Source organism: Salvelinus namaycush, chromosome 1 (genome assembly GCF_016432855.1).
Source record: "Salvelinus namaycush isolate Seneca chromosome 1, SaNama_1.0, whole genome shotgun sequence".
Taxonomy (NCBI): Eukaryota; Metazoa; Chordata; class Actinopteri; order Salmoniformes; family Salmonidae; genus Salvelinus; species Salvelinus namaycush.
In genome coordinates, this window is record NC_052307.1 from 64,063,045 (window position 1) to 64,124,833 (window position 61,789).

General features: G+C 42.4%; 2 protein-coding genes and 1 pseudogene across 4 annotated transcripts in view; 1 reads left to right on the forward strand and 2 right to left on the reverse strand.

Moving 5' to 3' along the window:
- LOC120047082 (cysteine-rich secretory protein LCCL domain-containing 2-like) overlaps window positions 1-14,236 on the reverse strand; it is a 17,383-nt gene extending 3,147 nt beyond the window's left edge. The window contains exons 1-11 of the mRNA XM_038992630.1: window positions 14,059-14,236; window positions 11,654-12,039; window positions 8,518-8,636; window positions 5,567-5,699; window positions 3,526-3,641; window positions 2,780-3,042; window positions 2,531-2,658; window positions 2,312-2,442; window positions 2,141-2,184; window positions 1,956-2,028; window positions 1,493-1,568 (exon numbers count right to left, since the gene is read on the reverse strand). Of these exons, the coding sequence (XP_038848558.1) occupies window positions 1,493-1,568; window positions 1,956-2,028; window positions 2,141-2,184; window positions 2,312-2,442; window positions 2,531-2,658; window positions 2,780-3,042; window positions 3,526-3,641; window positions 5,567-5,699; window positions 8,518-8,636; window positions 11,654-11,929 (1,359 nt within the window). The 5' untranslated portion in view covers window positions 11,930-12,039; window positions 14,059-14,236. The remainder of the gene's footprint in view (window positions 1-1,492; window positions 1,569-1,955; window positions 2,029-2,140; window positions 2,185-2,311; window positions 2,443-2,530; window positions 2,659-2,779; window positions 3,043-3,525; window positions 3,642-5,566; window positions 5,700-8,517; window positions 8,637-11,653; window positions 12,040-14,058) is intronic.
- A 5,858-nt stretch (window positions 14,237-20,094) lies between these two features.
- On the reverse strand, window positions 20,095-57,137 carry LOC120047092 (ubiquitin carboxyl-terminal hydrolase 10-like). Of its 3 annotated transcripts, none has more exons than XM_038992636.1 (15): window positions 57,018-57,137; window positions 45,374-45,442; window positions 43,789-43,834; window positions 43,346-43,405; window positions 41,121-42,407; window positions 37,598-37,689; window positions 37,366-37,475; window positions 37,071-37,129; window positions 36,873-36,976; window positions 35,141-35,240; window positions 34,749-34,926; window positions 33,423-33,588; window positions 32,369-32,513; window positions 31,295-31,360; window positions 20,095-23,446 (listed from the first exon to the last, which is right to left on the reverse strand). In XM_038992636.1, exons 1-15 carry the CDS (start codon window positions 57,120-57,122, stop codon window positions 23,259-23,261), a joined length of 2,775 nt encoding a protein of 924 aa, XP_038848564.1. In that variant the 5' UTR covers window positions 57,123-57,137; the 3' UTR covers window positions 20,095-23,258. The 3 variants fall into 3 exon arrangements, with proteins under 3 accessions (XP_038848564.1, XP_038848574.1, XP_038848570.1); XM_038992646.1 differs by lacking the exon at window positions 57,018-57,137 and adding an exon at window positions 55,096-55,350; XM_038992642.1 differs by lacking the exon at window positions 43,346-43,405.
- LOC120047113 lies at window positions 56,344-59,796 on the forward strand (annotated as a pseudogene).
- The last annotated feature ends 1,993 nt before the right edge of the window (window positions 59,797-61,789 follow it).

Sequence of the window (61,789 nt, forward strand, 5' to 3'; positions counted from 1 at the left end):
CTTGTATTAGGTACAGTGCAGGCACATACAGTGCACAGAGCCACACCAAATACAGTCAATGTATTAGTTTCCAGAGCATTCCATTTGTACAAATCCTGTACATGTACACATGCATGACATTAGCAAGGCCGAAGCCAGGCACATCATTATCAGGATGTAAACTGCTGCCCCACTCTGGATTACAGATGACAGACAGCAGCAGAGAGCTGTACACTCCACACATGGTTCCGAGGCAGAGCATGATGCCTCCTGTCCCCAGACTGAGTCTGGCTCCAGTGTGTCAGACCCTGGGTCCTTATCACTAACCTGGAAGCTCATTCATCATATTCCATCACACTAGTCTAGCCTAACACAGGCCACATTCTCTGGTGTCTGGTGAACCGGACTGGTGTCTGGGGACTTCTGTCATGTCAATATAGGCCTGTACTTCTCCTTCTGCTGTGTTTTGCTCAGTGTTGGCGCTGTAAGTGTTAAAGTGTTAGAATCAGGCTCTGCCCTGACAAAATACAGTCATTAGGCCCTGTTTGAGATCTCTGGGAAACTGATGTGTCCAGTTGGACTACATCTAAGTGAAATAATGTTGGGGGAAAACAAGAGTCAACAAGTTCATTCGAGGCAAGAACACTTAAAACATCAACTTCATGTAACTGGGTCAATTTAGGTCCAAAATGGTTCCCAGGGGAGCATCATTATTTGTTTCACTCCTTTCATCCACTGCAGTCTCACATTAGCTTACACGTGCAATTTGCAACTTAAGCCAGAGGTGATTTGGTGATATGGCGTCTCTCCAATGGCATATTATTCTCTATATAGTGCATTCCTTGTCACTAGAGCCGTATGTGTCTCTGGCTAAAGGTAGCGCTCTGTATGGAGTATAGTGTATCATTTGAGATTTGCCCTTGGGTCATTAGGAAGTGATAGAGGTGATCTGACAGGAACTTAGGTGATGTGACAATAATGGAGGTGACAGTGTGTCCCACTGCTCCTCCCTCTCTGAGACTGGTCCTAAAGCCCTCTCCTGACACAGTCTCATGCCTCAGACCTCAGGCCTCAGGCATGCAATCTCTGGGCCAGTTATGAGTCAGTTAGTCAGCCAGCCAGGGCTGAGCAGCTGTGTGTGGTCGAACCCAGCACTGGGAGAGACATTACTGGCGACCATTACCAGGCCTGCATCACCAGTGCTCCCATTCCAACTGTGTTCACACTGCTATTCAGAAGTTGCTCGTGGTCGCCTCAGGCCACAGTCTCTTAAGTGCTCAACGGGGCTAGACCGCACTCATCTGCTGTCCAACATAAATCAGGTCAGTGTTCCAGTCAGATACAGCTCTCTGGGGAGCAGACACACTGAGGTGTATCTGTCTGGCAGGCCCAGTGGGGCCAAACTTTTTGTCCTCTGTCAGTATGACCTCTCAGCCTTTCAACATGGTCAGGAGGACAGGACAGGCATGGTGAGGCCCTTCTGGTATACCCAGTGACTAGGTCCAGTACTTACCTCTGTGTAGAAGCTGTTCCCAACCACCGGAGCCCAGTAGGATGGCTCGTTCTTGCAGTTGGCCGGACAGAACACTCTGAGGGAGACACACATTGAGAATGCATTATTATTGACAAATACAATTGAATGGGCAGACCTATGGTTTATGTTGCAACAATGAGAAATGCAGGATTTATGCAAGAATTTGCCATTTAGCTAAATGTAATGTATGTCATGTTATGAATAACCCTGACACATTTTCCGTAGAACTTCTGTAGAACAGAGGAAAGACTGAGGCTTCCTTCTAGCAGAGTCTGCATGTTTAGGAGATTCCAGTGGTTTTGTACTGAAGGTTTAAAGAATTTGGCCCAGAGCAGGAATCTGACTCTAATTAGATTTTGCTTACAAAGCAAGGCCCTTAATTCACAAGTCATCACTTCTTGTTGTGCGTGTGAAACATGGTGGGGGGAGAGGAGCTAGGCACCTTGGGCAGTTGGAGTAGGGCTTCTTGAAGGGGCAGATCTCCGCCACTGTTGCATAGCAGTCCACTGATTGTTCTGTGGCACAGAGAGGAGACATACGCCATCAACAGCTGAAAAAGTCATCAGGTGAAGAAGCTAAAAACAAGGGTTTGCATGCTCCACTTATTCTGGAAAAAGTTTGACTTACTTTCCACTTTGGACACCACAAATGCATTGCCGGCTTTGTATTTACTGTCAAGAGATCAAAGCCAGGCATTAGAAGACCATTACATTTCAGGAAATCATTAATTTCACAAACCCTGAATGAGCATAGCAGGCAGAATGACGACAGAAAATAAAGACTACCAGAAATATCTACCTGAATGACTCAATGCCGTTCTTTGTTGCCTTGACGAAGAATGGCAACTTGTCTTTCCTTGTAGTGTCCACCAGACCACCATTGTTATTGATGATGCCATAGTGCATAGCAGCACGACAGATACTTGATTGCTGGAAAAATAGAAACAGAATCCTTAGAAACACATTCAGACATACAAACTGTATAGTGTGAAATGTTGGACTTCAGTGTGAGACTCACCACATCATAGAAGAGCGTCCCCCACACTTTCCCTTTCTTGTTCTGGCAGTTAGCAGGGCAGGTGAATCTGTTGCAGGTTGCTCCCTTGCACTTGTCACGCATTTTGGTCTCACACTTGATGTTTTGGGCTGTGGGAGACAAATCAATTACTGGTCAATTAGGGATTTCAGTGGCATTCCTTCCCAAACAGTGCATTCAAACAGTCAACTTTGAAAGCCCCCAAACACGATTCCCACTAGTCAAACTCACCCAGGAAAGTACTGGTGGGAGCCTTGGGAGCGGAGGGCTTGTTGGGAGCAGCAGGCTTGGGTTTGGGTCTGGGGACAGGCTTGGCGGTGGTGCGGGGTGACATGGGAATCTGAGCTTTCTCCACCTCGTTCATGTCCTCAGTCTCAGAACGCTGAGAGTCTCCCTTGAAGCAGAGGTTGTCCCTGCAGCTTCCTCCGTAGCTAGGAGGGCACTGGGAGCATGGGCGGCCATGTTGGTAAGGGGCCTCTCCGATCCAGTTTCCCCTGGGGAGGAGGAACGAGCACAGTGGTCAGGATGACTGGCTGGAAACTAATCAGCACTCAGCCGTCACGGCACATGGCCTAGTAATTATTCACGTGTTCTTTGCACATTATCACACACTCTTAAAACCCTGAGTCCAGCTGGATAATGAAAACACACACGCTGTCCCTCTGGAAATTAAATGAGGTCGGTCTGGAACATTCTGCTTAGGACCTGTTTCTCTTTCCCTTTCCTTTATTATTTTTGTATTTGAACTTCTGCTGGAATTTCAGAATTTGCTTCAATGTGTCATGAAATACTTCTTAGACAGACACTTTAACGGTAACATTAGACAGACAAATTCATACCCTGACATGTGCCCTCAAAAGCATTTGGTATTAGGTAAACACCCCATGTGGTGGTAAGAAGTATGTAAAATAGAACACTGGAGATGTGATGTGTGAATGAGTGGGGAAATGAGAGTAACGTTAGTGAGTTGGTCTTACTTGGGGGAGTAGTTACAGACGAGGTAAACAGCATTCTCCCAGATCTCCCCCCACACGTTCATCCTGGGACACACGTGCACTGCACACCCCACACGACTAGTGGTGGCCCAGACCAGCTGCAGATAAGACAACACTTCCATTAACATTGTTATAATAAAAGGACATTCGCATTGCTGACTCATTGTTCTTTCTATGACCACACATCCATCTCCACTGATACAGTTCCTCAGCTCCACATAAAAGTGCAGACAACTCTACGAGCTAAAACTATTTGATATGGAGCCCTGCAGCCTTTGAAAGGGCCTGTCATGGGTGGCTATCGAGGTCAGAGAAAGAGCCTCACAGACACATTAGTAGGAAGCACAATGTCACTGTAGACCTCTCTCCTTTTCTCACTCATCTCTCTCGCCCCTCACAGATCCCTCATTCCTGCCACAGGAAGTGGCTCCCATGCTGGGGTGTTGGAGGCAGATTGATGGGGCCACAGGGGCCCTTAGAAGAGGCTACTCTTTCATTCGGCCCCAGTCAGAGGGAGATAGACGTCGAATGTGACCACAGTTTGTTTCCTGCGACATTCTGTGATCATTCTCATGATCCAGTTTAATAATGTAAATAAATGATACTGGCAGTGGCTCGGACTGAACAAAGACAACTCTGGACAGGCCCACTTCCTCTGTCAATATGGAGAGGTAGTTAAATCAAATCAAAGTTTATTGGTCACATGCACAAGGTACAGTGAAATGCTTGCTTGCTAACTCTCCTCAACAATGCAGTACAATAACAGTATCAATCAAAATTCAAACACCAAATACAAAAGTGAAAAATAACAAGTATTATAGTAATACAGTTTTTTTTTAACTACTTAAATGTAAAGCTACAGGCATCACCTATGAATTTGACAGCCAGGCAGAGAGCCAGGCAGTCCTAGCTTGTTACATGACTCCAATACCACACTTTCCCCCTGTACCCCTAATTCTCCTTCCTCTTTCTCTCTCTCTGACTCTCACTCCTCCCCCCTCTCTTTCAGGAATGTGTTTCCCTTTCCTGGGCCAGTGAGAGGCCACAGGCAGTATTGACTTAGAGACAATGACTCAGCATAGACACCACACTGCTACACCACTACAGCATACACAGAGATGTGATGATGAGGGCTGGAGCCTGTGGTAAAGTTCTGTGTCATCCCAGAGAGAGAGACTGTGAGGATACTGACCCGGAGGGGCTAGCATAACCTAGCTTAGCAGTGTTATGGTAGGGATTGGACCCCAACTATGCTACGCTAGTATTTCTAGAAAATGAAAGACAGAAACAAGGAGAGGGTGTTCAGACTTGGCATTGTTCCACGCATTCCATCTTCAAAGGAATCCAGGTCAAACACAGATGATTGGTGTGTCTGGGAAGTGTTTCCAGATGCTAGTGACCTGGTTTCCCATGTGAGGTATGCAGATGCAGGAGGATGGGTCAGGCTGTTTTCACAAATCCATCCCAGCTACAAAGTAAAGTCTATGAGGAGAGGAGGCCAATTCTCCCTCTCTATCCCCCCTTGTCCCTCTCTTCCCCTCGGTTTATTCCTCTTTCTTCCACTTTGTTGCACCCTTTCTGATGTGATGGTTTAATGGTCCTGAGGCAAGCACATATCTTCCTCTGTCACTACACTACTGTGCCCCCATGTGGTCCTATGGTAACCACACTGTTTAAGGCACTCCCCCTGTTTTTAGTTCATGGACACCCATTGAAGAGGCTGCAGGTAACACGTTGTTTTTACACAGGACCTGAATACCTGCAGCAGCATCACCTTTAAAAGTCACGTGCTGTCCATTATATACTGATGGTAGAAAGGAGACATATGACCTTGAACACTGCACAGGCTCATACACAGATCATCTATATTAGTTCAAAGGAAACCTGTAAAAATACAATTTAATATGGAATTAGATCCAAATGTGGTTTGCTGTTCATGGAGGAACTGTTGAGGGAAGTACTCATGAACTCAAAGCTCCAAATTCAGAACCCCCACCCCCTTTCTCCCCCAGCCAAGACTCACCTGGGTGTAGTGGGTGCACATGGGCCCTGAGCAGCGGTCGGGACACCAGGGATTGCACTCATGTTGGTAGGGGTAGGTGTAGTCCTTCACCTCATCATACCAGGCCTGGACGTGGTAGGCCGGGGAGCGGTACCTGCAGACACAGAGGGAGCAGCATCAGCCTCAGCAGCACAGAGAGCTCATACAGGAGGACCTCCAGTTGCCAGGGCCACATGAGGGATATCTGAGGGGGCTGCCAGGTGCTTTGGCTGGGCTTGAGACGCACTGCACCAGCCTCCCCTCAGGCCTCCACTGATTAGTCCGGTTCTGACCCAGCAGACACACAGACACACTCACAGTCTGTTTCCCTCCAACACTGGGGAACTCGAGCCATGCTGAGAAAAAATTACAAAAACTAAACATGGCTCCACAGCCTGTCGAATCAATTATGGCCCTTTATTGTAAACATCTCTTTTTACGGTATTGAAAAGTGCTGAGACTACAAAATCGCAGTGGAGAGGGAGAAAAACAGCCCTGGCTGTTGCTGGCATCAGAAGAGAGAGAAATGGAGCGGGGGAGAGAGGGAGAGAGGGGGGCTGTGAGAGCCCAAGCGAGCGGATTCCTGGAATGGCACCTGCTGAGGGAGCCCTCCACTGTCATACACAAAGAGCCCCACTGTCAGGCTGTAATGATCTGAACACACTAACAAACACACAGCACAAATACATACACTGAGTATACCCAACATTATGAATACCTTCCTAATATTAATTTGCACTCCACCCCCCCTTTGCCCTCAGAACAGCCTCAATTTGTCAGGGCATGAATTCTACAAGGTGTAGAAAGCTTTTCACAAGGATGCTGGCCCATGTTTTTAAATGTTTAATTTGAGTCATTTAGCAGACGCTCTTGTCCAGAGCAACACACAGTTAATGCATTCATCTTAAGATAGTTACTGTAGATGGGACAGCCACATATCACACAAATAGAACGTTTTTTTCAATAACAGTTATCAGTAGAGTCAGAGCTAGAAGGAGAGGTGGAGTGTGTATGTGGGGGGGGTCACATTTTTTGTCGGGGGGGGGGGGGGGGGGGGGTCGAGGTGAGGAGGAGGATTATTTAAGATACTGTTTGAAGAGCCTAAAATATTATTTTGTGTCAGCGCAATTGAGACCTAGACAAAATCAGTGGATTCATTTCTCTCTTAAGACATGGTTTAAGGTAGTTAAGCAAAGTCATTTAGACAGAGGTCAAACTGCTGAGTTGGCCCGCATACGACCCCAGCTTCATCCCTGCAACTCAGGACAGCAGATTTAAACAGTGGATGCAGAAAGGCATCACATCATTCAGTACATTTATAAGGAATGGGAACCTAGAGAACTTCCAGGACCTAAGTAAAAAACATGGCTTGGATAAACAATATTTTTACAGATACCTACAAGTTCGACAGGGAGATAAAAGTGATTGACCCTCGAACACCTCAAAAATGTATCTAAGTATTCACTAACGCATACAACTTGGGGAGTATCAAAAAAACTATTTCCAATCTTTACTTGGGTATTCAATCCTCAAAGAAACAATCTACAAACTATATTAAACAGAAATGGGAGGAGGAACTTAACATTGAAATAACTGATGAAACATGGTTGAACATATTAGAGACTCAACAAAGCTCCACCAACTCAAGATCATGGAGAGAATTCTGTTGGAAGAATGTTATACGTTTCTTCATAACACCTAAACTGAAATCAAAACAGACTGGCTCACTACACCCTTGTTGGAGAGAATGCGGGCTATCAAGGGTGGATCACTCTCATATATTTTGGTCCTGCCCCGCAATCGAAACAAACTGAGGAGAGATAAGATCTAACATTGGAAAGATAATGGGTTTTGACATAGAACAAACATTCATTTATTTGTACTTGGGTGAAATACCTGATAACTTACACACTAGAGAAAAGTACCGGTTGAAGGTCCTACTGGCAGCCAGTAAAAAGTCTGTCACTAGGAAATGGCTGCAAAAAGACCCTCCCACCGTGACACAATGGATAGATATTGTAGAAGAAATACACCATATGGAGCGTATGACCTTTGCTTTAAGAACTCAACAGGAGAGAGGTCAGGAATACTGGGAAAAATGGGTTTCGTACTTGAAAATTGTCTAAATCGAAGATGATGTCAATGTAACTAATCTGATGAACGTATGATGCACGCTGTAACTGCCAGATCTTTGTTGTTGTTCTTTTACTTTATTTGTACTTTCTTTGTGTTCCTAAATAAAAACCTAAATAACAATTGAAAAAAGATACTGTTTGAAGAGGTAGGGTTTCAGATGTTTTGGGAAGATGGGCAGGGACTCTGCTGTCCTAGCTTCAGGGGGAAGCTGGTTCCACCACTGGGGTGCCAGGACAGAGAAGAGCTTGGACTGGGCTGAGCGGGAGCTGCACTCCCCTAGGCATCCAAAAGTTGGCTAGATGTGATTTGGGTGGTGGACCATTCTTGATACACACGAGAAACTGTTGAGTATGAAAAAAACAGCAGCGTTGTAGTTCTTGACACAAAGCGGTGCGCCTGGTACCTACTACCATACCCCATTCAAAGTCACTTAAATCTTTTGCCTTGCTCATTCACCCTCTGAATGGCACACATACACAATCTATGTCTTAATTGTCTCAAGGCTTAAAAATCCTTCTTTAACCTGTCTCCTCCCCTTCATCTACGCTGATTGAAGTGGATTTAACAAGTGACATCAATAAGGGATCATAGTTTTCACCTGGTCAGTCTGTCATGGAAAGAGCAGATGTTCGTAATGTTTTGTTCACTCAGTGTACATCCACACACAACAGCCACACTACAGACTCACATAGACTCAGTAGCAGACAGCATAAAGCACAAAGAGTGTGTGTGTGTGTGTGTGTGTGTGTGAAGTGTACATGTGTGTATGCATTCGTGTGTGTGTCATATTGTCTTACCTGCCCCAGTGAACAGCGAGGTTCTGACCGATGGACATGAGCAGGTCCTTAGGTCCATGTTCCCACTGGCATGCCTCTGCCCAGTGAGTGGCTGACCTCTCCAGCTCATCATCCCAGACCTGGAAACACACAAATAACACTGTTAGAACAAAGTCGTAACACTAAAACTCACACATTTCAGTAACATTAATGACAGCAAAGGGGTCCACACTGTGACACACTCAAACATATGATCAGTGAACAGTGAGACAGACCCATCAAAACTACCTGCATCCATGACCATCACCACAGCGAGACTTACCCCAGCTGCTTTAATATCAGGCCACCAGGTAGATCGCCTCCATATAATAATGCTCCTCCTGTCTCCTCATTGCTACCTACCTAACCACTAGCTACCTTAGTAGGCCTCTGCTCTCCCTCTTCCTTCCCAGGGAGCTGAAATTGATCTGGATACAAGTAAAACATTAGCTTTAGCCCAGGAAATGTGAGTGGAGCAGCGCCTGGCCCCGCTCCACTACAAATCCCCAGCAATCACAGCTGAATTAGGCATATTTCCCGAGCAGGTTTCGCTCTCTACCCGTGGAAAAGAGGGTGGAAAGGGGGATGTACCTCATCTCTGCCACCACTACCACTAGGATATGGGGGAGGAGGGGGCGGAGGGGATTGGTACAGTGTGGCGCCTCACAGTGTCTCTCCTCAGTACATTTCCAGGCCCTTGGTGGTCACCACCACACATACAAATACATACACATACATATGCATGCCCATGACCATGCCAGCTCGGCTATACCCCCAGTCCTGTCCTCAGAACCAAGCTTGTTGGCTGAGGCCTGGCAGAGAACAGAAGAGCAGGGCAGAGGGAGACTTCATGGCCCTTCCTCTCCTGCCAGACCACACCACAGTTACACAGACAAGGCATCACACTTTCAGTACTACATCTGTACTACATCAACACCCCCCCCCCCCGAGTCTGTCCATCTAAACTATATTAACCTTAACCTCAGCACACCCTCTTACCCAGTCACCACATTCCATAAACACTATCCCTCTCAATAACATTCAGTGCTCTCTCTTCTCCACAGTCCCCTTCCCACTCTATCCATCCCTCCTTCATGTAGCACTCTGTTTCTTCTCCACTGTCCTCCCCTGGCCTACCCTGTCCTCATTCACCCCTCTCTGCAGTGTCTGACTCCCAGCAGGTAAAGTAGAGTCAGTGTAATTATCCTCCCAGTAAGCCAGCTCCTCTCCAGGCTGCCAGTAGTTGACTACCATGAGCTCATCTTTTCCAGGAGAGAAGATTGTTGTAGTGTTGGGTTCTAGCTTGAAACATACTTATTCATGTTACCATACTAGAACTTATTGATTACTTTACATGTATAATGAATGTATATGTTGGGGATCAAAGTAGGGTGGATAGAACCTAGGCGTAGGGAAAGTTACTGAGTGAGACAAGGGGGAGTGCAGAAAGTTTACATTCTGTCAAAACATGGTATTGTTAAATATCATGGCTCCTAAGGAGGGAGGCAAAGGGAAAACAGTCTGGTTTCAGTCACTGATAAGGTAGGACAGTTGCGGACCAGGGTGAGGAAGTCGGCCCGAGGTCAGGTCAGATGAATTGAGAAGGAACAGTCCTATTACACACATATACTTCCACACCCAGGAAGGTTCTAGCATCAGGCAGGGCCATGACTACATCAGTGAGAGGAACCAATTAAGTTCCTGACTAGCAACAGAGATGTATTGGCTGTCTAGATGTGCAAGGAGTTGACTGCGCCTAGTAGGAAAGCATAAATATTTGTTCTTGTGTAATCATGTCTTTGTCTTTGCAGCTGTATGAACCAGTGGTGAATAAACTTGGTTTGAGCTTTTTACTCTGTTTGTTCAGAACCTAACAGTAGTAAAACCAAAACCCTCCCACTGAAAGTGGAGCCTATAAACAATCACCTACATTATATCACTGTCTCATAAACACAAGACCCTGGTATTTCCTGAGCAACAGAGACTGATGCTGACATTTACCTCCATCTCTGTACTATCTAGTAATAATACATTAGTGGGTGCTTATATTTGTCCTATTTCACACGTGTCAATTGGAAATGTGCTTTTTGCCTATCCCAACTGGGGGGGGGGTCACGGCCAGGGTCAGCCAATATGAATGGCAACCCTGGAGCGATTAGGGATTTTTCACCTTAGTACCCGCAAAACACCAATCTCAACGTCAACAGTGAAGAGGTGACTCTTGGATGCTGGCCTTCTAGGCAGAGTTCCTCTGTCCAGTGTCTGTGTTCTTTTGCCCATCTTAATCTTTTATTTTTATTGGCCAGTCTGAGATATGGCTTTTTCTTTGCAACTCTGCTTAGAAGGCCAGCATCCCGGAGTCGCCTCTTCACTGTTGACGTTAAGACTGGTGTTTTGCGGATAATATTTAATGAAGCTGCCAGTTAAGGGCTTGTGAGGCATCTGTTTCTCAAACTAGACACTCTAATGTACTTGTCCTCTTGCTCAGTTGTGCACCGGGGCCTCCTACCCCTCTTTCTATTCTGGTTAGAGCCAGTTTGCGCTGTTCTGTGAAGGGATTAGTACACAGCGTTGTACGAGATCTTCAGTTTCTTGGCAATTTCTCGCATGGAATAGCCTTACTTTCTCAGAACATGAATAGACTGACGAGTTTCAGAAGAAAGTTATTTGTTTCTGGCCATTTTGAGCCTGTAATTAAACCCCCAAATGCTGATGCTTCAGATACTCAACTAATCTAAAGAAGGCCAGTTTTATTGCTTCTTTAATTAGAACAACAGTTTTCAGCTGTGCTAACATAATTGCAAAAGGGTTTTCTAATGATCAATTAGCCTTTCAAAATGATAAACTTGGATTAGCTAACACAACGTGCCATTGGAACACAGGAGTGATGGTTGCTGATAATGGGCCTCTGTACGCCTATGTAGATATTCCATAAAAAATCTGCCGTTTCCAGCTACAACAGTCATTTACAACATTAACAATATCTACACTGTATTTCTGATCAATTTGATGTTATTTTGATGGACAAAAAAGTTGCTTTTCTTTCAAAAACAAGGACATTTCTAAGTGACCCCAAACTTTTGAACGGTAGTGTACATTTCAGGATTGAATTTCTCACCATGTACTCCATGTTGGATGCGGTGGGGTAGACTTGTCCCCTCAGTTTGTTGTGCAGTTGTAGAATCTCCCCGCGGTCTGTCCACTGGATGGCCCGTCGGGTCCTACTGCCCGCTGTGTTATCGGTGCTGTTCTGGTCATGCTGGTACCGGCTCAGTAGCTGCCGCAGCTCATTGGAGTCGGGCAGGAAGAGGGCAGCTCCTTCCCTGGCAGAGAGGACCAGGAGGTTGAGGGCGAGGGTGAGGGCTGAGAGCCAGCGGGGCATGGCAGCAGTCATCTCCGGTCTCTGGGACGGGTATCTGGGCGTCTGTGTCTAGGGCTCTGGGTAGGCAGACTACAGTGGGCAGCCTTGTGTGAGCTCTGGTCCTGAGCGCAGCAGAGACAATGCTGTTGGGAGAAAACACACTGTGAGCCCGCCAGCCAACAAAGCAGGCTACAGAGCAAAGCACATGGCCAGACAGACGACTGAACTAATGCAAGAGAACCCTGTTTTTTTCCATAGGAAACTGTACTAGAGGTATTGCTCAATTTTAATTGAGGCATTTTCACTGGTTGCAATACATCAGTCCGGAAATGATATCACAGCAGATCTCACCACATTGAGAACAAGTTGCATAACTATTACCACAAGAACAAGGTGGAGTCCCGAGAGATTTTGCAACAATTATCCACAGTACTGTAGTATTCACAGGTGAGGCAATTAAATGAGTGGTATTACTCCATGTCCAAGGATACACTCTCTCTACAAGGCTTTCAGTAGTCAGACAATATCTCATCAGTTTAATCTCCACATTGTACCTGATCATCTTCAGCTTGGCCAAATCCTTTCAAAGCTCTTTTCAGCTCTATCATAATTCAGCAATTAGCTGGGGATATCCTTTCAGATCCATAATAATGACAAATTGTAATCTTACATCGATTGCTCAACACAGTGACTAAGGAAATTCACATTGTTAATTAGTTTCTTCTTTTGTCGGAGTCTTACTCAGCCCCTTTGGAACTATGATCTATCAGTAAACATGACTGCAGATATTTCATTAAAGCCATCAATTGTCCTTAATGACCCTGTATTCGAGAGTGATATATAATCTGGGTGGAAAGAGAGTAATCAGTCAGGTTCACTCTCCCGGGCAAAGAAGTCCATCATCTCTGACCTCTCTCTGATCCTCCTCTGGCTGACCTGCAAAATCACAATCTAAAACAGTAGATGGAGAAGGGAAGAACTACAGCAGAAAAGGTTATTAGTTAATGAGAAAATGATGGATAGAGAGATGAAAATAGAGGGAGAGAAAGCCAAATAAAGAGAGAGGGGGGAAGAGACAGATGCAGAGTTCTATACTAAAACAGAACATTTTAGTATGAATATGAGGTAGTGTGTGGTTCTCATCCTCCTTTGCCACAACACACAGGGCTCACAGGGCACAAGGCAGGCTCCCAGCCTCAGCCACAACCCCATTGGCCAGGAGAAGACAAACAGCAGGGCTACTAAATCAGCCGGCAGGAGAAGGCATGGCGGAGAGGGAGAGAGAAGGAAAGAGAGAGCGCAGTCATAGCACTGCTCCCTGCATCCTTCAATTCCTCCTCTCTCTCTCTCTCAGCCTGGAACGGCGGCTTGAGGTCTGACGGCCGGTCTGTGTCAACACACTGTCACGGAGCCAAGCAGCCACAGCCAGCGATGGGAGCCAGCCGGCTGGCCTGAGGCAGCCCAACCATCCCACCATACCCCTCCTCTGGCCCTCTCTTTGTGTCCCTGCCTACCTTCTCACACCAAACCTACACCAGCCTTCATTTCTGGGCCTTTCTCATCATTCTCATGAATGTTATACCTGAGTGACAGACAGAGCAGCCAGCCACACACACACACACTGGCCACCCTGCCTACATATACAGGAGCTGGTGGGCTTTCACCTGGTGGCTCTGCAGTAGCTCTTCTGTCCTATACTGCCCCCAATGTCAAACCCAGAAGTGTCACACATCAACACAACTCCCCTTGGACAAGTTGACAACACATGCTCTGAGGTAAACCTGACTCAAAACAGCTATATTGTTGATATAAGCTATGTTGCACAGTTTTCATTAAATTGCTTTCTAGGAATTGACACCTGGGATTGACATTATTGCACAGAAGTGGAAATGTGGACAGTGATGATGGCTGGAGCACTGCACTTGCATGTGTTATAACAATGTTCAAGACAATATTGAAACGTTTAGTATTTCATGACAGGCTAATTCATTTATAACAGCATTGATGAAAGAAAATGTATTTAAACAAACAAATGTTAACATATTCTTATCAAATCTTTACATTATAAAACGTTTGAACTCAGTGGCACCCAAAATCATAGAATTACATGGTGAATAGATGGTGCAGAATACATGTGATTAAATGTAGAAAAACATGCTAACCTCAATCACTGGCAATTATCGGCAATTATCCAAAAGCTTCTGCACCGGTTGAGTATTTCCCGTTTGCTAAATTGGTGCTGAAGTGGAGCTGTACTCGTTGGCTGCGGTCCTAGAGGGCAGAGTAACTTTGTGACTTTTGATTAACTTTACCACGGCATCGCAGTGCTTTATATAGAGACCCCGCTGAACGAGTGAAGAGGGAAACAAATCTTAACGCTTCTTTCTTTAGTCACTCCCACAGCTCCCTCCTCAAGAAGGCTATGTTCTTGGCAAGCATCCTGCGCTCTGACGATTGATGTCGAAAGGAAAACACAAAGTATGTAATTCACTACGAACCAGAGCAATCGAAATGCGTAATAGAGTTTTGTATAACTTTTCTGTTTCTTTTCCAATCCAAAAGCTTTGCCAGAGTTTCTTCAAGACAGTTTTATCGATAATTACCATTAGCCTATCAAAGATTATTGCATGATTGTATATCATTATAGTCGGATACATGCAAATATAATTAATAATTCCACATACGATATTATAATTTGTTTATTTTGATAGTGAATGTAATTTGTGTATAACTGTATTACTATTAATAATTCTCTTTATAGGTGTATTATAATATCCTTCATATGATATGATAGCTGGTATGATATCAGTTTATGGTTGAACAACTATTCACTTGTTGGCCTTTTATTTTGACGCCTTGCTTTGATGCCACTCAAGGAATGCCATGACAGAATGTCCTCTTTTCATAGCAGAGTGGAGGGGCAGTTTGATTTACAAGGGTTCTGTTTTAGAACCAAACAGGAATGAAGAATAGGTGGTGCTCTTACTACACTCGTCTCTCTTCACTTTGCACACATGTGCAAACACTTCATTCACATCTGTACCAAGTACCCAGCTTGTCAGAGCAGTCTCTTTATCTCCCTCCCTCTGGTACAGCTCAGCATTGTCTCTGTGAGGATGACTTAACCCATGGGGAATTCACATTTCTACCCCCAGGTATGGAGACCAAGACTCCCATCAGAGTGGGAATCCAAGGTGGAACTTTACACATACTGTGATTCACACACTGCATCACTGGCACACCAACCTCTACATCACACTCCACATGTAAAGTATAGCATACATGCCTACATCTTCTATACTGACCCAGACCTGTGGATGTAAAGGCATGGTAGTACTCCATCATGATCTGACTGTCATCTAAACACACAGCCACATGGGACCACAGAGGGAGATGAAAAAGAGATGTCAGCTGGCCTTCATTTGACTCAGCAGCAGCACATGAAAGATGCACTAACAAACATGTTACATAGAAGAAACACAAGTTTATGACACTTGGCACGGGGGGTCCCGCCAGACATGGATTAGGGTTGGCACAGTAACACAGAGAAGCAGAGACTTCATGTGCGGCTGAGAAGATGGTTCATCATGTTGTCGCTATTATTTACCTAGCAGAAGAAAAGCCAGCTGCACAGTGACCTAATAGCTAAAAATGTTCTACCCATAATTCCTCCATAAAGTTGATATTGCTCTGAGACATTTAGGTTGTGAATTTCACAAGGAATTAATCTTCTCAAAAGGGATTTGAAAATGACTTGAGAATTCTGCTCCATTAACAAAGTCTCTCTCCAATCCTCCACCAGAGCCAAGACAAAGCAAAAGTCTCAGATCAAACCCAGACCACTGATAAATGACCATTTGTAAATGATCCGACTGAGAAACGATTTGTTCAAAAGACTTTTACCAGAATCCACATTTTATTGCACACAGGTATAATAAACCAGTGAGAGACATCAGAAAGCTGTTGCAGTGGCTTTTATGCGTTTCTGGGCTTGTCAGTCTTGCACATACACTGAGTGGACAAAACATTAAGAATACCTTCCTAATGTTGAGTGGCACCCCCTTTTGCCCTCAGAACAGCCTTAATTCATCAGGGCATGGACTCTACAAGGTGTAGAAAGCGTTCCACAGGGATGCTGTCCCATGTTGACTCCAATGCTTACCACAGCTGTTCAGTTGGCTGGATGTTCTTTGGGTGGTGGACCATTCTTGATACACACGAGAAACTGTTGAGCGTTAACCCAGCAGCGTTGGGAGTTCTTTACACAAATCGTTGCGCCTGGCACATCCTACCATAACCCTTTCAAAGGCACTTAAATATTTTGTCTTGCTCATTCACCCTCTGAATGGCACAGAATCCGTCTCAATTGTCTCAAGGCTTAAAAACGCTTCTTTAACTTGTCTCCTCCCCTTCATCTACACTGACTGAAGTGGATTTAACAAGTGAGATCAATTATGGATTATAGCCTTCACCTAGATTCACCTGGTCATTCTATGTCCTGGAAAGAGCAGGTGTTCTTAGTGTTTTGTATACTCAATGTACATGTATGTAAGTCTTATGCCCATATTATTAACAAATCTCCCGTCGTTATAGTAGTTCTGGGACGCTTGCCTAAAATAAGTCATGGGTTTCAGGTCTTCCATGTTTGATGTAGGAGCTCCATGGACTAATATTCTGTCTGGAGATGGACCTGCTTTCATTTCCTCTTGATGGTTTTTAAAAACAACAAATAATTCCTTCACCTGTCCTGAAAGAATTTCCCAAAGAAGGTACCCTGTCCTACTTCTCCTACCCTTCAGAGGGAAGCCTTGACCCCCTAGCCTCCCATGATTGGCTTGCAGTGCCAGTGCTGCAAAGCTGGAAATATCTACATCCTCCACCACCCTCTTGCTAAGAAACCAGCACATATACTGTATTTACATTACTCCTCAATCATACAAATGTTTGCTGTACCGCTCTGATAAGGCCAAAATAAACAACATTAAGGTAACCACAGTAACATTACTGGTTAGCAGCAGTGAGAGACGGGGAACACTTAATCTGGTGATTTACCTTTTTCTGTGTGAAACCCCTCTCTGTTGGCCTTTAAGAGGCCACAGTGTGTGCAACTGGCTGAAGGCCTCTTCTTTTTTACTCAAATCACCCGAGAAACCCTCAGTGAAACTCAGCAGTTTAAACACTGTGCCCAGGTGCCCAAGCACTACCACTCGTGTGTCAACAGACAGCTAGGACAGAGGATGAGAAAATCTCTCTACACTCCCCGCCCCCCCTTCTCTCAGGCATGGGTTCAGTGCTTGGTAAAGATACCAACATGCTACAGGAAATACTGTTTGGATTAATATAATTTATAGTCCTGAGAATAGGCTCACATGTTATGAGAGGCAGAACAGCCATTTACACTCAAACCCTCTCTGTGTCACAATGAATGGTGGCATGAAGAAGGCAAAGACTAAACCTGTTCAAACAATCTCTACAGGCTTGATGGTTGTGTGATTTATGTCCACCAGAGGGCACTGTTCCCTGAGACCTGTGGGAAGAGAGGTGGACAGAGGAAGAGGATCTCTTTCAGAATCAAACTTCAGATAGAATTGAGGCCTTACAGATTTAATTTGAGGGGGGATTATTCACATCCTAGACTGTATCTGGGGGTTCAAAGCCAAATGAGAAAGGTGACTCAAACATCCTCCCATCTGTGTCAGTTCGAGCACTGCTCTTCATTATCATGCAATCCACCATAGACCAGGAGATCTCCAGCGTTTCCTAAAACTCAGGTAACAGGATGCCAACCATGACCTTGACTGAGTGGGGCCTTTGTCCAGGTGCCACGCTACACTGAGAAGCACGGGGGGAGGGGTTCACATTTACCTAAGCAGTATTTCAGAACATCCTCCTGCTCCGCTCGTACCCCTGCTTTGGAGTTTATTTGGCGAGGGGGGAGATCCTTCGAATCCTGGTCGCCACGGTTTGTTTCCCCTAGTGACTAAGGGGGGCACTATGTGGAATCCCTGAACGGGAAGCACTGAGATGGTGAGGGAGAAATGTAGCCAGAGGGGGAGGGAGGGAAGGGGTGAATGGGGGGGTAATGGGGTACAGACAGTGTGACTGAACCAAATGAGACTGGGTTAATATGGGTTGTTCTAATAGAACATGAAAGATGCTCCACATACAGTAGATAGAAAATAAGACATCCATGATAGTTTAGGCTGGGAAATGTAGAACTGCAGCATATAGGACTTGACGGTGAACAAGCGGGTGGGAGTATCACAGAGGGCAAAGTGGCAAGTCTCTTGGGGCTCAGCCATTGGAGTGAGGAGCCAAGGGGGCAATAGGGTGAGGTCTGCGTAGCTGGAGGGCACAGGGACCATCACAGCACCAGAGGGAGTGCATGCCCAGGATTCCAGTCTCAAGGTCTAGTTTGTTTGACTGGGCCAGGATAGTCCTGTGCCAACACACAGTGGAGGGGGCGGAAGTAACTGTTACTGCTCATTATCATTCTAACGCAAACTACTGAATTGTGTATGCTAAACCACAGAAAAATGTTGTTGTAAGGGAAACTTTAAAACTATGTGATTCCCCCTCTGATTGAGTTCGCTGGTTACTACTGACAGGAAATGGTTCTCTCAAATTGCATAGTTTTCTAGAGCCAAGAAAAATGATTCTGAAAATAAGGACTGAGGTGGTTAGGGGACAGGTTTGGGGAGGCTATGGTGTTGATATGGATGTATGTAACCACACACACACATCTTGTCTAGGGGTAGATCAGGTTTCTCTCCTGCACTGAATCTCTCCATCCACATGCTTCATAAATGATGGGGGAGTGAGAGTTCTGAACTTCATGTTCACTCAATGTTCTAAGCACTTCTGATTCAGCCATCCCTCACTTCTCTCCCTGATGCGTCAAACCTTTGTGGCACAGGCAATGGTGCTAGCTTTCAAATCGTCACAGGTAATGTTAAAGTATCCCCTAGAAGGTTCAAACGTCACTTTACAACCCCTACCGACATGTTAAGAGTAGCCCGTTTTCAGTGTACCTTCATGCCAGGATTTGCACTGCAACATGCCCATTACAAATTACTGGCTTTTAAAAATTGTGTTCTGGCTATAAACATTCACTCATGCCTTAAAAATGGAAGAGGTAAAACAAGCTTCCTTACAACCTATAATTTTCTCAGTGTGGCTAAAAGAGACACTTCTCTGAGTATATAGGTGGTCCATCACTGGGTGCCCAGGGCTGTAATTTTCCCCCCAGGCCACGGGCCTATAAAGAGGACCTTTAGCTGTGCTGTGATATTAACAAGAAAAATACCACACTTAATTACATGTTCAAGTCTGAGAGCAAAACCTGCACCCCGCATCCCTGCAAAAGGCCAAATTATAGCAAGAAATACAGAGGGGGCAAAATCTGAAATGATGGGCCTGCTTGCATAAATCAAACAGAAGCAGGCTCACTTCCCTGAACCAGACTGTAGTCAGGACACAGAGGCAGCCAGCTTGACCACAGACCTGGTCAGGGGGAGAACAGCTACAGCATACTGTAAATACTGCACATCATATACTGTAGGTGAAAACTAAATGAGGAATGAGACCATGGGTGGTTATTTCTAGATACTGGTAGGCTACAATACAGGTGATTATTTCTAGATTGGCTACAATACATGTAATATATACTGTGAGGCTCAGTTTCTACTTCATTTCATGTTTTTGTTTGTCCACCTGGTCTCAGAGGACTTTGTATTATTCTGTACTTGAATCTGAGACAATCAATTTAGATGAATATGTTACGTTAGGTATGGTACATATTAATTTGTGGATGTCCATCACTCATTTCGTATGATATGTTACGAATTTGCAAAATGTACAATATGCTACGCATTTGCAAAACATGTTACGAAATCTAGCTAGGTGGCTAACATTAGCTAGGCGTTAGAGTTAAGTTTAGAAGTTAGGTTAAAGAGTTAAGGTTAGGGTTGGTTAAAGGGTTAAGTAAACCATCTGTCTTATGTAACCATACCAAACATAACATATCATACTAATTTGAGTGTCCCGGATTCACATTTACTATATTACGTCTAGTCTGTGAGAGCAGGCTGTTATTGTGACATTGTCTGTACTAGGGCAGTTGAAGGTGTGTAGAGACTACAGATGTTAGGAGTACTAGAAGAAAGCTAAGCAGTCTGACTACACCATTAGCAAACGGCTTCGGTTTAACGCAATCTTTTATTTGAACAATAAACAAAAAGAGTAGAATGCTGGAGGATTAAGATTAAAAGACAGCATAGTTTGTTTTCAGCTTGATATCCCAACACAAGCCCTCAGCAGACAACCGTGTTAGGAAGCACAAACTAAACAGAACGACATCATTGAAGCGATTCGCCAGCACATATCCTGACCATAATCATAAAAAAAGACTCAGGGATAAAATGTGTACAACTGAAAGCTTTCTGACAGCTTTAGTGTCTGTTTCAAACCATCTTCTTCAAAACATTCTTCGGGGTCTGTTTCAAACCAACATTGTCACAATGAGTGTATCAGATATGACCACATAGGCATCAACACAATTTAACGAACACTTAAGGAGTTTTATAATGATCTGAACAGATCAGCTCAATTTCCTCATATGGAATGACTGAGTCATGCTGATTGAATGAATCATGAGCTGTGGCAACAGAACTTATGATGCAGAGGTGAAACCAAAATTAGACAGAAGCATTAGCGCAATTATGAAAGGCAACAGGGTCAATGTGAAGTATCCTTTGGTTTCACTTGGGGATTTTTTTTAAACTTTACATACCCATAAGTAATAAGGAAATGACTTGAGGGAACCAAATTCTGCATGGTTTAGACTACGAAATTGCAGTCACTTTAACATAACACATTTTCAGGACAAAATATACAACACTAATTCATGTAAGGGAATTGTGTGGGCAATTTAAATGACACTGCTCCAAACTCAAAGTATGCAACACAGAAAATGCACATGGTAAGATAACTTTTTCCATTACTCAGAGTTTCCAGTCACTTTAAATAAAAGGGGACAGGTATATTGAATAAGTCTCTGCTACCATCAGTGAGAGAACTACAAAGTGAGAAATGGGATAAAATAAGCTCTTCCTGTAAGATCTAAAATGCATGCCCTGCTATTCTGTGGGAAAAATTATTTCACACTGCCCCAACGTTCCAGTGGTCAGAAATGGGAAAGTGTGAGAGCTGCCTTACAAAAGGACCCATTCCCAGTTGTGTACCTCGCTTTATCCAATGGCCAAGTGTGTGTGCACGTAGTGTGTGTACGCGAGAAAGTGTATACTGTATGTGAAATATCTTTAGAAAAGTCTGCTTTACCCATTAAGGATATAGAGTATACAAGGGTAAACCACCATGCCAGTTATGTTCTTTTTGTAAAGGATTAAATACTGACAGATTCTGACATTGGTTTGTTTGAAATGTCCCTTAAGATTAGACTACGGATCAAACTTAGTGGAGGAAAAATAAAAAATAACGACGAAAGAAAATATGATCAAGCAAACAACTTGTCCAATTTTATTCATTGTTGTGCTTTACCTTGGGTAATTTCGCTCAAATATCAATTTAGATGCCATATAGTTTAATTCTGGGGAAACGGTCATGGTGTTATTGAACAAATGAAAAATAACATTTAAGCGAAACTCAAAAACACAATCAATGAATAATAATGACGCAAAAAGCAAGGTCTCAAACAAAACATGATTTCCTTTTGTGCGCATTTATTGTGGGGGATTTCATTTCTAGAGCCAAGCAGCAGATGTGATCCCACTTCCCCTCAACATGGACAGTCTCTCTCACTGGAGAGGAACTGCACTCAGCCACAAAAGAAGAAATGCAAAGGTAAGGTACATTCCCATAAAACTTTACAGACATTTGACTTACAGTTGTCACACTCACTGGGTTGGACTCGTACATTGAGTGGAGATTTGGATTAGAAAGCCTCGCATAGCGAACCTAAGGCAGCCCCCTTTTTCTGGTGAGTTGGGGGGTAAGGGGTCATGTGGCTGTTGTAACTCTACAAAGGCAGGCCGCCTATACATAGATGGAACCTTCAGAACAGGGAAGAAATTATAAATGAAGGATGAGGGGGGAAAGGATAGGTATAAAATGAACAAGGGTCGGTGCTTGCGGTGGAATCTCAAGTCTTCATTGGCATCTCTCCAGCGCTCCAGAGTACTCAAAAAGCCTTATAACTAACAGCCACCCGGGGAGCCAAACAAGGTGACACTCAACTAGATTGATGTCATTTTTTTTTTTTTTACAGTTTTAAATCTTAAAATATCTGCAAGTGTGCATTAGCACATCCACATCTTGTTATTGATCAGATATATATTATACGTGCACAGAAGCTTATTTTTTTTATCATCATTTAAATCCTAAAGCGCATTAAAATTGTTTTAGATAGTCATTCTAATTCCACACCCAGAAACCACAAGGTTCTTTCAAACAAAGCTGTTTAGTTTCAGCACACGGTAGCAGCACCTCTTCTCCTGTCATTTTTTCTATTTTTTTGATGGCTCAAGTTTTACCTAGATTTAAAAGCATCAGGAAAGTGAGGAAGGTGGAGAAGTAAGAAGAGATGGTGGCCATGAAGAGCATCTTGCCTCTGGAGTTAGAGACTCATCCGATAACGTTTTGTCGTTTGCTGGTGCTGGGCCTTTTCCCGACGAACTCCGGCAAAATTTCAACAGGTGTTTAAACTGCTGCAAATTCATTAGGACAACAACTCCCCTTGCTAAAAGGCAAAACTGATTATTTTATGCCATTTTCAAAACAAAAAAAACACAAAAAAAAAACATTGAGTAGATAAACAAAAACATTACAACTTCTCTCCAGCAGTCCAACCGTCCATCTGCAGCCTCGTGTTGTAGATAGATAGTTCGACCTGTGGGTAAAGTACCCACTGTTCCCAGTCTGAACGAGGCTGTAGGTTCAGAAGCGAGTCTCAAGGTCCCCTCCCCTCAGTCCATTCAACAGTCTCTCCTCGTAGCATTAAAAAAACAGCAGTGGCGCACAGAGAAGAGGAAGCCATCACAGGGAAATTATTTTACAACGCGTCCTTTTCCCCCTAATTCTTTCAAAAAAAGATAAAAGGAAAAAAAGGCATTGTTGGAAAAGCTGGCTCTCTGGAAAAGCAGGGATGAGGGGGAGGAAGAAGAAAATCTTGCAATAGAAGAAGTTGGGCAGTGTTCCTGTTCATTAGTTTGTGTGTGTGTTCGAATGGATGCATGTGTATGTGCACTTGAGTGTGTATGCCTGTAGTGGGAGTGTGTATGTGTAGTTGAATGTGTGTAAAATGAGTGTTCCTCTGTGTGAGTGTGCATGTACGCGTGTGTGGTGTCTACAGCAGGTCGACGCGACGGTAGTACAGCAGGTAGGCAGTGCGCTCAGCAGTCTGCTTCACCACCTGGTACTGGTTGATGACCTTCACTGCCTGGTCGTCAATGCGCAGCCAGCCGTTCAGACCGATGTGGAAGACATCCGTGGTGTAATGCCCGCCTGTAGCGCTGTTCCCATGGTGATAGACAACTGCGAGGGAGACACATAAAATATACGTTTTTCAGAGGCGGAATTCAAACTGAAATTTGAGGAAAAATGCACTTACTATGACATGTGGTTGTCTCACCTAGTTATCTTAAGAGGAATGCACTAACTGGATAAGAGTGTCTGCTAAATGACTCAAATGTCCAAATGAAAAGGCCATTCTGTTATCTGGTTCTGGCTACACAAGGTCAGAGCCAGTAACTAACTACTGATATCAGCAACTTTCTGGAGCAACCTAGGCATGTAGACCAGGGTTGCTAGCCTTACAGAGAGGCCTCCATTTCAGTGTGTTATTGATGTAGGCATTGAATATCATGTTGTAAGCATATAGTTCAAACTTATATTACACTTCTTTCACATATCTGATCAAGTGTCATAAGAATTCTTGGCAATGCATCAATCATGACCAAATGTAGAAACCTAAGTAACTACTGCAGGAGAATGTGGAAAGAAAATAACATTGTCCATTCTGTGCCGGTATTTACAAGCTGGCAACACGTGTTCCAAATGGACTTAATGCCCTTAAAGTGAAACACTACGATACCATGAAGACCACGTTTAAAAGTGGGCTTCGGATCTAAGCCACAGTGACAGTTATTACCAGGCAGAAATAAATCATTAAGTTGAGTAAACATGGCAATCTTGTTAGATACGTTTGATTTGGACACAGAACTAGATTCAGGCGGTAACTCATTCGTTGTACTGAAACCATAAGCTACTATAGGCAAGGAGTAACATCATTACCCCCTCATCTGACAACAGATATGTGCAACCACAACCGAATGATTGGTTTAACTGGAGGGAAACAAGAAATGCCAGTGTGTAGTTGAGACAACTTTTCCCCTAAGTGCTTGATTGCATAGGTTCACCTTTTCACTGGTGCCAGAACATTAAAATTGCATGATTGAAATTTCCAAAGGTGCTTATATTACATATTTATCAAACTGTTATGTTATCACATTACACGCTGAGTAGCATGTGTAGCATCAAGACTTTCTCCGTCCCATGGGCCAGATGGTCAAAGAGAAGGCAAAACTTCTACCTCCAGGATCTTACAGTAAAAGATTAACTGCACCGCTATAGCAACAGTTGCCAGGGGTTACTCTACTAACAGATTTTTGACAAGTGAGGAAAGCCTTTTTCTGCTCTGAAAGGAAAATAAACAGCTGAAGACAATTTACTTCCAAACTACGGGGAGATTAACAGGACCCCCATATCCACAGTGGAGGTTGTCTTTGTTTGAACTGGTCAGTCAGGTGTGAAGGGAGGGGAGGAGGGGGCAGGAGAACTACATGCTGAATGAGCTGCTGGAAATAACAGTTAGCTGAACACTGGCCACTCACACCTACACCAGCACAGTGGAGATGTTTTCATTGAGCAGGCAGAGCTCCCTCATGAAGGCCCACTTTTATTCCCTTTGGCACTGCCAGGGAGGAGGTTATAGGGGTGGAGGGGGGTCAGGGTTGTGGTAAAGTCTGGGGTAATGCTCTAGTCTAGAAAGACGTCCTGGGTCTAGGAGGAAGAGAGGAGTGGGAGAACATGGTTTTACCGATGCATGGTTACCACTCTTGCATCATTTCACAGCTGAGATCAACACTAGCTACCTCAGGCATCATTCCACAAGGAGCCCTCTGGAATCATAGCAACTGAACTCTTCACTGTGCTTTTCCACTGTACCTTTCTCCATAGACAAGTCATAATACTATCCAGTACATTAAACAGGTATGTTCACACTAGAATTTGGTAGGGAATAGAGAAGTTTGCAGAAACAGCATTTTGCACCCACTAAAATTTTCTAAACATGATTTGACCCGTTGCTAAGCCCCGCGCCCCTTGGTTTCTGTTGCAAACTCGGATAACATTTTCCCAGGAAGCCCAATTCCCCATTAAACCACTGGTGAAATCCCCTCACAATGATCTCAAACTGTGTTTCTAATACACAATGAAATTTAAAAAACAGACTACCGCTTGCTCGTCAGGAAACTCTTGGGTCGGCTATGTTGTGGTGGACTGTCATTACAATTTCTTCGCAGGAACCTGGTAAAATTATGTTTGTAGTGTAGCTAGCCACTAAATGGCTCTGAATTCACTGTCAGCATGCAGTCAAAGCTATAACCACTTTGAGCTAACTAGTGATTTCAAATCTTATCCCGATGTCGACAGCAGATTCATAACATCGCTAACTAACATACATTAAGTGCCTAGCTAGCTAGCATTAGCAACGTTTGGTGGTCAATGAGACAGAGCTACCCAACCAGCTGAGCTAGCAAACAATGTATCAAAAGCATAATTTCCGATTTGAAAAATAGGCTCTGTATTTCAGGAATCATAGTACCAAGTATTACTGGTGCACTGTTCTATTATTTAGCCATTGTAAAAAATGTAATTAAATTAAAACTCAGTTTTTGCTATAGCACTCACTGGTTTCATGAGATTTAAGCGTGAACTTGACCGAGGAGTCGGATTTGACAACAATTGCTTTCCACTGGAGTGCTGCAATTGGTTGCTGAAAATTCTGGGGTGTGGCTTAGCGAAGGGTCAATTGAGATTTGTCCAAACCCAAAAATTGTTACAAGAGCAAAGTTATGGCTCTGAGAAGTTTAATCTGCTTCTTATCAAAAACACAGTTGCCGAAGCGAGCCTTCCAAGGTAGCTCAACCCAAGAGTATCCATTTTATCAGTCACTGAGATAGCATGTGGAGTAAACAGAGTATGAAAGGAAACTAGAGGTCGACCGATTAATTAGGGCCGATTTCAAGTTTTCATAACCGGTCATTTATTACCGATTATAGCCAATTACATTGCAATCCACGAGGAGACTGCGTGGCAGGCTGACCACCTGTTACGCGAGTACAGCATCAAAAGGACCTGTGGCTGCAAGGAGCCAAAGTAAGTTGCTAGCTAGCATTAAATGTATCTTATAAAAATCAATCTTAAATAATCACTAATTAACTACACATGGTTGATGATATTACTAGGCTAACTAGCTTGTCCTGCGTTGCATATCATTAATGCGGTGCCGGTTAATTCATCATCGAATAACAGCCTACTTCAACTTCGCCAAACGGGTGATGATTTAAAAAGCCCAATCATTGCACAAATGTACCTAACCATAAACATCAATGCCTTTCTTAAAATCAATACACAGAAGTATATATATTTTTAAACCTGCATATTTAGTTAAAATAAATTAATGTTAGCAAGCAATACTAACTAGGGAAATTGTGTCACTTCTCTTGCGTTCAATGCAAACAGAGTTAGGGTATATGCAACAGTGTGGGCTGCCTGGCTCGTTGCGAACTGTGTGAAGACCATTTCTTCCTAACAATGACCGTAATTAATTTGCCAGAATTTTACATAATTATGACATAACATTGAAGGTTGTGCAATGTAACAGCAATATTTAGACTTAGGGTTGGCACCCATTCGATAAAATACTGAACGGTTCTATATTTCACTGAAAGAATAAACGTTTTGTTTTCGAAATTATAGTTTCCGGATTTGACCATATTAATGACCAAAGGCTCGTATTTCTGTGTTTAATATATTATAATGAATCTATGATTTGATATTTGATAGAGCAGTCTGAGCGGTGGTAGGCAGCAGTAGGCTCGTAAGCATTCATTCAAACAGCTCTTTATAATGCTTGAAGCACTGCGCTGTTTATGACTTCAAGCCTATCAACTCCCAAGATTAGGCTGGCAATACTAAAGTGCCTATAAGAACATCCAATAGTCAAAGGTATATGAAATACAAATGGTATAGAAAGAAGAAGTCGACGCATCATAATTCCTATAATAACGACAACCTAAAACAAATTAACTGGGAATATTGAAGACTCATGTTAAAAGGAACCACCAGCATTCATATGTTCTCATGTTCTGAGCAAGGAACTTAAACGTTAGCTTTTAAAAAATTTATATGGCACATATTGCACTTTTACTTTCTTCTCCAACACCGTGTTTTTGCATTACTTAAACCAAACTGAACATGTTTCATGATTTATTTTGTTTATGTATTATATTAAGACAAAATAAAAATGTTCATTCAGTATTGTTGTAATTGTCATTATTACACACACACACACACCTTTGATGATCTTCATCAGAGTGTAAGTGAATATTTATAATGCTATTTTTGACTAATGTTGACTGCGCAACATGGCGGATATTTCTTTTGGCTGGTTTGGGCTCTGAGCGCCGTACTCAGATTTGAAATCTGACACAGCAGTTGCATTAAGGAGAAGTGTATCTAAAGTTCCATGCATAACACTTGAATTTTCATCAACATTTATAATGAGTATTTCTGTAAATAGATGTGGCTCTCTGCACAATCACCGCATGTTTAGAACTACTAAACGTAACGCGCCAATGTAAAATTAGATTTTTTTATATAAATATGTACTTTATCGAACAAAACATACATGTATTGTGTAACATGAAGTCCTATGAGTGTCATCTGATGAAGATCATCAAAGGTTAGTGATTAATTTTATCTCTATTTGTGCTTTTTGTGACTCCTCTCTTTGGTGGGAAAAATGGCTGTGTTTTTCTGTGGCTCGGTGGTGACCTAACATAATCATTTGTGGAGCTTTCGCTGTAAAGCATCTTTGAAATCAGACACTGTGGCTGGATTAACGAGAATTTTATCTTTAAAATGGTGCCTAATACTTGTATGTTCGAGAAATTTGATTACAGGTTAAGAATGTGAAATGTCAGAATAATAGTAGAGGGAATGATTTATTTCAGCTTTTATTTCTGTCATCACATTCCCAGTGGGTCAGAAGATTACATACACTCAATTAGTATTTGGTAGCATTGCCTTTAAATGGTTTAACTTGGGACAAACATTTCGGGTAGCTTTCCACAAGCTTCCCATAAGTTGGGTGAATTTTGGCCCATTGCTCCTGACAGAGCTGGTGTAACCGAGTCAGGTTTGTAGGCCTCCTTGCTCACACACGCCTTTTCAGTTCTGCCCTCAAATGTTCTATAGATTGAGGTCAGGCTTTGTGATGGCCACTCCAATACCTTGACTTTGTTGTTCTTAAGCCATTTTGCCACAACTTTGGAAGTATGCTTGGGGTCATTGTCCATTTGGAAGACCCATTTGTGACCAAGCTTTAACTTCCTGACTGATGTCTTGAGATGTTGCTTCAATAAAACCACATCATTTTTCTCCTCATGATGCCATCTATTATGTGAAGCGCACCAGTCCCTCCTGCAGCAAAGCACCCCCACAACATGATGCTGCCACCCCCGTGCTTCGCGGTTGGGATGGTGTTCTTCAGCTTGCAAGCCCCCCCCTTTTTCCTCCAAACATAACGATGGTCATTATAGCCAAACAGTTCTATTTTTGTTTCATCAGACCAGAGGACATTTCTCCAAAAAGTACGATATTTTTTCCCATGTGTAGTTGCAAACCGTAGTCTGGCTTTTTTATGGCGGTTTTGGAGCAGTGGCTTCTTCCTTGCTGAGCGGTCTTTCAGGTTATGTCAATATAGGACTCGTTTTACTGTGGATATAGATACTTTGTACCTGTTTCCTCCAGCATCTTCACAAGGTCCTTTGCTGTTGTTCTGGGATTGATTTGCACTTTCACACCAAAGTACATTCATCTCTCGGAGACAGAACGCGTCTCCTTCCTGAGTGGTATAACGGCTACGTGGTTCCATGGTGTTTATACTTGCATACTATTGTTTGTACAGATGAACGTGGTACCTTCATGCATTTGGAAATTGCTCCAAATAATGAACCAGACTTGTGGAGGTCTACAATTTATTTTCTGTGGTCTTGGCTGATTTCTTTTGATTTTCCCATGTCAAGCAAAGAGGCACTGAGTTTGAAGGTAGGCCTTGAAATACATCCACAAATACACATCCAATTGACTCAAATGATGTCAATTAGCAGAAGCAGAAGCTTCCGAATCTTCTAAAACCATCACATTTTCTGGAATTTTACAAGCTGTTTAACTTCTTGACGCTAGGGGTCAGATTTTTATTTATTTTTATTTTTTAAATAACGTCCCCAAGGTAAACTGACTATTTCTCAGGTCCAGATCGTAGAATATGCATATCATTTACAGATTAGGATAGAAAACACTCCAAAGTTTCCAAAAATGTCAAAATATTGTCTGTGAGTATAACAAAACTGATTTTGCAGGCGAAAACCTGAGGAAATCTAACCCGGAAGTGATTATTATTATTATTTTTTATCTGTGTTTCATTGCCGTCTTTCTTCCATTTAAAGGGGTATCAACCAGATTCCTTTTCCAATGGCTTCCTCAGGCTGTGACCAGGCTTTAGACATAGTTTCAGGCTTTATTTCGAAAAATGAGCGAGATTTTTCAAAACTAGTCAGGTGTCCTTTGATTAGTTCCTGCGCGCGAGAGGGGTAGCTCTCCATTTTCTTTCTCTCTTTTATTGAATAGGTTACGGTCCGGTTGAAATATTATCGATTATGTATGTTAAAAACAACCTGAGGATTGATTATAAAAAACATTTGACATGTTTCTACAAACATTACGGATACTTTTTGGAATTTACGTCGAACGGAACGAGGCTGTGGTTTTCTGAACATAAAAACGCCATTTGGGTTGCGCGTTCTGTTATAAAAGTAATATTTATCGAACAAAAATAACATTTAGTGTGTAACTGGGAGTCTCGTGAGTGAAAACATCCGAAGATTATCAAAGGTAAGCGATTAATTTTTATTGCTTTTCTGACTTTCGTGACCATGCTAATTTGGGGCTAGCTGCTCTAGCATTGATTGATACACTCACAAAAGCTTGGATTGCTTTCGCTGTAAAGCATATTTTCAAAATCTGACACGATAGGTGGATTAACAATAAACTAAGCTGTGTTTTGGTATATTTCACTTGTGATTGCATGATTATAAATATTTTTAGTAATATTTTTGAATCTGATACGTTTGGGAATCTTCTTCTGCCTTTCAGGACCGGAACGAGGCTGTGGTTTTCTGAACATAACGTGCAACCCAAATGGCGTTTTTTTGTTATAAAAGTAATATTTATCGAACAAAAATAACATTTATTGTGTAACTGGGAGTCTCGTGAGTGCAAACATCCAAAGATTATCAAAGGTAAGCAATTAATTTTTATTGCTTTTCTGACTTCCGTGACCATGCTAATTTGGGGCTAGCTGCTCTAGCATTGATTGATACACTCACAAAAGCTTGGATTGCTTTCGCTGTAAAGCATATTTTCAAAATCTGACACGATAGGTGGATTAACAACAAACTAAGCTGTGTTTTCGTATATTTCACTAGTGATTGCATGATTATAAATATTTGTAGTAATATTTTGCGCCATGCAATTCATCGGTTGTTTAGGAAAATGATCCCGCTAAAGGGATCCGTAGCGCAGAGAGGTTAAAAGGCACAGTCAACTTAGTGTATGTAAACTTCAGACCCTATAGTTTAACAAGAAATTTGTGGAGTGGTTGAAAAACAAGTTTTAATTACGCCAACCTAAGTGTATGTAAACTTCCGACTTCAACTGTACACACAAAATCGGCCGATTAACCGGTATCGGCTTTTTTGGTCCTCCAACAATCGGTATCAGTGTTAAAAAAATCACAATTGGGTCGACCTCTAAAGGAAACCTCAGTGCGAGTCTGAACACATCGAAAGAGAATCCTATGAACGATTGAACTTAATGTTGGGATAGATCTTATGCTTGACTATATATGTTGTTGCCTGTAGCATAGGGCCAATGCCCTATTACTGCATATAATTGAATGATTGTGACCGTTTGTGTGATACTGTGGGTGTAGGAGATGTGTGTAGTTGATCATAAATCGATATATACAGTACATACCTGCAAAGAGCCTGTAGGTTCTTTGGCCTTTGAATATTTTGCTCCGCACCCCTGAAGAGAGGAGATCTGAGGAGAGACAAATTAATAAAGTACAGCCACATCAGAGAGAAACAAAACGTGTAAGATATCCCTCAGAGCACCATCAATTATAGTTATTTGGGTCTGTGTGCCATGAAAGCCAGCCTGTCTAAATAAAGGTGGCTATAAAAATACACCAGTGTAGCATTTGGTAAATCGTACGCAGAATGCTGGCAGGCAATAAAATGTAGCCTGCTTTTTATAATTTATACACTGCAGGAGACCCAACACACTGGACCCAGTTTACATTGGAACGAGCCAGGGATTCTCTCCACGTTCTGATGCTTATTCTGTAAAGCTACAGTACTAATATCCTCAAGCTGCTGGGACTTGCCTTTAGGACTAGTGACTAGACGTGCCTTTAGGACTAGTTACAGATATCCCATATGGGAGAAATGGATATAGAAACTCCCTCAGATATTATGGACATGTTGACCTACCTGGCTAGGGAAATCTAAAATGGCAGGGGTTTTTGAGTGTGTGTTTGTGTGTGTGTGTGGGGGGGGGGTCTATAAATATTTCCTCTGAACCTCTGCTGGTTCAGGACTTGTAGAGTAGGCTGGGCGGAGCAGTAAACATAGGCAGGCTGGCCGGCCAGCTCAGGACTGATGAGTTGTAAAGCTGTGTGAGGTCGGGTGTTGGGGCTGGATGAGGAGGCCTTTCACGGTATGAGGTCGACCCACAAATCATCTCTCCCTGCTGCTGATGGTGACCTCCCAGCATTTTGCCGGCACCCTCGTTTAAGTGATGTCAGACAAGTGAGCTACACCTGTGTGTGTCTGTCTAACTAGGACCCAGAATGTGGAAAGACTAGTCTGTACTGGAATATGATCAGATGCTGACTGTGTGAGAAGTGTGTTATGAATTATTGCCTTTCTCACCCAGGGTTCAGAGAGCTTAACACACATTCAATAGAGTTAATTCAATAATTGGGCATGTGTTTTAAGTGGGGACTTCACCCAATGGTTTGTGGAAGCTTTTCTGTGATTCACGTACCTTTGCTGATCTCCAGGTCTACAGGGTAATCAATGTTCTTGATCAGTTTCTGACAGCCTCCAGTCTTCTCAAACACAAATCTCTTGAGGTGGAGCACCAGCACTGGAGGGAGCTCCTCTAGGGTCACTCTCCGGCTGATCTCAATCTGCAAACACAGGAGAGATTATCAAACTGAGCCAGGGGACTATTTGACACAGTGGCACCACATCAAACAGCTAATATAAACCAGAACAGGATCTCCCAATTTACCCAGGGATTAGACTCTGAACAAAACCAGCACACACTGTCACACAGGCCTACACTAAGAACCTGCTGTGAGCTTTGATCTAGTCACTTGTGAATCACTGGGGTTTTATACCTTCACTGTCAGAACCAGACTGTGACCCCAACTACCAGCTACTTCTAAAACGATATCAAGGTACTGTAACAACTGTCTTGTAAAATAAAAGCTGATGAGGTTGGTAAACAACACAACGCTGAGGCCCCTACTACAGCTGTTCAACAGATGTTTCCCTCACCAGTTTTGTCTCCATACAGAGGAAGCAGACAGGGCACATTTGTCTTCTTATACTGTGGCTTTAAAACAATGTGTTTTCACCAGGCAGCGCAGTCAGAGGACATGAAGCATAAACAATGCTTTTGAGTCCACACGCACAACACACTCAGTGTATTAACAGAAACAAGGCCAATGGGAAGACGATCTGTCAGAGTCTGACTACTTCAGCCCATTAGAAGGGGCCCATCAAGGGGAGGATTGCATTGTGTACTAGAGAGTGCTGCTGAGCATCCCAAATACTCCCGTTGAAAGAAACGAGACACCACAGTAACAAATATTTTCATTGTCTAAACACTTTAACTGCCAACATGCCCACATCCTTGTTTCGGATTGCAGAAGAAAAACAACAGAAATCAATTGAGGTTTTCAAAGCAGCATTCAAGTTTGGATCAACATACAAGCGATTGAGCATGAAATCAAAATGACCGATATGCAAACACATCCAATACTTGTAATGGGATAGTAGTAGCATAGGTGTACTGTGTGTAAGACCCTTACCTCCTGCTTGGTTTTAGTGGTGTAGCCCTGAACTGACTCCCGTGCCACCAGGGTCTCCAGGGCCTCCTGAACGGTGCGGATCTTCTCTGACTGGATGTCCAGCTGCAGGGTGAAGAAGGGCTGCAGGGTGGCTGACTCCTTAGAGTTCTGCTGGTACACCACCGAACTGCATGGGACAGAAATACAAATATACCCCACTTCAGACAATGAAATACAGTAATGGGTTTTGAGTGTCTCTCAACGACATCTTGACCTCAGCAAACAGCATCACAGCTTTGAAGGAAAGTGGATGGTCTCTCTACACGTCTCTCCAAACAACACCTTCATGAATCATCTCCTCTCCTTCCTCAAATTCTCCTCTTCGTGGCAGAAACTGATCCTAAATGTTCAAATGGCAAAAACAACACCAACATTCATAACCCTCTGACAGCCATATAATCTCTTTAAATGGTGAAAATAAATTTCAAACTTGCTCCAATGACTCCCCTCAGCCAAACCAATTACCCTGGCTCGAGTGGCTGAAAATATGACTGTAGCTGAACTCAGTGGGTATGCATAGTTCAACCCAGACCTTCCTGAAAGTCTGCCCTTATGTTCCATTTACTTTTACTATTGATTCAGAGAAAGATTATCCTCTGAAGTGATCTGTAACCCAGTCAGGCCAGGCGTGTGCCATAACAGAACCTCAGAGAGCATGTCATTTGGCCCAGTCACACCCTCACAGGTCCTACACTTTCAAAGTTGTTTTGTGATTCTTTCTTTGCGAGAGTGTGCCCCCCACGCCTGGCTGTCCAGGCCACCGACCACAGGCCGGGCCACAATGGCTGTTATTCTAAAGAGAACTTCTGGAGCAGAGAAAGCCCAGAGCCAGCTGGTGGCAGGCCTGTTTGGGATGGCATTCTCAGCTGAGGTTGGAGCTGGGGGCCAGAGGCGGTGCCAGGGCAACCAGCCCAAGAGGGCCCAGATAAAGATGGCACTATACTCTCTCAGTTCTCCTGTCATACCAGGCACCTGCGCCACAGCCAATAAAAAGAAGGGCAAGGACACCACTGGTGCCACAGTTCTGCTGCTGGGCTTTAAGAAAAATAAGCTCTGGGCAGGGAGAAAAGAAACACTCAGCGGCTGACCATCACTCTGGCTTCATTTGGGAGAAGTCAGGTGTCTAGTAAAGTAGTAAAGGCTTTGGGTCCACCAAAACATTGACTTGACTATATCTTCGTGAACAACAATAAGTTTCCATTATAAGCAACACCTCACATGTAAAGAAACTATATGTGAGTTTCCTGACACCTCACAAGTCAACACAAGTAATCGGTGTTACCCTACCGGATGTGCCCTCCGAATATGTCAGTGATAGGGGTGCGGACAAAGTCAGCTTGACGGGTAATGGAGGTCTTGTTTCGGGGGCCCACTTGCTCCCATTCGTCCTCGCTCCCCTCCTCCTTATCAGCAGCAGCATCATCCACACCTGACTGGGACTCTGGGCCGTTGGGTGTGGGGGCTTCTGATCAAGACAGGAGAAGAGACAACTGATTTAGAACCACAGCCAATGGCAATCATAGAGCAGATACACCTTGAGCAGTGAGGCCAAAGAACATAAGGAGGAAATGATGTGAAATGAACAGGGACTAGATCAGTTCAGTTCATAAGCAGAGAGCACGTGTAAACAGATAATCGTATGACCTCATGCATCAGATTTAGACCACTGCACTACTTACTCTCTTCCTGAGGGGAGATTAGCTTTTTCAAAGCCAGCATCTCCTCATGCAGTCCGTTGAGGGTGAAGCCCAGGTACTCCTCCGCATCCTCCTGTCGACCCTGACAGAGAACGCACAACCATCAGCACTAATGAGACCACGGTGCCAAGAGAGCCTGCGCTCTAATGCAACACCAGCAGATACAGGTCCTGTCCACTGTTACTGAGCTTCAGGAGAGGACATCAGTGTGCACATGGCACAGGTGAGATACAATCTAAACCACATAGGGAATGCCTGAGTCAGGAGCTAACTATCTCATTCCATTTGGAATAGCTTTTTTAATTGCACCTTATCTGGTTATGAAATCAGTAATGAGTCGGCATGTCTCATGCACCAAAAGATGGATATTTGTACATGTATCCATGTACTGTACCACCAGGCAGGTACAGACTGAACGTCTCAAGTGTACTGATGAGAATGTGGAATTTGACATAAAACCAGTGTCAGGAAACAGGTGATACAAAGTGTTTCAGTTAATTTGCTCCTAGTCCCTGAACACCTGAAAGTGTGGAATGTCTGGATGGTTCAACATTCTAAATAAAACCCGGCTGAAATGTAAAGAACAAATAATTTTTTATTGCTGTTATTGATAGTAGGGCCGGGCGATACGAACTAAAAAATAAATAATCACCTCTTGATTATTATTTATAAAGCTTCTCGGCAATTCAAGATATACATCTCAGTACGTTTTCCCTTCATACGCTTTGTTGTACAATTAACGGTCAAATGCACTGCATTCAGTGCAAACAGTCTGCAACAATCTAATTCAGGGCTTGTGAAATTATACCTACGCTAAATATATAAGCCTTCCACAAGCATAAGACCCACTAATTAATTATTTTATCAAAATTGTTTGCCCTGCTTTTTTTTGCAATAATCACTGATCTGGCTTTTAAGTCTATGAAAATAACCTTTTTGTTGCAAATTTAACCAGAACCATGTATAATGCACATTCAATACCAATGACTAACTTGTAGCAAGCATTATAGAAAATGAACACAAGTCTCAATCAGTCAAGTACAAGCGCTAGTGAGTAGCCAGCTAATCTTTAGATTTCAAGTTTAGCCAACTTGGGCCTATTTGCTGGCTAACAATGGAAAACTGTTCAATTGTTATGAACACACCATTTTGTCTGTCTCCAGCTGTCTGAAAAGCATGCTAGCCGGTCCACATGTTGAAATCATGCAGCCTACCTTATTTCTCAGAATTAGAATTCCTTATATTTGTGTTTTATGCTTATTGCACATTTATAAAACACAGAATAGACATGTAGTATAACAGTCTTTGGCTAAAATGCTGAGCATTCATTTTCCAGAACCAATGTTCATTGATACTCCTGTTTTAGTAGTGTCCACTCTGCGAGCAACTTGAGTCGAGACATAAAAAGGGTATCATTAGAAAGGTTAACTTCCTCTATTACTGTAAAATAATGTCTCAATGTGTTTCAGTATCCATATGAACCAGTCTTGGACCAAACCACAAATGCAAATGGAAGTTGAAGCCGCTTGTCAAGAGAGGAAGAAGTGATCTCTCATCTTTGTTGTTGTGAGTGGCTGAGGGAGGGGCTTGGTGTGTGTGCGTAAATGGGAGCAAAGGAAAACATGACAACAAGCAGACATAAAAAAGATTGTTACAATATTCCGCTCTAAAACGTTCAAATTAAATCAATACACTGGATGCCCAATGTCTTTACCTTCTCCGAGAGACTCGACTTGATGAGGGTGAGCAGTCTGTAAATGTAGTTGGGTTCAAAAGGAGCACCTGGTCGAATGTCTTTTATTATCTTTTCACCAGCAGCTACGGAAAAAGCAACAAGAAACACATCAAATGAACATCAACAGGAAATAAAAGAAACTCTAGCTCTTTTAAAAGATGCTGACAGACAGCTTACCTTGCTGCTTGGCTTTAGATGGCACAGGCATATTGTTGAACTCATTGACAAGCCTTACACTGGAGGGAGAAACAAGGTCAGGGAGTTGTAATTAGCAAAGGAAGTACACACCCAACCCAATGCAGTGAGCACACATTTAACACCTACTCTCAATACTCGTAACACAGTTTTACCAATTTAGCTCAGGCAGGAATTTGTCATCGCTGCTTATTTGCACACAAACAAGACCTCCATTGATTGTGAGATTTTACTTTTAAAAACAGCCAGTCAGCTCCCAGGGAGAGAGGCTACTTACAAGTTGTCCATCATGGGTGTGGAAGTACAGGGTCTCTGGGTGTCATTGAACGGGGGAATGGACTTAAACAGGTGATACATGGGGGGGCAAGCAATCAGGGCCTGCAATGTCTTGGGGGTGGCAGTCAAGGGTAAAATCACCTCATTGGAACACTAAATACAGACATTTAATGTAACTTTGTGCATGACATGGTGTGATTCAAGCATTTCGCATGCAGCTGAGAAAAGGATACAGCGTTGATATAGCACCAGTTTCCCTTGTTGATCAGTCCTCTTGGTTGCAAAGACACTGGTTTGTGTATCAACTTCACATTCTCAATTAGTTCTGGGGATTCAAACAAGTACACATGATTTTGAACACACATCCCTTACTAAATCCAAAAGTTAAAATAGAAGTTAGTTTGTAAATCTCAGGCAAAAAAAAAATATCCATTTACTCCATACTGTGCTATATAGACTGTGTCCCTTCTACCAACTCTGCATCATGACAGTGGCACACAAGGCTGTTTTGTCAGAACAAGGAGATACTGTGCCACGCCTAGGAAGGAAGACAGTCACTGACAACACAGCTTCCATGGTAACGTGGACAGACATTCCAACATAGAAAATATCATAAAACAATAGCACATAATCAATGTAAAAACAATGGGTTAAAAATAGCCATTTTTTTTTATAGTTCCGCCTACGTACATAGCATATTATGAACAACCTCCAAATTACAGAAACATGGTTTTTATAGATAACAGGTTTGCTAAAAGTGAAACAGTCATTCCAGGAAAAGAGAAATATAGTTTGGCTAAACAGTAAAGGCACACTCCAGATAAAATCCAGTCCAGAGATCAGATAGTATACAGGGTTGGAAATCAAAATGAGACGTGGTAGCAGTGACACCAGGGTCCTATAAATAGCATCCTGTTCATCCTCCTGTTCATTTCCTGACAGGAGCGCGAAAGTCTGAGCACTGTATTGTGGGTACAAAATAAGCCTTTCTACTGGACAGTGAAAGAAACCACGTGGAGCCTGGTTGAATTATTTACAGCCGTTGAGCACAGGAAACCATCAGGTTTACCTAGACAGAAGCACATTAGGCTGCCCAGAACCCCTCTCTCATAAATACTTCACAAGGGTGCCGAATAGATGAAAAATCCCAGTTTACTAAAAGGATGACAAAAATGCAGTGTCAACCACAGTTTACAAAGAGGCTTAAGTAACCCACTGAGATAAGGCCTCTCTGTATATTTCCTCCAGACACAGGACTATATCCATGAGGCCTGAGGAAGTCCAGGGTCATAGCACTGAGTGACAAGCAATAATCCCATCAAGACAATAACCACACATTACCCAGACATGGCAATCCTCTCTGTCACAGGCTGTTTAAAACCGCCAGTGTACCCTGTGTGGTCCCAACACCTGGAGGCTGTTGTTGGGAAGTGAGTAGTCAGGATATGATCCTACATATCCCCTTTAATTAGGCAGCTTACAAGATCAACTCATTATGCAGCCTTGCAATTTTCTTTTATATTCTGTGTGTGTGTGTTAGGAGAAAGGGGTGAGGTCAGAGATCTATCCTGCTCTAGTCTACTGCATCTGAAAATCCATAAGGTTGATGTCATGGTAATGGACTTAATTAGTGCTGCTCATACATTATTGGTAAAGCTGTAGCTCCAGCCCACCCTCTGCCTGTATTCTCATGAATGCAGTTTGGAATAAAGGCTTTCAACATGTATTAGTATTACTGCTATATACAATGACTCTCTTTGACGCCAGCAAGGCCAGTTGGCTACATGGGAGTCTCCCTGGGCTCACATGGCCTGCCATTCATTCCCCAGCTCCATTCATTGGGGCATTATTGGGGAAAATAGGGTGGTGAGGTAAAGCATGTCATGGAGATGTGTCATAGCAATCTGGGCCTTACCAAGCATTGAGTGTTAGCACCATCTAGTGCTCATGTGTATCAGTCTAACTAAATGTCCCAATGTTGACACCAAGTGGACGGTAGGCTGAACTTCAGCACATGCATACAGAACATTTAACGTGCACAAATTAATTACTATCATAATAATCAATGGGTATAATTTTGTCAACACACTAGGGCTGACCACAATTATTCGACTGGTCAATCGTTTGGTCGATAGGCTGTTGGTCAACCGAGATTTGTTTTAGTCGAGCAGAAGCAAATATATGGCACACGAGACACCCGTCTTATTCGCGGCCATCTCAGTGAACTAATCCATTGCGGAGGCCGAGACTAATCCATTGCGGAGGCCGCGGGGATAGCACAGTCCAAGAAGGCGAGTGTGGCGGCACAATGCACGTCTCTCTCCATAATGCGCTCTCTCCCGCTAATTTGTGCACATTCATTGTTTCATAACTTCATTGTGTGAATCGTTTGCTTTTGATTGTTAGTGTCTATCAATTCCCCATTACATATATCACCAGTAGTCCACACACGGCTAATTCCTATAATTTCTAATCTATAATGTTTGTTTGGTTACAGTAAAGTCTTTATGCATTCACTATTATTATTATTCCAGTCTTTTACCGTTTTCACTGTCAGAGTGGACAGGTTATTTGCAGAGCGCACAACCTATGCTACACCTGTGAGAAACCAGTTTTGGTTTATTTCATTCCATTTACGAGTTGTCAATTTAGTCATTGTCTTTTGTTTGGAGCGCTCCTGTCAATGTTGAGAAAGGATGCGCACCTGATTATGCATAGAAGTAGGCCTATAGGTTACCTGGCCTGCGCGCAAATGTAGGAATATAAATGTGCCCATTTGGGGATCTGATAGTATTTCTGATCGTCTTAACGCACCACCAATAACGAGTCGTGGAGCTTCTCAAAGTAATGATTTCTTCACCTCAAACAGCAAGCAAACAGTCTGTTTTTACATCCATTGAGAATGACAATGATTCCTCAATGTATTTGAAAATTATAAATGTCATGCTCGGATCCGTCATAAAATAGGCCTACCTGATTACTTCTTATCCCTAGCACAAATAGCCTACAGCTGTGTGTCCAGAGTTCACTGGCACGGGAAACTGAGGGACCAGAATATTTTATACAATGTTGCAAGGAGCTTCAGGCTGGACTCAAGTTAATAGCTGATGCAACATTTCAAGTTCGTTACAGACAAGCCATGCGTAGCCAATGTGATTTTAAAAAATCAGGATATTTTCTACCTGTTGGATGCATTGTTTTCATTTGTTGGCTTTATAGGCTATTTTTACATAGTTACTTTTAGGTTTGTATCATTTTCATTTAGATTTTTGATTAACCACATGACAATGATTTTGAGATCCGAAGATATTGTTATAAATTAAATGAAACTGTTCCACAAAAATAAATTGGCATTCCACATGAGAAAGGTTGCCAACTCCTTATGTAGCCTATTGCTGGCAACTTCAGGAGAGTAATGGCAGAATCTGCAAAAGCCAGTAGGAGCGGGAGGAGGATGTTCGGGACAGGTTAAGATTTTTGTCTTCTGGCTCCCTTGAGCTTAAAGCATCAGATAAAATTAACTATCTATGCATATATAGTTAATTTTATTAAAACATGGTGTGTCTATATATGGAAAAATAAACGTAAAAAATTTAGACCAATGGATTGGTTGAAAGAACATGACTTTCGGTCAACCATGATTTATATTTATATTTTTTTTTTGGTCAAGACAGCCCTAACACACTCCAAAGGACATAAGGGTTAACCTGTGAGCTCTTCTTCCTCACACTATGGGGCTATCTGTGAGTACACTACCTGCAAGTTTAGGGGCCATGGGATCCTCTGATACATGGACAGGGCTCTCCTTCACCTCCCCAGCCTTCTCATGCTTCTCCACGGCAGCCAGGGAGGGAGCCACTACCTCCACCACATTCTTCACCTCCACATAGGCCTGAGGGCTTCCAGGCAGAGGCTTGGAGTTGTGGAAGAGGCTAGCCCAGGATTTGAGGGGGTTGGCAGCGGGCGCAGCCGGAGAGGCAGGCGACTTAGGCTGCTCTGCCACCGCCGGCTGGGCCTCAGAGTCTGGGGAGGAAGCAGTCTCCACTGAGGGAGCTGGGGACTGCTGCTGGGGCTGCTCCAATGCCTCAGAGGCCTCCTTGTGTCTGTCTGCACTGATGCCAGCATGGGGCTCAGCCAGCCCATTAGCCACCCCACTGTCCCTAATTTCCTCCCCTTCTTCAGTAGTAGCAGTAGCAATGGTGGCAGGGTGGCTGGCCATAGCAACCGAGGGGGGAGGAGGGGAGGTGGGGCAGGGGCTGTGCCCACCGCTGCCCAGCAGTTCAGGGCTCCCTGGAGCCATGTTCTCAGGCTGCTGCTCTGCAGTTCTGCCTCCCTCTGCCACCCCACTGCTCTGAGAGGAGGAGGAAGAAGAGGAGGAGGAGGAGGAGGCCACGTCTTTACCATCTGATAAAGAGGCGGCTCCACTCATGAAGTCCAAAGACGATTCATCAGGGCTATCACAAGTCCTCTGATTCACAGCAGCCGACGCATCCGTCGCTGCTGCTGTAGCGACAGGGGCTGAGGTGGAAAGTTCACCCCCTGACAACGCCTTACCAACCATGTCCTGCGACCCGAGGTGAGGGCCACTAAGAGCGTGTCCATTCACCAACCCCTTTCCAGGAGGCCCGTCCACACCCATGCCACCGCTATTGGGACCTGAGCCCTCCAAGTAGTTGTAGTATCCTGGTGGGCGCTTTTTCTTTTTTTTCTTCTCACGCTGGCCCAGGCTGCCCGGGCCCCCGTCCCCATCCTGGCAGTTCTGGTTGCTGTCCATGGCGGAGGGCTCAGAGTCTGGGCCATCAGGTCCGTCCGGGCTGTCGGGTCCGTCCAGTGAGTTGTATTGTGCTCCGTCTGGGACGTCTGCTGCCGGAGAGAGGGCTGTGGCTGTCTGCGGGACCTTCTGAGACGGCTGGCATCCCAGGATGAACTCTGGAGCCTGGGGGTTCAGAGTGCTGGACACCTTGAAGAGAGGATCCTTCACTCCCACTGGCTCCAAGTCCATCACCTCGTCCACACCAAACTCAATGCGCTGGTAGTCTTCGCCTGCAGAGGAGGATATGTCAGTCAGCTTGGGAACATAAGACACTACACTTCTGCCCTGAAGACAAAGGTTCATAAGGTTCACACAACACAAAATACTGTTGTGACCAATTATTCATACTTACTACTTGGCCAATATCTGGCATCCAAAACAAATTTTGGCATCATGAAATACACAACAATTTACAACTTTATTAACGGTCACAAACTTAATTGAATATATCAAACATGGACCTTGAGTACTACACAAATAAATCAAGCAATGAACAGTAAGTTCAATATCGATTAGATTTAACAAGTTGCTAACATTTCAAATTGAAAGATGATAGGCAGTGAGAGAAACAGCTGAAGGTGAACATGAGGAAAACGTTAGTAAATTCAGATCATCCCAACACTGAAAATGGTACGGCCGGGCTATATAAGACACGACTGGTCATCCATACAAACCAGCCACCGGAAACCCTAAGGGGGAATGTAAGGTATGGTTAGAGAGTACGGTCGAGATTCGCTCTTCTCTGTGGATTAGAGTGTCCTTTGTTAGTGTTTTTACCAAAGGGATTTCATTCCAGAGTCATAATGATGAATTGAGAGTGATAAACCCTAGCAAAACAAAATACCTATTGTAATTGTTAGCTTCCATATAAGACCATTACTATGCCCTTATAAGTCCAATAAAAAAGGGTTTTCTCAATCCATCCAGTTAAGTGAGGGGGTATTCAAATCAATCACAAGTCAACTTAAAGCACTGCTGCGGTGCCATGTGTTTAATGCAATAGAGAGGAGATATTTAACGGCATCTAAGCATGCAAAGCCTCACAGATCGTACGGACAAGAATGAGAGTAAATAGGGGCAAGGTTTAGAAAGCCACCAGTTTTTAAGACCTGGGTTTGAGTGCTTCAGCAACAAGTAATAAGCACAGAGTGTCGGACCCAAAACTCACCGCAAACCTGCCGTCTCATAGACTCCGTAATGTAAGGCACAGCAGGAGTGCAGTAACTTCCTGAATAATTCATACAAATCAGAGTAAAAATCAAGTGTTATGAGCAGGGGAGGGGTATGGTTGACAGACTTTTGTAACTTGGTCGCTCCAAAATCCCTGTTCTGCAGGTATGTTTGGACATATTTTTTACAAGTAAAATCTTATATTAAAACAATGTCAATTAAGACTTCATCTGTCACTCTCTTACATGCAGTTCAGTCAGGTAGGTCTGGATCCAACTAGCACAGACGGGCGTATGTTTGACTTTGGTCATAACCATTACATCATGTGGGGGAAAGAGTGAGGTCAACCCAGAGAGCACTGGCCGGCCTCATGCGGAAGACGTTCGGATTGTCTACAAGACAAACTTAAATAAATTAGAGCAATCCAGTAGACGTTCTTACCTGAAGACTGACTGACGCAGGAGACTTTGTCATTGAAGGGGGGAAGCTGTCAAAGAGCAGAGAGATGAGATTAGATTACAAATTAAAAAGACACTTTCTAGTTAAAGTAAATAATCAAACATAGCGTTAACCTCAGACCACGACTGTTGTCAGTCTGGGCCTTCCTGCTTATCAATGAATCACATATGTGTAATGTGTACTTTGGAGGGGGGTAGATGACAGTATTGGTGATAAAAACATGTTATTTTGTGCTGTCTTATATTGTGCACACTCACTAAACTGAGAACATGAGCAGTAAACCATTGTCTTGTGTTTTAGACAATGACAGAGTAAATAAACACACTGGGCTAAATCTATAAACTCAACGGTTTTGGTGTTAATGAGCTTCCAAAAGGCCATTCTTAAAACCTCTTCGGGCTAGGGGCAGTATGTTCACGTTCGGATGAAACGCGTGCCCAGAGTAAACTGCCTGCTACTCAGGCCCAGAAGCTAAGATATGCATATTATTAGTAGAATTGGATAGAAAACACTCTGACGTTTCCAAAACTGTTTGAATCATGTCTGTGAGTATAACAGAACTTATTTGGCAGGCAAAACCCCGAGGACAAACCATTCAGACATTTTGTTTTGGAGGTCACTCTCTTTTCAATGGGTTTTCATTGGGAATCCAGATTTCTAAGGGACTTTCTTGCAGTTCCTGTTGCTTCCACTGGATGTCAACAGTCTTTAGAAATTGGTTGAGGTTTTTCCTTTGAGAAATTAAGAAGTAGCACTGTTCAGAACGAGGCTTGAGAGACGTGTACTCTTTGATAGAGGCGTGTGACCTGAAAAGCACTCTCCACTTTGTTTTCCTCCGGTATTGAACACAGTATATCCCGTCTTAAATTTGATCGATTATTTACGTAAAAAAATACCTAAAGTTGGATTAGGAAAGTACTTTGAAATGTTTGGACAAAGCTTACAGGTAACTTATGAGAAATTTTGTAGTCATGTTGCGCGAGTTGGAACCGGTGTTAATCTGGATCAAACGCGCCAAACAAATGGACATTTTGGATATATATCGAGGGAATTAATCGAACAAAAGGACCATTTGTGATGTTTATGGGACAAATTGGAGTGCCAAAAGAAGAAGCTCATCAAATGTAAGGCATGAATTATAGCTTTATTTCTGCGTTTTGTGTCGCGCCTGGAGGGTTGAAATATGATTGTCTGTGTTTGTTTGCTGGGGTGCTATCCTCAGATAATAGCATTGCTTGCTTTCGCTGTAAAGCCTTTTTGAAATCTGAGACGTTGGCTGGATTCACAACAAGTGTAGCTTTAATTTTATGTATTGCATGTGTGATTTCATGAAAGTTACATTTTTATAGTAATTTATTTGAATATGGTGCTCTGCATTTTCACTGGATTTTGGCCAGGTGGGACGCTAATTTCCCACCTATCCCAGAGAGGTTAAGAACGACCCAGTTAACATTAAGAGCCACCGGCACTCCAACACTTAACACCGTAGACTATATGGTGTCAAAACAGCTATGAGCTGGAGCAAACGTATGTGAATAAATGTTTCATTCAAAACTCATTGTCTTACCTCAACATAACATCGTGGAGTCACGAAGAACTGATTGATCTCATCAGGGCTGAACTCCCCGAAGATGTACTGCAGAGAGAAAATATATATTTACATAAAACACATATGATTCAACATACTGAGGATAATCACATGCAACCTTTTAAAATCAATATATTATTCTTTAAATCACTATATATATATATTACATGGTATCTTCAATATTAACATGTGTAGAAAACGTAAGTGTGAAATATTGCTCAAACATCCAAGACCCCATGAGAAACACACTTTGAAAAAAGTCCGCTTTAGCCCTCCATTTGTCTACAGAGAATTTTACAGACGAGGAGTACACCTCTTACTGATGAACTGACACAGTTGTGACAGACCCGTTGGAGGTAAGACTAGGCCTACTGGGAGAGGCCTTTCTTATCATCAGTCTGCCCAGATTGCGCCATAGGTTTGGGTAAAAGTAAGGGACAACATGGAAAAGTGACGAGTCATGCAGCATTAGAATGGCAAAATGGCTCCCGGCAGCCCACTTCCCAGAGAACTGAGCCAAATGGAGAGACCCGACTCACTGGCTTCAGCCAATATGTAGCACATTCTAAGGCGGGAATAATGTACATAAATAAAAAAGCCTACATGACAAAGTGTATGTGATATGCATATTGGCTACAGCCTCATGTCCAAACCGATGTTGACATGGAGGCGCCAGAAAATGTAGCCAAACTTTAATGAGAATTACATAAATATAGGCTAAACACCAGTCATGTTTGACAAATATAATGAAGGATAATTAACGTCTGAAGGCTTGATTCTGTCGACATACTCAAAGCACTTCGTTCAGATCAAATGGTCACAAGACAGGAGAGTGAATGATCGTGCATGTTGCGCACTGCACATCACCCACCTTGAATCTGAGCGGAGGTGGCCAACATTTTGAAACGATTTAATAATTAACGGTCTTTTTTATTGAGCTTATAATATGAAGAAATAAAAATTGATCAACATTTTAAGCAAAACTGTCTTATCAGATTACAAAAAAGTTACTGCCTCATTGTTTTTTTTATCTGCAGTGGTTATGAATTTTGGATCTGTCCCAGAGTGTTTTAAACTGTAGACATACTAAAGTACAAGGTTGTCATTTTAATGTTGCAGTAATTTATAGGCTACCAAAAGGTGGCCAAACATCCTTCAGGAAAGCCTTAAAGGGGCAGTGTTTATTTTGAGGCATATGCAGTCGTCAATAAGGAGATTGCCAACATTGCCGTCTGATTATCTTTTCTATGGAAAAAAAAAAATACAGTAATGCATTATATTTTGCAAAGTGGTTCCTTGTAACATACAACGATGTAAAAATGGTGTTAGACCATTTTTCTATTTTTGGACAAGTGACATGTGGTTTTGGACAAGTGACAAAAAAAAGTTTCTGTCAAGCCCTGTCCAGGGATTACTCCTTCTAGCTGCACCTTTTACACAAGGTGCCACACTAATGTGATTAACTTCTTTGGGAACGGTATTGAGTAGCTTGGATGAATAAGGTGCCCAGAGTAAACTGCCTGCTACTCAGGCCCAGAAGCTAGAATATGCATATAATTAGTAGATTTGGATAGAAAACACTCTAAAGTTTCCAAAACTGTTAAAATAATTTCTGTGAGTATAACAGAACTCATATGGAAGGCAAAAACCTGAGAAAAAAATTCAACCAGGAAGTGGGAAATCTGAGGTTTTTCGTTTTTTAAGTGATTGCCTATCCAATATACAGTGTAAATGGGGTCAGATCGTACTTCCTAAGGCTTCCACTAGATGTCAACAGTCTTTAGAACATTGTTTCAGGCTTCTACTATGAAAGGGGAGAGAATAAGAGCTGTTTGAACAAGGCGCATGAGCGCGAGCTCCGTTCCCTTTCATTTCTAAAGACAAAGGAATTGTCCGGTTGGAATATTATTGAAGGTTTATGATAAAAACATCCCTAAGATTGATTATATACATCGTTTTACATGTTTCTATGAACTGTAATGCAACTTTTTTTTAACTTTGTCTGGACTGCCCGCGCCTTGTGCATTTGGATTACTGGACTAAACGCGTGAACAAAAAGGAGGTATTTGGACATAAAGATGAACTTTATCGAACAAAACGAACATTTATTGTCTAACATGGAGACCTGGGAGTGCCATCAGATGAAGATTATCAAAGGTAAGTGATTAATTTTAACGCTATTTCTGACTTTTGTGACACCTCTCCTTGGTTGGAAATGGCTGTATGTTTTTCTGTGGCTAGGCGCTGACCTAACATAATCACAAAGTGTGCTTTCGCCATAAAGCCTTTTTGAAATCAGACACTGTGGCTGGATTAACAAGAAGTTTATCTTTAAAATGGTGTATAATACATGTATGTTTGAGGAATTTTAATTATGAGATTTCTGTTGTTTGAATTTAGCGCCCTGCAATTTCACTGGCTGTTGGCGAGGTGGGACGCTACCATCCCACATATCCCAGAGAGGTTAAGCAAATTGAGTTGAGTACTGGCAACACTTTTCACACAACCAAATTCCCCATATTAATAATTGGAAGTGGGGTGGTCATTCTTATTGTTTGCAGAACCATGCGGAAATAAGAAGTCCATTTTGTTAATTTTCAATGACCCACATCTGAGGTTTCAAATACTCATAAATATAGGAATCTACAAATTTCACACATACACACCAAACCCTTCTGCCATCATCAATCAGTTTGTAACCCAATTGGACCAAGGCCAATCAATGTGTGTTCATCTAAACGGGAATCTTTAGGGAAGGCATTAAAATGTCGGTACAAACCTGACAAGGCAATCCCCCTCCAGACCAGACACTAACAGTGGGATAGTACTCTAGCCAGCCACGTGCTGGCCACAGCTATACACTACTTTGTAAAAATAACCTGCCTTCCCCATGCTGGCTATAATTATCTTAATCCCAGTCGCACTGCGTAATTGAAGGTCTCTTGCACTTGCTGCACAGTGGGGTGAATTGGTCCTTCAATCGCCTGGCGACTTTTCTTGGTTTGGCTCATTACAGAATAGCAGGGGCCAAAAACATATCTGCATAACATTACAGCCTGAAAATACATTCTTGAAGTCTTTCATTAGGCAACAAATAAAAAATCATTTCTAAACAAAACAAGTGTTGGTGGTGCATGGTGAGGGGAAGGTGTCCAATGATATGGAGCAGTAAAGAAAAAAGTTGAAACAAGCTTGCTAACCACACAGAATCCTCCCAGCGGATTTAACTGTGGGACATGAAAAGGGAGGCACAGAGAAAAGAAAGTGCAGTTCAAGCATATGTAACTCTTTGCAAATGAGGGCCCAACATTGCTGAAATGGCACTACAAGCGATAAACAGCCAGCTATAATCCAACGGCCTCAGGACAGCTAATACAATCACAACAGAAAGAATGTCCCTTTGCCTCTTTCTACAGGCGTGCCACACGTACCACACTAAGCTTCCCTCGCTGTTCGTTTGGATTGAGGATTACCACAAAATGGCCATCTGTATTACTTCAACATGCTCCAGTGAGACAGCATGCACCCACACACACTTTTAATGAATGTGGTTACAGATCAGGGAGCAGGGGGTGGGGCTTACATTCTAAGGTGGGATCCATATGAAATATAAAGCACAATGATGACATTGTCGCTGATAAAAGGAGCTAAACTAGAGAAACTGAACACATGCTCATTTCTAATGTTAGTATACTTTACGTCAATAGAGTAGAATGATAATCATATATTGCAGATAGCATTCAATGAGGCTTCTGCTTAACAATGAACAAAAACACATCCAAAGTTTGCTTTATGAGGAAGACAGCTTTAAGGAAGTGGATGGCTTAGAGGAGTGGGGGTGTATTAGAACATATGTCAAACAAGAGCCAGTCACACAAGATGTTCCACTGGAATTTCAAGTTACCAGACACTACCAACTCCCACCTGAGGCATAGAATAACAATCCACAACCCCCTATACCTACAAGGACTGGGACTCCCTCATCATCACTACTACCCAGTGTTCCCTATTGGACTGGGACTCAGCCAGCCCGGCCTCACAAATTGGAATGCAAAGAGTCACTATTAGCAAACTTGGCATACCATGAATATGCAACACTACAAATAAGGTCAAACACGTTTTGAATAAACCGATGATGCATGCCGGGGCTTGCGTATTACATTCTTATGAAGAAAAGTTAAGTATGATGAGTGTGAGTGATGCCCAAGAACTGAAAAAACGTTAACTAAACACTGAGCAGAGAAATGACAGAGAAGAACACTATAATTTATTCACGTAGGAGACATTTTAATACAGGGCGATGACATTCAAACACTACCAACAGCTGATTGGATTCTCTGAGGCCATGGTGTTGCAGGACCTTTCAAGGGTAAGACAAATGGGAGGCAGCTCTGCTCTCTAAACACTGCTCCAACCTGCTGTTCAGGAAAATGCCTAACCAGCCATGCAACTCAGAGCCTCATGATCCATTTCCATAATTTTGAATCAGGAGCTCACCATTCAAAAAAATAAAGGCCACCAACATATCAGATCATGCTTGGAAATTAACCATATCCCATTCCGTTGTTTTTTTTTGTTTTTTTTTACTAACACACATTTGTCATGTGACATTAAGACAATCCACCATTCCCAAATCCATGCTGTTCACCAACTAATGAAACTGTGAAAAACTAAAATATGGGCAAATACACAGTACAATATACTTAGGTAGAAACTATACAGGCCCATAAACCATTTTATGCTTGACGTCCACAATACGTGGAAACATTTACTCAGCTGAAGATTCCTAGCACTCATTTACTAACTTAGAAAATGTTGTGATGACTTTGGTACGCAACTCTCAGACAACCCACTGCTGTGGTGTGGAACGGTGTCCAAAAGCTACCATTCCTCTACCCTTTGCTTCAATCGAGCAACCCTGGGTCATAAAGCAAAGATGTAGCTTCTGCTGCTCCTTGTGCACAACCCATACATTGCAGGTACATTCAATTCTCTGCAATGGGCATTGTCATTCAATCAATTTTCTTCTATGCCTTGAGACATTTTATAGTGTGAAATGTAATTTTACTGTGAATCATAAAATGAGTGTCTCCCTTATGTGCATTCAATGCCACTTCGCTCAATCCCTGATACCAGAGCCTTATATTAAGAATATAAAATGGTAGTGCAGTGGACACATGACCTCAGGTGCAAAAACAACCCTCTCAGAATACCTCAGAACAAAACTACCTCCCTTAGATCAATGGTTTACTATTTAGCCCTTCAGTGAGATATACACGGTTTCACACATGCACCTAATCTTCAACCCCTAGCCAGTCAGCTATTTTACGTTCACCAGCCCTGGTGGGGTGGACACTATGGCACAATGGGAATTTGACATCTAGCTTAGGCCGACTCTGTATTGTAATTGTTGATGGGCAAGCATGCTAGCTAGGTAGTAAGCTAGTTATGAAGCTTGGCCATCGCTATAAACCATAATTGTTGAAAATAGTTGAGTAGGATTAAAAACACTTAGTAGTTAGACAAACATGGACCTTGACAGATTACTAATAGTACATTTCTTGTTGGCCTAACTAGTTAGCTAGTATTCACACCCCTTGACTTTTTCCTCATTTTGTTGTGTTACAAAAACGGGATTAAAATTGATCTGTCATTTTTTGTAAACGATCGACACAAAATACTCTGTCAAAGCGGAAGGAAAATGTGAACATTTGTAAAACATATTGATTAGATAAGTATTCAACACCCTAAGTCAATGCATGTTACAACAGTGCTCTCCAACCCTGTTCCTGGAAAGCTACCGCCCTGAAAATTCACTCCAACCCTAATCTAGCACACCTGATTCTAATAATTATCTGGTTGATAAGATTAATCAAGTTAGTTTCAACTGGGGTTGGAGTGAAAACTTACTGGAAGTTAGCTCTCCAGGAACAGAGACTTCTGTGTTAGAATCACCTTTGGCAGCAATTACAGCTGCAAGCATTTCTGGGTAAGTGTAAAAGCTTTCCACACCTGGATTGTGCAATATATGCCCATTATTCTTTTCAAAATGGTTGTTGATCATTGCTAGAAAACCATTTTCAGGTCTTGCCATAGTTTTGACTTAAATCGGCTTGAAATACTAACTCAGCCACTCAGGAACATTCACTGTCTTCTTGGTAGGCAACTCCAATATAGATTTGGCTTTGAGTTTTAGGTTATTGTCCTGCTGAAAGGTGAATTAATCTCCCAGTGTCTGGTGGAAAGCAGACAATCAGGTTTTCCTCTAGGATATTGCCTGTGCTTAGATACATTCTGTTTCTTTCTTATCCTGAAAAACTCCCCAGTTCTAAATGATTACAAGCATACCAATAACATGATAGTCACCACTATGCTTGAAAATATAGAGTGGTACTCAGATATATATTATTTGATTTGCCCCAAACATAACACTTTGTATTGAGGATGGAAAGTGAATTGCTTTGCCACATTTTTTGTAGTATTACTTCAGTGCCTTGTTGAAAACAGGATGCATGTTTTGGAATATTCTTATTCTGTACAGGCTTCCTTGTTTTCAGTCTGTCAGTAAGGTTAGTATTGTGGAGTAACTACAATGTTGATCCATCCTCAGTTGTCTATCACAGCCATTAAATTCTGTTTTAAAGTCACCATGGTAAAATCCCTGAGCGGTTTCCTTCTTCTCCGGCAACTGAGTTAGGACGACTGTATCTTTGCAGTGACTGGGTGTATTGATACAACAGCCAAAGTGTAATAATAACTTCACCATACTTGACTCAAGACACTTCAGATTTTCATTTAATGAATGTAAAAACATAGTTCCACTTTAACATTTGGGGTATTGTGTGTAAGCCAGTGACAAATCTCAATAAATGTTATATTCAGGCTGTAACAACAAAATGCTGAACAAGTCAAGCGGTGTAAATACTTTCTGAAGACACTGTATATCATACTCTCACATTTGAAACGTCTGCCATTCCTTGCATTGTAAACCAGGAGTTCTGAAACTTTTTGCAGCCGGGGACCCCTTTTGTGACAGTAAATTCATGTGGGACTCCCTCATAATCAGAACACAACTCGAATTTGATCAAAATTAGCTCACAATGAGTTTTATTAAGACTTCGGTATTGCATGGTCAGATGAAACATGTATTGGGCCCTGGGAAGGAACATTTTTAAAGGGCCGTCTCTTGGCATCAAAGAGAATTTGTTAGTTTAAGCTAATTTCCAGCAATCAACATATTTTGTCATGTGCCAGAGATGTTTGTTGTTGCAGCTTGAAAGCTAATATCTTAGCGGACCCCACTTTGAGAACCCCTGTTGCAAACTAAGCTGCTAGCCAACCCTAGTTAGCAAGCAGACATTAGCAACGGAAAGTTGTAATAGTTATGATAGAATATTAGCTTGAAGCGAAACTGTTAGCTTGCTATGATATTTATAACATCGCTAGCTAGTAGTGCTGCGTGTTTAGTGCTTTGGGGTCAGTTGTTTTGTTTATTAAAAAACACTCACGATCTTCGATAATTCTTTGGGACATTAAATGCACTATGAATTATGCGGGTTGAATACTGTAACAGAATAAAATAAACAATTAATGGAAGTGACTGTCTATTACTACTTATCAACCATCATTTATTCAATAAAATACTCTTGACTATTTCAATCCAAGTCATCAATCGCTATAGATCTGCTGCCTATGCTATCTGACAAAATAACTATTTTAGTAGTAAATCAAAGTAAATAAGGCATACTTTTGACTTTGAATATCAACCATCGATCACTTAGATCATGTATTTTCAGGTAGATACCCCTTGAAGAAACCGCTTTCTACCCCTCTTGATCGCACACTCTTCGCTTAATCTCCGTGTCTGCTCCACATCGTTTTTATTATAGCTCAGTGCTCAAAACAGACCGGAAAAGTAGGCTGGCGCACAATAGATAATGGTCATTGTAGTCAATCAGCACATTTTCAGCGCCAAAGTATGTAGAATATTAGCCTGTTAAACTACAACTCCCTACTATGTCACACAGTTCAGACTTGAACCGATTTCTCTACAGAAACTGAGCTAAGAAAAAAAACTAAAATTTGAATTAAAATAATTTACCGACATCGGTCAATTAGTTTAAAAATGAAAAATAACCGACATGTATGTTAAATCGCTCAGCACTACTAACTAACTACTTGCCTGGGGGAGCAGATGGGTGAATTTCTAGATCCACCAAGGTCTGGAACGTCAGTGTTTAATTCAGGTAACGTCCTCTACAAGCCAGAATGCTGAATACAATTTAATTTGAACCTACCGGTTGTCTGCGTGGCTGGTCCTTATATGGGCAGGAATGAGAATATATCGACAGGAAAGTGTTATTAAACCAACTTTTCAAAATGCTGGTAGTGTGTTCAGATGTCTATCACCTGAAACATGCGCAAAACCATGTAAACAAGAGCAGGAGCGTGGCAAGTATACATGCGTCGCGTGCATGTAAATGCATTGTTCATGCGAGAAATAACACTACCAGCACTTTGAAAAGTTGGTTTAATAATAATTTGTGGATATATTATAGTTTCATTCCTGCCCACGCAGACAACTGGTAGAGTAGGTTCAAATTGTATTTTATTGGACATTCCAGCTTGTAAATAGATGACCATTTCCATAATTAATAACAGCTGTTCCATAGGTTGGTGGATTTTGAAATTCACCAGTCTGGTCCCCAGCAGGCAAGCTAGCTACATGGATGTATGCAGCCATATCTAGCTAGTTGACTAATGTTATTATACCTGGACAGAAGATATAGCTAGCTACCTTTCAATGTAAGATATATAGCTAGCTAGTAGTTAGACTTCAGGCCGTGACAAGTCATTAAATCTAAACAGATCATGGAAGTCTGTCCACATGAGTCAGCTTCCCTTGAAAGAAGCACAACTAGCTACGTGCTCTAAAGGGGACATCAAAAACGGAGTACACAATGCGCAAGTTCCGAACCGTTTGCAGAATCCCGAATGGTTCAGATTCGAAAATCTACCTAAACCCCTTCTGATCAGGCCCACTGTAGCTAGCAGTTATGTCATTAGCCACACCACCTGCGTCCGCACGAACTCTGGCTAGTTATCCAGCTAGCTATATTAAGCTAGGTAGTTAGCTGGCCAGACAAATCAATTACAAAGTTTACGTTTGACCATATACAATTGTATTAATACCTTGCTTATAACTCGTCGGCACTTTTACTATTCACTCATATCTAAATGCTAAGCTAGCTAACAAATAGTTATGAAAATCAAACAGGCCTGTCGCATCAGCCAAAGCAGGTGGGCCATGCACATACACGCAGCTATTTAACAACTACAAATTGTCAACGGAAAATTACACCTGTTGGGAGTCTTTTGAATGTGGCATTTTCTCAACACAACGTGCACACACGATTTTTGCCAATTTTTAGATTCAGCTAACCCTACTTCGAGTACTGTTCGCTAATTTGAATGGAGGCTCCTCGGGCCTGTACCATGCTCGTGTTTCAATGGGGAAATAGGCTATTTAGGGCAGCATTAGCAAGCAATTTCATCACACTTTTCACCACTATATTCGGACAAGAAACATCTACAAATTTAACATTATTTAAGACTACTTTTACATTAATCTTATGTCAATGTGAAACAGTTAAAAATCCTAGACGTATCAGCAGCGTGAAGAATTCTAACGTTAACGTTACCTGGTTAACGTTACTCTGAGAAGCCATGCTCCCTGTGAGATTCTCTTTTCCAATTAGAAGATGGACGTTCTCCGGGGAAGGTGGTAGTTTTTTTTGTAATAATTATTACAAAAGACGGCCTATTTTGACATCTTTTTCATTTTCTCGACAATGGACTGACATTTGTATTTTTAGGTTGTTTTATTGCTCCATCATATCACGCTGCTTCCCCCGCCGTCGCCGCCATTTCTGTCTCGCCTCCTTGCTTCTGGCCTGCGCGCGCCGCGGATGGCTAGTGTGCTCTGGGAACGCGTGCGTTTACGTCCGGGTAGGAGGGTATAGTAGTGAACGTTTGACAGCTTGAGTAGGAGCTAAAAGAGCTGTCAGCTATATATTATTTAGGACAGACCGATTGTGTTGTTATAACTAAGATTTACTGCTATTTCAACATTCCATCCATGCACATTTGTAAATAATAATAATATATTTTTTTTTTAAAGGGGAAATGTGGGGGGATTACAAAGGAAAAAAGAAAACACCTCTTCCCACTACTTTGGCACCAACCGAGCCGTCGGCCTGGGAACCTGGAACCCTTTCTCTTAAAACCACCTGTAGTTATTCTGCACTAAAATCTAACACAAAAACTTCTCTGCTGCAGCTACTACAAATTCAATCTCCTGTGATTTACTCTCCATCTGTGCGGCTGTTATGACCATAGCAATAAACGCCTAGAAGCCAACCTTACTAAAGCTTAAACTGTTCAAATCCCTACTACTCACAGGGATAGCTCCCGAGTGGCGCAGGTGGTCTAAAATACTGCGTCACTGCAGCAGTACCTGATTCAAATCCAGGCTACATCACATCTGGCCGTGATTGGGAGTCCCAATAGTGACGCACAATGGGCCCAGCGTTGGCCGGGGTAGGCCGTCATTGTAAATAATAATTTGTTCTTAACTGACTTACCTAGTTATTAAATAAAGGTTAAATAAAAAATAAATACATTAAAATACTCTCAGGCTCCCTCACCATTTGCCCACCATCCTATCTTTTACTTTCATCACCGCATCAGCATAAGACACTTACTGCGCTGCTCTCACCCCGGAACAGTCAACCTGTCTCACTTGCACAGGACATGTCTGATCCCCAGCAACATTGCCACTTCCTCAATTGAAACACCACTTTTTCCACCGACACTACACACCCCTTTGTCCCATGCCCTCGGAATGCTGCTTTGGTAGTAGGGGTGGAGTTCTATAGGGCGTACAGGTGAGAGGGAGGAGCTTGGAAACGAAAGAAGTGCCACGATACCGGAAAAGTAAAAGACGTAAAGAATACAATCATTCGCACAAATGAATCCAGATAAGAACCAGAATTAAGAGGTATTGTTAATTTCTTTATTCTATATTCATGAATTCGTTATGTCAATGTTTGGTTCGCTTGAACAAACAGCATACCTGTGAGCCTTATCATTCGTCACAGGTAACATGAAAATGCATGTATTTTTTTTTATCTTCATCAAATATACTAACAAACGTTATTGCCTCTTGCCTACTGCCCTCGAGTCACAACCTGGTCTCAGAGCATTTCGTATTATTCTGTACGTAAATCCGAGACACACCAGTTATTATGTTTCGTATGGTATTAATTTGTGGATGTCCATTTCGTATGATATGTTATGACCTTTGGGTTGCTAGACGCTCACGTTATACTTTCGGTTTTGCCATAAGTAACAATCTGTTTTATGTAACCATACTAAACGTCATACTAAATGGAGTACCTTAGATTTACGTACAGAATAATACGAAATGCTCGGAGACCAGGTTGCGAGTCATTGTCAGCATTTTTGTTTGACGTTTTTCAATGTATATTCAGTTATGTGCAGAATCATCACAGTATCATTAGAGTTGGGTCTGACAGTGACCCGCATCCAGGGCGGTTCTTACCTGACCAGGTTGGAACCATCCAGGGAAAACACCCCCAAAACCTGCCCCGCTTTCATTTGGCTCCTGGATGCGTCTCTTCCTATTGGCTCCAGGCTGCTTCCTCATTCTATGGGTCGCAGTGAGTCGTGGGAAATGCTTCACACTGGGCAGCTGTATCACAGTGTCGCCGGACGGTACTACACCCTGTGTAGTACGACGAAATGACGAAATAGCCAAGAGACAATAAAAAGATAAGCATCCAGGAGCCAATTGAAAGAAAGGGTGGGTTTTTGGCGGGTTTCTCCTGGGCAGTTTTTGCCTGGTAAGGTAAGAACCGCCCAGGACGTGGGTCACAGTCAGACTATATTGTATAATTCGGGTTTCATCCCTGCCCCAGGGCTTCTCTAGTGTAAAGGTGTATGACACCTTTACACTAATACTCAATTGATCGTGGCAATGTTCATTCTAATAATTTTTCAGAGAAGTGGCCAAGAGACCAGACAATGCCAGAGAGGAGAAGATACCTGGAGAGGGATGAACAACAGCAGGGAGAGGGACCGCACTCATGACAGAGGAAGCTCCTCACATGAAGAGAGAGACCGGGAAAGGCAAAGAGAGAGAGAGCGGCAGAATGGATGAGAAGGGCTCTGGAGATGACAGGAGGGACAGAGAGAAGGACTACTCTGACCGACATCGGGATATGACACCCCACTCTCACAAGGACCCACCACCTGACCACAGAGGCAGTAGTCAACAAGGACAACAGAGAGCGTAAGAGACCATCTGACTGTCAGAGTTGCTTCCACTGTTACCATCCTGGGCATTGGCAATTCCACAGTAACAGAATGATACAGAAACTCAGATTTTTCACTTTAGAATATATGCAAAACCAAAAACAATCATTGTAAAATCATAACAAACCATACTGTACAACTCTATGCACAAGGATGACTTAATTTCTACTTTTTTTTTATTTTTACAAAAACACATTTACAGTTTGTGCTGTCAGTCTGTTACCAAACTTTGCATCTGCACTGTTCTTCAAGTAAATGTGTTTTTGTCCAACGCAGCCATTTTTAGCTCAATATCAAATTTCTGGGTAACAATTTACACATTTCCATCTGTGGGGAAATACTATCAGGCTCTGTACAACCTCAGATATGCCTTAACAACAAGCCATGTTTAAATTAAAGAACAAACAGCAACAACTTACACCTGAAATGTTGTTGTGGTAGAATTGTTTGTGCGTGAATCTCGCTGGTATGGTGTAGTAGGCGTTGTTTTGTTTGATCGGTTCCTAGTGAATAAATCCCAGGACCAAACAGAACCAACTGGGGAGGGACCTACCTGAATTTGTGCAATAGAAACTCTTGTTTTTGTTGGGCGTAAACGATGGTCGTTGCGAAATGTTTTGGACTAATGATTACACCCCTGTAGTAGGAATGTAGTTGGGTAGGTTACGAATGACCTAACCAACCACATGACCAGGCCTCTCCGAGGGTACAGGGTCTTTGAGTTTTGTATTATATCTGTATTACTCAACGTTGAGGAGTTTTTGTATTTGGTTTCTTTCTCCAAATTGGTTGTTCATCCATGATGTATGTTTAATTCACACTATGGCATACTGTATGTTCTGAGGTGGAATTTCCACTGAAATTAACCATCACTCCATTAGGCAGTGTTGGTTGAACTCGGATCAACCTCAATTTAGCTGCATAATCCTCCCTCTCTTGTGAAATGTATAACTTGACCTTCAACTCAGCTCGCTTCCCCCCCGAGACTCTTACTGTATGATAAATAATGAATTTATCTGTTCTATGCCAGATAATGGAGATCTGTGTAAACCTGCTGATAGTCATCTGCTCGGGAGTGTCCTACAGTAACTCCGGGGGTTACCGGGGTCTCTACCAGTACTACTATGGAGGATCACAGGCTTTCACTGGAGCCGACACAGACAGGGTCAAGGAGCTGCTCAAGCTGCCTCCATACATCTTCAGCATGGCCTGTGGAGGGGCTCTGATGGTTTATTTCTGCATCACTCTGGCTTTGGGGGTCCTGAGTCCCTGTGCTGCTGGGTGAGGCCCTGGTGAACCTCCTGATCGGCCTGGGCTACATCCCTGCCCTGGCCTTCTACTTCATCAAGCTGCAGGAGACCTACGACAACCCCATCTGTACGGAGAGGGAAGCGCTCTACAAGAGCAAAGGGCATCAGGGCTTTGCGTGTGCACTCAATGGAGCAGACATCGCTGGAGGCCTCTTCGGGTGCTTGGAGTCACTGATTTCATCTTCGGATGGTCTTGGCCATCCGTGCTTTCAGGGCAGTGCGTGAGATGAAGAGACCGAGAGCAATGGAAGATGGTAACTTATAACAGGTTTGCTCACCCCCACTGTGAATATAAAGGATACAAATCTAGGGTTGAGATCAAATTCAGTCAAACAGCTATAAATATTAGTGCATTTTATATGAACTGTGATTGATTTTTTTTAAAGTGTTGAACTGTACAAAGAGCAATTTTGTTCTGATAAGTTTTAAAAACGTGCACACTTGTTTTACTAAATGTTACAGATGTGAGACATCTACAGTGTCAAAAATCTTAAACAGATGTATTTCTCTTCCTCATGAACCCTCTTGCCAAGAATATCTTCATCTTACCTTGAAGAATAGTTGTCTGTGGGACTGAAAACAAATCGTTATTGGTGTAGAGTAAAGAGATCAGGGGTATATTCATTCCGCCGATTCTGTTGCTTAACGGAAGTGATCTACCTGAATTGATCCAATAAAGATCTTGTTTTTCTTCCATTTGGTTCTGAAATGGTTTCTGTAATGCAGCTAGAAGCAAATCCATGGTGTTTCTGAGGACAGTGTCTGGCCAACACTATCATCAGAAAGACATAGGGGAACAGAAGGTAGGGAAATGCACCAAGGCCCAGGTTTTTCACAGTATAAATTTTTATTGCTACTTGGCTGAAAGTTAATTAAAAATACAGCTTTTCTGCTCAAAACTAGTCATAGCAGCATCTCAAATGAAATAATAAACCATTGCCCACTCAATTTTAAGGAGTGCAAAAGTGCTCATGGTTAGTTCTTTTCCTAAATGATAAAACACAAGGTATCTTCAAACTATTTACATCAAATATTTAACAGAATTAAAATATATAGCAGTTTTCTGCATGCTAAAATAAACAAAAATATTAGATATGCTCCAGATATTCAAAACAATGCCTTGGCTTACAAACATATTGTTAACATTTTGTACAAAGTAATCACATATATGCACTGTATATATTTTATATATGGCATGCTTCAGACATTAAATACATTAATTAGTATCTTAAATAAAAATACAATAATCTGTTACGGTATACTATAGAATCCCTTTATTCTAGATTCTGTAGTGGAGAAGGACCTATACATTTGCATGGAACAATGTACAAAAATAAACCTCAGCCTCTTGCCATTGAGAGAAAATATTCAAGCATCTCTAGAAAAGAATGTACAGAAAGAAAGGTGAGATCAAACCATGTTTACTTTGGTCACATGTTACACAATTGAAACGTCCTCAATATCAGATTCTTTCCAGAGTTCACCATAATCATTTAACAGAATGGAGATTCATTCTGTTAAATATAATAGCAACACATGCATGCACGTGTGCATACTTTCTCACTCAGACCGCAATGACAAACAGGCAGCATGTTCTCCCTCTGAGAAGAGAAATAAAACTTAATGGGTTTACAGAGATTGGATGAACTGAATCAGAAAAGCATTGACACCATAACCTACTTAAATATGCATACCATCACACACACACCTGTATTTACATAGGATTATGGTGACTCAGATCATGAACAGTAGTTGATCTCCTCTACTAAATAATTAAAGGGAATACTTTGCCATCATTGTGATGTCACCTTGATCTGTGCCCCATCTTCCTGTAGCTATACGTACGGTTTGCATATGTACAGGCACATTTATTCCTCCATCTAGGTTAATGACCTTCTCAATCAATATTGTTTCTAGCTCTTGTTAGCAGGAGTCAACTTTTTGGTTCTTTACAAAAACAAGGGAGAGTTGACTAAATAAAATGGCAAATAATACTTGGCTAAGGATCTGCAGATGCATGTTCTGACATACGGAATGCATTTTTGGCTGCTAGAGCACGTAGCATGGGTGCATTTGGAACGCACAGAGCTTAGTAGTGTGTTGCTGGTCCCCACTTGGCAAACTAGGGGCCAATTATGGAGCCTCTTGATCAACTTTTCTACATGGACCACTGCGCAGAAAGAGAGTTGACAAAAGGTCAAAACGCACACGATGGCAGAACACTGCACTTCATGATTCACACACACATGCATACACACACACAGACAAGAATGTTCAGTTACTACTCATTTTCATAGTTAAGAAAAAAGGATCCTCCTATTTTTAAGTCAGGTGTGTAACCTGTTAGTAATATATACAGGTGACACTTTGCATATTTGATGTGATAGAATTCATGTTCATAATCATCTACATTGTGTAGTGTATTTGAAGTCCAACTTCCTGTTCATTAAGAGGATTATGAGAACTTTGAATTCTCTTGTTCCACCAACCACATCAAAAGACAATCACCTCTTCATACTGTTCTTATGTTCTCAACTTAAATGCCATATGAAAATGTCAAATGTGTGCAAGCACAAATCGGTTTCTTTAGTCTGTCCTGAAATGCTATTTTTGTTTTCAGGGTGGAGGGCAAACCCACACCTGTGTTGCCACCTGAGCCACAGCAGGTGGCTTCCGTTAGCAAACAAAG

Coding starts and splice junctions, on each gene's coding strand:
- LOC120047092 (XM_038992636.1), bottom strand. CDS start 57,122: ATGAGGAAGCAGCCTGGAGCCAATAGGAAGAGACGCATCCAGGAGCCA. Junction 43,835..45,373: donor CTCCACGATGTTATGTTGAG/GTAAGACAATGA, acceptor GCTCTTTGACAG/CTTCCCCCCTTCAATGACAA. Junction 37,690..41,120: donor CATGGCCCCTAAACTTGCAG/GTAGTGTACTCA, acceptor TTGAATCCCCAG/AACTAATTGAGAATGTGAAG.